The sequence below is a fragment of the Pinus tabuliformis genome, chromosome X, assembly GCF_031772625.1.
Source record: "Pinus tabuliformis cultivar Carrire ecotype Pingquan chromosome X, CPIR1, whole genome shotgun sequence".
In the NCBI taxonomy this organism is placed as follows: Eukaryota; Viridiplantae; Streptophyta; class Pinopsida; order Pinales; family Pinaceae; genus Pinus; species Pinus tabuliformis.
Genome location: NC_142308.1, coordinates 914468390 through 914540478, shown reverse-complemented (window position 1 = coordinate 914540478; position 72089 = coordinate 914468390).

Here is a 72089-nt window from a genome sequence, read left to right as displayed (position 1 = left end):
TAATTTAAACAACTTGTTTAAATCAATCTAACTGGACTTGACTCTGTTAACTGAGACAACTAATTACTACTCAAATTAGAACTCATCCTTATCTCTTTTAACTGATGGATAAATTCCTCAATTAATAGATAAACTTTTGCATGTCCTCACATAGACTTCATGTTTGATTTTTCACAACTAATTAACTCATGGAGAATTAATTAATTTATTTTCAAATAGTTGTTAAGTTCAAATTCGAATTTTACTTCCTATATTTAGTCCAGGGACCGATTAAAATAGGAATCCATCCTGAATTGCTAAAAATAGAAATTCTGTTTTTAGCACTTCCATTTTTCATTACCTGTTGCCAATCTAGCACTGGTACTCAAACTGCTATTTATAGTAGTGCTATTTTTAGCACTTCTATTTTTAGCATTTCTTATTGCCATTTTTCAATAGGTGGTCTAAGTGTTCATTGTCAGATTTAGAGAAGACTGTGATGTCATCCTGGTATACTACTAAGAAATCATGGATTTCCTTGGAAAAAGCTATATCCATAGCTCTCTGAAATGTGGCACCTACATTCATTAATCCAAAGGGCATCTTCAAATACATGAAGGTACCCCAAGGAGTAGTAAATGCAGTTTTGGGTTGGTCCTCAGGTTGGACTAATATCTGGTTATAGTCAAAGAATCCATCTAACAATGAAATCCTAGATGATCCCACTACCCTTTGCAATATATGGTCCATTTTTGGTAAGGGGTAGTTGTCCTTTAAAGAGACCTTGTTTAAGTTTCTAAAATCTACACAAAGTCTAATTTCACCTATCTTTTTCCTAGTTGTAACTAAGTTTGAAATCCAGTCTGAGTATCTAATGGGGGCTATTATTTGGGCATCAAACATTCATTTAACCTCTTTTTCTATGGATGGCATAAGAACTAGGTTTTTCCTCCTAAGTTCTTGTTTGAAAGGTTTATCATCTTCTTTTAGAGGTGTTTTGTGTTGGATTATGCTGGTGTCATAAGATTTTAATCTTCATAACTCCATGCAAATACATCCTGGAACTCCTTAAACAGATTGATATATTTGACCTTTTCCTCTGGGGACAAGGCTTTAGATATCTTTATGAGTTTTGGTTTATCCTCAGTTCCTATATTAACCTCTTCTATGTAAGCTCTCAGATGTTCCATTTTAGGTTTCCTTGATACATCATTAGAGTCAATCAAATCCTCTAAAGGTACTAATCCTTTAGGAAAAAAATTATTTTTCAAATTAAGAATCTCTGGATCATCATCCATTATTTCATCTATCTCTACATTCTCTAAACTATCTATTTCTAGTTTAGTAAATTTAGTTGGTTCATGTATATCAAAAATATTTACATCTAAGCTACTTTCTATATTATTATCTATTGTACAATTAGTATCTATCTTGCAATTCTAAAATTCTCCTTCATTGTTCATGAAACCTTAGATCTGAGAGTCCTGGGAGAAAATCTGCCAATACTTAAGTTTGTCTGGTACAATAGGCCTATGTTTGACTTTTGTAGTGTACTGGTGGTTTGGTTGGAACGACAATTTATAAGTACTAGCAAATGTGGCCAGACTGTGGGCCTGCATGTTTTGTTTTCTAGGAATGGTAGCAAAGCTTGATTTCAGGAGGTCCTTGATCAAGTCTAAAATAGTATCCCTATATCTACCAAGCATAGGGTTGTTTACAAAATATTCACCACTAATCTGTTTCATAATCAACTCTAAGTCTCCTATGACAGAAACTCTTCTGGCTGCCAATTTCCTAACCAATTGTAATCCTAGAATCAGGGCTTCATATTAGGCCATGTTATTGGTAAATTTGAAGTTCAATCTGAAAGCATGTCCCTCAGCATGGTGATTTTCCATATTATGAATCCATACTCCTGCACCAGCCCCTAACCTATTTACAGACCCATCAAAGTCTAAATGCCAAAGTGATTCATGGAATATGTTGTCACTGTCAGTTGTCCTGTACTTAAGGTCTTTGGATGTGATTTTCTTTTTATCATTTTCTGCATTGTATAAGATGAAGGAGTCCATATATGAGTGCATGGAGTATATGGGAAAGTTTTGGGGCTTTTCCTCACTACTAACCATGTACTTCATCAAGGTATCCCTATATAATTTTCTTGGTTGGCTAAAAACAGATACAAGGGCATAAGACATATCCAACTCCAAAGATCCCTGCAGTTTTTCTCCCCATGAGCGAGATAGTAGCATTTTGTATTTTGGTGGGATATCTGCAACTACAATGTCCAACAGAATGCTCTTTGTAGGGCACTGGACAAGAGTCACACATAAGTCTTTGATTAAACCAAGGCATTTAACCTGGCTGGAGTCAAAAGAAAATAAATCCTTATAAGGCCGGGTAATGTCTAGGTTGATTCTTTCCATTATTTCCTTTGGCATGAGATTGTGGGATGCTCTTGAGTCCAACATAGCGTTATGCAAAATTTTATCATGAATGTTTAGGCTAATTAAAAAAGGAGGAACTCCCCCTTGCTGATGAATTCCATTGGCCCCAGGGCCAAACACCAATTCACGCTAGTCATCATTCAAATTAATAGAATCCTGTCCCTCTCCTATGTTCAAAGTCTTAGTTATCTGTAACCTATAAGTTTCATTTTTTACCAGTTCAGTCAAAGGAACTGATATCTTTAGTTTAGCTATTTCATTTTTTTTTTGACATAATCAGATGCTGTATTATATTTCAGAAAAAAGAGAGGAGGATGAACTCCTGTGGTACAAAAAGTTATGCCAGGAAAAGTCAAGAGAGGAAGTTTTACAAGATGGGCAAAATTCCTCTTTGTTCCTGCCTTTTGGACATTTGAAAAAAACTAGACAAGAGTTGATCCTAACAAAATGGAACAATAGAAAGCAACATTTACAAAACATGATCAGTCTATGTTGATGTGGTTGATTTGCCGAGCTGTAGATTCTTCAGGCTTCTTATCAACGTCGGTTTGCTTGATGCTTGATGAGCTTGTGTGAACTGCATTTCTATTTTCCATCATATATTTCAGAATTTCAATGGATTCCTCTGCATGACTGCATCTGTTGGAGAGCTAATTGAATTGTTCTTGCAGCGAAGAAATTATGTGGAGGAACAAGTTAAGATCAGCCTCATATTTTTCACTGATGAGATGGTTGTGGTTGTCTATCTTGGCATCCAGGATCTTCTGGTGAGCACGAATTTTCTCAAGCTCGGCCTGAAGGTCGGCGTAGTGGAGACAATCCTCACTTCTTGCCATAGGTGCAGAAGGAAGATGATACTGGGAGCACTGAAAATACTAGGGAGCTGACAAAAGATGTTGCACTTGGAAGGGCGTTGCGGGAACAAGGAAAAACACGATGCAAGAAAGTAAAGCCAAAAATTCGGGGGGCAGCTTAAATTCTTTAGCGCATGATAGAAGAGAGGGCGAATGCAAGTAGGAGGACTCAGAATGAGGGCTCAGGGCGAAAGGTAGAGAAGATAGCAGGATGCAAGAAATGGGGGGAGAAAGGGGGTATAAGAAGAGGGAAGAGCGTAGAGGGCCCGACAAGGGAATGAAGGGAGGAGCAGAGAAGAAGCAAGGGAGATCATAGGTGAGGGAAGGTCGAGGCAGGAAGGGATGGGCGAAAGGAGATAAGGTGGCTAAATGAATGATTGCATGCAGATTTGTGAGGTATTCTAGGAGCTGCCCAATCTCAAGGCAGATTTTGGTAGATAAGTGGATCTGATGGATCTTTGACCAGTCACATATGTCAGAATTCTCAGAATTACTGCAAGTCTGATTGAAACAAAAATATTTTTTTGTCATGGTAAATGGTGTTGGGTTTCCACTGCATTGCAAAGGAGGCTACCCAATGGTCTGGTACAAGCTCTGTTGGCATGGAAGTCGGCTTCCTTGTTGAGGGTGTGGAGGACGTGGATGAAACGCAGCTCTGTCATTGATTGGCCCATAATTTGACATCGACTAATGGTCTGTTGGAGGAAAACATTGGGAGATTTTCTGTTATGAGCCATTAGGCTGATGACTACAGCCAAATCACCGAATATCAAAGTTGTACTTATGCCAATTTTACTGAGCTGGACGAGTCCCTGATATAGAGCCAAGGCTTCGGCCCTATTGTTGGAGATGGGCCCAAGTCCCCATTCATAAGTGACTATGCATTCCCCATTGGCGTTGAAAATGACTCCTCCTGCTCCTGCAATTCCGGGATTTGATTTTGAAGCACCATCAAAAAAGAGATAATAGTTGTTGCAATTTTTGAGCCATGTTGAAAAATCTTCCTCCTTTAATCTTATTTTCCAATTATGACTTGCATTGTTGTGCCTGTTGCTGGTGATGTTTCCATTCTGGTTACTGTTATTTTTATCCAGCAGGTAACCAATGAAGTTCCGCTCTTCAACGCTGAGATCAGTGATATCAATATTTCTTTGATTTTTGGTAGAGATGGCTTCTAGAGCGAGGCTCCTTGCCTTGTTGCAGAGTTTTCTTGTGGTCGATTCCTTGTCTTTGAAAACTTTGCGATTTCTAGCCAGCCAGATGTTCCACAACATAGTATAAGGAAGGGTATCCCAGACCCTTTTAACTATGTTATTCTTCTTATGCTACCAAGGATAATTCTTTTTCCATTGATGCAAAACTTCTCCTATGGTGTTCTGAGTATTCCAAGGAATATGGTCGGTGTAGGATAAATCTCTCCAACAGGTGGTAGCAAAGGAATAGGCAATGAAGAGATGCTGAATGGATTCTTTAGCAGCTTGACAATTGGGGCAGTGTGAAGGGCCACTAATGCCTCGATTTTACAAATTTTCTGCAGTAAGGATTTTCCCCTTAAGAAGAGTCCAAAGAAAGAATTTAATTTTAGGAAGGGCCTTAGATTTTCAGATAGTTTTCCAGTGAGTCCAGATGGGCATGGGATGGTTACTGTTGCGGATGTACTGATGGGTGGGTTGGATAGTATAATTAGATCTAGATGGATCCCTGATCCAGGTGGATGTTGGTGGCCACCCACCTATCCCATTTGGACCCCCACAACTGTCTCTTTCAGTTTATTCAGTTTCCTAAATTGTAGCATAGTTTACTATTTTTAGCAGTTTTTCAGGTCCTGAACTTCCGGAGCCATTTTGAGGCCTTAAACGACGTTTTTTTAGGAAATCTGGGGGCAACATGGGTCCATGGACCGATGTTTCCCTTCCCATAGTGGTAGTGCTCGGATAGATATTTCTAACGAGCTATTGTATGTGTCAAACAGAGATCATATGCCAAAGTTATGACCCTGGGAAATTAATGTACCAATTTACCCAAACGGGGCCCACAATTTGGCGTTTCATCTTCTAGCGTTAGGTTTTGGGATGTTAAGGGTTTTTCATTGTTTCTCAACAATAAATAGGCCTTCGAGCCTCATTGTAACATAGTTCAAAGGCATGTAGTCACCACATCTCTTCTCAGAGATAATCTACCATCGCCCTAGCTGTTTATTTCCATTTTCTGTTTGTAAGCACATCTCAGTATTTTACATTAATGAAATGAAGTATTATTTCCACTGCATCTTTGTGTTTATGGCTATCTCTATAATTTGTTGCGTTCCTGTTTAAATATGGATCAGTGGTATCAGAGCGGTCTGCTTTTTCTCTATTTTTCTTTGCATCTCCCCAACGAGGTCGGGATATAAGGAGTTAGGGCTTGAACTGGTCGAACCTTTGCAAGACCAGCCTTGGAAAACACGACGGCCTCCCATGGCGGATCAAAAGAAAGATGAGGGAGCAAGATATCCTATCAAAATATTTCTCGAAGAAGCCCTCGAGCGACAAAGGAATGCCATGATGGACAACTTTGCCTAGATCCTTCAGCGGCTACCCAGAGGCGATGCATCGGCTTCCAACAGCTACTCTGGAAAACGCCACGCCATTTAAGGTATATGTTAATTTTGAAATCCCCATATTTGAGGGTCAGATAGACACAGATGCCATAGATAAATGGTTAAATCTACTAGAGGGTTACTTTTTTGTTCATGAATTTTCGAGTCGGGAAAAGATTATTTTCGCTCTTCTCAAAGAAGCCCCCCACATCAAGGACTGGTAGGAAACCTACTGAGAGAAAAAGGATGGAAGTACAAACTCACTGTTCTCAGCTGCACCCACTTGGAATTCATTCTGGGATACCATTAAGCAGCAGTATTACCCTATCAAAAGCTACGAAGACAAATACATCAAGTGGACCACGCTGCGGTAGGGAAGGGACCAAGATGTGTTGGAGTTCACAAACATTTTTCATACCATTCGCACACAGTTGGGTATCAAAGATTCTGAGTTGCATCTAGTACTCAAATACTGCAGCTTCCTTCACAAATACATCAAAGAAGAGATGGAGTTCCTGAACATCTCCTCACTCGGCACGGCGTACCGATATGCTATCAAAATAGAGCAAAAGTTCAAACAGAAGAAGTGAGACTTTGGATCTGCAAATTCGAAGACCAAAGGACAAAGCCAAGGCAGGATGACCCAAGACAACTTGTCAAAGCCACAAGAAAAGAAAAACACCACAAAGCCGAAGAAGGACACAGGAAAGTGGTGTGAGTTCCACAAGTGTCCCACTCATAACACAAGTGAGTGTCGGACCAAGCAGTCATTGGTGGCCGACTTGAAGGCTTCCGAATTAGATGCATGTTCTAACCCTGAGCCAGAACTTGACAAGGGGAATGGCAAAGGGAAGCAGATTATTGATGCGGAGCCCAGCGCCACTATTGCCACCACCAAGATCTAGAAGAATGAACCTGAAGATCTAGAGGAGGGGGAGCGTCTTTTCCACTCACAGATGTGGGTGAAGGGTTCGCTGCTGCAACTCATTTTCAACAGTGGCAGCCAAAAGAACCTCATTTCAATAGAGTTCGTGAAGCGGTTGGGCCTACCAACTACACCACACCCACAGCCGTACGGTATCGGGTGGCTTCATGAAGGATGAGATCTCAAAGTTTGCCAGCAGTGTCGCCTTCCCTACAGCATCAAGCCTTTCACAGATGAGGTATTGTGTGATGTTACACCTTTGGATGTTTGTGATGTACTATTAGGCCAACCATACTTGTGGAGGGGACATGCTATGTATGAGTCAAGGCCTCGCACTGTCATTATTTGTTTGGATGCTTCATTATACAGGATACCAGAGGTAGCCCACCTACCACCACCTCTTTGATCACTGCTAAGAAAGGCAGCAAGCTCATCTCACATACTAGGAAATTTATTTTATGTCTGGTTCGCTCCCAAAGTAAGGGGAAGATTGTCACCACATCCATGACACCCGCGAAGGGTTCCTCCACGCAGCAGCAGCAACAGAGGGATACAGTCATGAAAGAACACAGGGACAACTTCTCCTCACCCACAGGGGTACCACACAAGCTTCAGGTGGGCAACAAAGTCTGGTTGCATCTGTAGAAAGAACACCTGACAAGAGCCCATCAGAAGCTCAGACCACTCTGACATGGTCTTTACAACATTACCAAGGATATGGTAAATAATGCTTTAGAGCACAACATTCCTTCATTTCTTCGCTTGCACCAAGTGTTCAATGTGGACCATCGTCGACCATGCTTCCCACCATTACTAGACACATCAGAGATTGCAGAATAACTCACCAGAGACCCAGCTCAGCAGAAGTTTCCTCATCTCAGGGAGGAACTCAACGCAATGGGGACCATTGCCTCCTAATGGCGGAGGAATGATCCAGGTGGATGTTAGTGGCCGCTCACCTATCCCATTTGGACCCCCACAACTGTCTCTTTCAGTCTTTTCAGTTTCCTAAATTGTAGCACAGTTTACTATTTTTAGCATTTTTTCAGGTCCTGAACTTCCGGAACGTTTTGAGGCCCTAAACAACGTTTTTTGGGAAATATGGGGGTAACATGGGTCCATGGATCAATGTTTCCCTTCCCAAAGTGGTAGTGCTCGGATAGATCTTTCTAACAAGCTATTGTACACGTCAAACGGAGATCGTATGCCAAAGTTATGACCCCAGGAAATTGATTTACCCAAACGGGGCCCACAATTTGCTATTTCATCTTCTAGGGTTAGGTTTTGGGATGTTAAGGGTTTTCCATTGTTTCTCAACAATAAATAGGCATTAAAACCTCATTGTAACACAGTTTAGAGGCATGTAGCCACCACATCTCTTCTTAGAGATAAGCTACCATCGCCCTAGCTGTTTATTTCCATTTTCTGTTTGTAAGCATATCTCAGTATTTTACATTAATGAAATGAAGTATTATTTCCACTGCATCTTTGTGTTTATGGTTATCTTTGTAATTTGTTGCATTCCTATTTAAATCTAGATCAATCCCAGCGAAAGTCATCTAATTCATTCTTTTTTATAGGAGCTATGCTATGAAGATGAGTTTGGAGAACAAAGAAGCTTGCCTTGAGATCATTGGGGATGGCTGGAAAGGACCACCCTAACCATAATTGGGATTGAGGATCCCACTGGGAAATCTGATCCAAGTGTTGGATGCCTATGTTGTCAAAAAAAGAGAGAATTGGATTGACTCCATCATGACTGTTCATAGGTTGCTGGCCCATAATTTTATCAAATCCAATTTTAATATTAGCACCTCCCTTGGGGACTTTAGAAGTATTCTGAGCCATGAAGGGAATTGCTTTTTTGCATAGTCTCCAAATTTTGGAGCAGTCTCTGTTAGGAATGTCGTGGTCAAGAAGATGCTGCCTTGGGAAGTTTAAATATTTAACTTCCAACACCCTTTTCCACCAGGCAGAAAGGCTGGTGATAAATCTCCAAGCAATCTTGCCTCCGAATGCTAGATTGAGGAATTTGGGAGATCTGATTCCAAGACCTCCTCGGTCTTGGGACTGAATGACCTGCTTCCAATTAACCAAATTGAACTTCTTTTTGTCATTTTTCCCTCCTTGCCAAAGGAATTGGCGGAGGATGACTTCCATTTTATGATGAAAAGAGGCCGGAGCTTGGAGGAGAGTGAATTGGTATAAGGGCAGAGAGGAAATACCTGATTTTAAAAGGATGAGGCGGCCAGCTAGATTGAGCCAAATGGAACCCCATTGCTGCACTTTTCTTTTCATCTTGTCAATTACGGTATCCCAAACTTCTGCCTTTAATGGACCTGCACTCACTGGCATGCCCAAATAAGTGAAGTGTGTCCAATCATAATTGCAAGAAACTCCAAAGATATTGGCAATATTGTGAAGGACTTAAGCTGTAGCATTCCATCCATAAATGCAACTTTTCAACTAGTTGACCATTCCTCCAGAGTATTGCATATATTTATCTAAAAGAACTTTGAAGTTCTGAGCTATTATGGTGGAAGCTCCTCCAATTAGGAAAGTGTCATCAGCAAATTGTGAGTGATTTATATTCTTGACCCTATTCCAAAATTTAATGCTTGTGATGAGGCCAACCCTTCGATTGAAATCCAAATCTTTGCTAAAGGATTCAGCCATCAAAATAAAAATATAAGGTGAGAGAGGGCGCCCTTGTCTTCGACCTCGAGTTCATTGGAAAGCATTTCCAGGTCTTCCATTAACAAGAGGGGAGATCTAGGGCCTAGAAATGCAAGCTTTGATGAGGATTAAAAGGACCACATCAAACCCCATCTTCTTTAGAATAGCCAGGAGGAAAGAGTGCTTGACTCTGTCAAATGCATTAGCCAAATCAAGTTTAATAATAAACCCTTTCTCATTTCTAGATTGACTCGAATGAATAGCTTCTTGGACGAGGAGGATAGAATCAGAGATATATCTATTAGCCAAGAACCCCCCTTGGTTTTCAGAAATAAGTGAAGGGAGGAGGGATTTGAGGCAGGAAGCAAGGATTTTGGTCAGGATTTTGTAAGATGAGTTACAAAGGGATATGGGCCAAAATCGAGCAAAAGATGAGGGTCAATTTTCTTTGGGAATGAGAGCAAGGTGAGTGGCATTGGTGAAGACCCCAATTTTACCTTTGCGTTGGACCCATTGTATCATTTTGGTTAAATATTTTTTAATAATTCCCCAATAAGCTCAATAGAAGTAGATGGGGAAGCCATCTGGGCTTGGAGCTTTGTCAGGATGGAGGGTCCAAATCGTTCTTCTTATTTCTTCCTCATCGATCTCCTTGTTCAAACTGTCATTCATTTCCTTGCTGATCTCGCTGGGAAGATATTGTAGCAGATCTGAATAGTCCTCTTCTTCTTTTGTTTCAGTTAGGAGAGCTCTGTAGTGATCTGTGGATACCTTTCGTATGGCAGCTTGTGTGCTCTATTGATTTCCCTCAGCATCCAAAATAGAGTTTACATTATTCCTTATTTTTCGAGCGGTGGTCTGCCTATGAAAAAAGGTTGAATTCTTATCTCATCCTTGCAGCCAAAGTTGCCTCGACTTTATCCTCCATTTAAGTTCCTCTCCTCTGTTTGCGCGACACAGCTATAAATAAAGATCGCTTTCTTGTTCTTTGTTGTCCTGGGAGAGGCCGTGCTCTTCTATTATTCTATGAATGTAGTCTAGTTTGCTCTTGATCTCCTTTTTGGTCTTCTCAGGCTCCTTATAACAAATTTTTTCCCATTCCTTTAAGGCTTGCTTGGTTTTTCTTAGCTTGGTTTCCCAAATGAAACCAGGGGACCCTTCAACATCTTGGCACCAAGTGTTTTGAACAATTTCTTTGACTGCTGGAATGCAGTTCCACAGGGAACTGTACTTGAAAGGAATGGGTCCGAGAGAATAGTGGGTTTCCAGAATAAGAGTTATAGGATAATGGTTAGAGGCTGAGAAGGGAAGGATGGTGGCATACCCCATAGAGGAGGAGAGAAGCATAACGTTGATTAAGATTATATCAAGCCTTTCCATAATATTGCATTTTCCCAACCTACGATTGCTCCAAGTATATCTTCAGTTTTTTGGAGCTACATCGATGAGATCATGATCTTGCATAATGTTTTCTAAGTGAGTTCTGTAGGGATCAGGGGAGAAACTACCCCCTCGTTTCTCATTGGAGTGGAGAATAAGGTTGAAGTCTCCCCCTAAAATGATGTTATAACTTCCTTCTGCATCTACGCTGGCTTTGAGATCATCCCAACAGTGCTCCTTATCTCTGTAGTGATTAGGGGCATAGACATTATAGATGACTATGATTTTATTATCTGATTTGTTTTCTAATACAGTTTTGATCCAATGTTGATTAACAGTTTCCGATATGTAATTCCATGTGCTGCAGTTCCAGAGAGTTGCGATTCCTCTGGAGGCTCCTCTTGATTCACTAATTCTGCCATTATGTTGACTCTACTATTCAATAATTCCAATCATTTCCTGTTGGCCTTGTTTTGTTTCCTGTAACATAAAAAAAATTTGGTTTCTCACAACGAATAAGATCTCTTAGGGCTGCAATTTTGGAGGGGTGCCCTAGTCCCCTACTATTCCAAGACAAAAACTTCGTCATTGAGTATGTGGGCTACGGGGAGGTACTCGCCCCCCTTGGTCCTTGTGGACTGTCTCTTTATCATATTGCCCTAGAATATAAGATTCTATAGGGTTCTAGATGCCCATTTCTATATCTTTTTTAGCATTCTCGTCTCTATGTTGCTTAGAAAATTTCCTACCCGGCCCAGGTTTTTTATAAGAATCACTAGCAACTCCATGATCTTTGGAGGAACTCCTGGTTATCCTAATAAGAGGAGAATCAATCTAAGTGGAGATAACCAAAGGAAGAGAGGATTCAGTGGCATTTGTTTGGATCAAAAGAGGAGGGGAGGATTCTAGGGGATGGATTTCGGGAGGGGATAGAATAGAGAAGGGATTGGATGAAGATGGGGGTGGGAGATGAGAGAGAGGGGGGAGGGCAGAAAAGCAAGGGGAGGAAGAGGAAGGGCGAGCTGCATTGGAGGCTGGAGGGCCTACTTTAGGGGGAGCTTTGGCCATGGGGGCTGACTTCTTTTTCTTAACTATTTCCCATTGTTCATCTTGTGAGCCATTCTCAACATCAACAAGTTTAGTACAGCGATTGGAAAAATGGCCATATTCATGACATACCTTACACTTGAATGGGATCTACTCATAATCCAGCTGCTGAATATGGCTCCAGTCGTCCACTTTGAGTTTGATGGCTTTGGGAAGGCCTTTGCCTAGGTCCACTTCAACACAGATACACGCACAGGCTTGCATATTATCTTTTGGCTCACTGCGATCAATGAATCTACCAACTGCGTTTCCGATTGCTCGAACCGATTCGTCTCCCCAGCAATGAAGAGGGAGGTGAGGGAGCCGAACCCAAACCGGAATAGCACTGGGGACGTCCAGTTCAGGGTCAAAATCAAGGGTCCATTTATTGAGATACAGACCTCTGGAATCCATGAAATAGGGCCCATTCCTGAAGATTAAGTCCTTGTCTTCTCTGGATTCAAAATGAAAGGTAAAGTACCCCTTCCCACAAAATCTAATGGATATTTTTCCTTGAATTTTATCGGTCCAGTTTCTTTCAACCCATCTTTGCACAGTCTTTGGAGATGGCCAGAGGCCCGTGAATTGACCAATGAGTCCTTTTTCTACCAGAGAAAGGGCAGCCATGTGGGGAAAGGCTGGAGGTAGATTAACTTCCTGTAACACATCCAGCTTTTTGACGAACTTGGAAATGGCTAGACAAGGGAACTTGTGTTTAGTCAAATTAAGCCTAAGGGTGAAGCTAATGGCCAAAATGAATATGAGATCTTGGCAAGAGAGGAATGAATATTTTTATAATTGTTATATAATTGTATGGACATGGGTTTATAAATGAAAGGAATTTTCATTATGTTCACAAATTGTCTCTGTGTGTAATGTGATCATAAAGGAGTTTATGGTCAGTTGGATTTTGACCACATTTTTAATAGATAATATGTTGTGTTAGTGAATTTTGTAGGAAAACTAAAATTTTCCTACATCAAGTGGTATCTGAGATGGTTAGCTCTTTAGAGAAGAGAGAATAGAGTTGCATAGCATAAGGAGATTGGAGAACTATGGTAGTGCAATAGGTAAATTGGTCTTTATATTTTTGAATTTATTTTTTCAGAGGAATTGATGTTTGTAGGTAGCAGGTGAAGGAGAGTGATAGTGAATCATAGCTTGGAAGTTGTGATAGAGAGAACAAGTGAAGAAATAATTGTGGAAGAATAACCTTATAGTAGAGGAAACATGGAACAAGTAGAAGTTCTCAAAAGAAGTAAATTGAGTAGGTGCAATAGCCAAAGGAGAAGAGGGTTGCTCGAGAAGGTTCTAAGGAGAGAACCAGACAAAATACCAAAAGTTCAAGCTAGTGAAGAAAGCTTGATGAGGTATTGAGTAGCAAGAAGGGAAGACTTGCTACACATGAGAGGCTTGGTTGTATTTCACTATTGAGCATGGATAAGCTCACAAAAATAGAGAGAAGGATGACCACAGAGGGTCATGACAAAGGTTTAGGTGGAAGCCATGGTAGAAGGAAAGAAGATGTCAAGGAAAAAGACATCAAGAAGAAAATGAGTGATGAAGAGTTTAAAAGGGAACTTGTTGAAATGAAAGCACAGTTGAATGTGCTTATGGAGTTACTACAAAAAGATGAGGAAGATAAAAGGTGTGGATGGGTTTTATGGAAAAAGGTAAAGTGGCACAAATTCTAGGTGAAGTTGAAGCACAAGTTGAGCATTTAGAAGAGGAAGGAAGATGTCAAGAAAGAAGAGATGGATGTTTATATTTGTGAACCGGATCAAGGACCAGTGCTTGGTGAAGAAGAGGATGTTACAGTCAATGACATCCAAGAATCTCATATTTATGAAACTAATGATTTTTTGTGAATGCAGGCATAGAAATTGAAGATGAACCTAAAGAGATAAATAAATAAATAGAATCCCATATATTTCCTAAAGATAGAATTAAAACTCAAGTAAAATATTCAAATTTAATGTTTAAGGATTTTCAGGAGGATATGAGGTATTTAAAGGAATGGCTAGCAAGAGATACAAGCTGCTACATAGAGGTTGCAAGCATAGTTCAAGTTGATTTAGACCAGCATATCAGAGTGCCATACAACAGTAGTATGGAGGAAGTGATAATGCAACAAATGGAAGTTGAAAGTAGAGTATTTCAACAACCAAGAATAAAGTTGGATGAAGAAATTAATGAGATTTGAATGTTGATGGAGAGAGTGTCGAAACAGAGGTACTGTAGAAGGAAGAAGGCATTTCACAATATGGTAGATTTGACACTACTAAAGTATACATCAGCCAAATCAAAGGAAGGCTAAAATTTAAAGTTTGGAAACCTAGAGAGACAAAGGCATCAAAAATTGAAGAAGAGGAGCAATGACATAATGAAGTGATGACAAATTACAAACTAAAGTTTAGGATCCTAGAGGATTCAAAAATTGATGACACATGACCAGGAAGTCATGAGATTTTCTACCTTGGGAGTCTGATGCAGGAGCATTAGAGCTTCCAAGCCATTAAGTCCTTTATATGAAAAATCTTAAAAATGGGGACTTTATTTTTATAAGAATTTATATTCTTATATGTCAATAAATTGTATTTTCCAAGTTGGTATATTTTAAGATTTTAAGAACTAATGAGTCATAGTTTTAGCAAAATTATGGATAGGTGAGATTTTGTCCATAAGGAAAAATCAATATATCTTGAAAATCATGAGAGATTTATGGAATAAATCATGAGAGCTTGAGGGAATAAATCAAAGAGTAATTTAGGGATCTATGAAAATCTATTTTTCTTCTAAAGTTGTATTTAGCCAATGTAAGCCTAAGGGAAAAGTTAATGGCCAAACTGAATGTGATATTAGGCCAAGAGAGGAACGAATACTTCTATAATTGTTATGTAATTGTATGGACATGATTTTATAAATGAAAGGAATTTTAATTAAGTTCACAAATTGTCTTTCTATGTAATATGATCATAAAGGATTTTATGGTCAATTGGGTTTTGACCATATGTTTATTACATAACATGTTGTGTGATTGAATTTTGTAGGAAAACTAAAATTTTTCCTGCATCGTGGAGCCTCCTTCATGTTAGTTCTTGTAAATATCAGGGAGTTGGTGCTTCCAAAAAGTTGGTGTTTTCAAAGAAAAAGGGGTTGGAGCCTCCTGTAGGTTGGTGACTACAAAATTTGATGTAATTTAGAGTTGGAACTTACATTTACATCATAATATAAAATAATGTGTGATTTTTCCCATATGGGTTTCGATGTAAACTTCTGGTGTTCAAAGCTTTATGTGATTGAGGTGTTGTCGTCTTAGTGTACGTGTTCAATTAGCTAATTGATTGTTACAAGTGTTAAAATAATAATTCCTCCTGTTATCACTCTGATAATTCCTTTGAAGTTATAAGAAGGAAAAACCAAAGGTAACCACAAACCACTTTTGGAGATTAGGACATAGCCTTCCTAATGCTCAGATAGGGCTCTCTCTTTAAAATTTAACTTTGTTTTAGTTAAGATGTTTTTAGGCTAGCTATGATTGTTCAAAGGGTGTTTGATTTTGTTTGAGATTGGGTGGTGGGATCTTTTTAGACAGATGGATAAATTGATGTCCTTTAGACCATTGGGCTATGGAGTCAACTAATAAGGAAGCAAAACTGGATTAACTCACTAAAGGGGATGTTCCAAGGGCAAGATAGCAGAGTGTATTTCAGATGTTTGAGATAGAGGGGTGAAAGGGTTTCACTCGAGGTGACAGAGAAGTTAAGGGTTCTCAAACTTGGATAATGAATGAGAAAGGATGGGGTAATTGAAATCAAAGGGCAGTTAAGAATCCTTTAACCTGGATTATTCATGAAATCAATCTAAACCAAAGAGAAATTAAGAATTCTTTAATTTAAATATCAGAAGAAAACATTCAAATGCTTAACTGTTAAAACAGAGTGTGATTTAAACAAGTTCTGAAATACTATTCCAGTTATAGCATCTAGATTGAAACACATATAAGATTATGAATAACTTTGAGAAAAAAGACAATAATGCTTGAAACTACTCGTCTAAAATTCACTCAACACATGAATCCTTGGAAAAGTTTGATCTTTATTAATCAATCCAGCTTGCTGGCTCATCAACTAATACAATAACCTTCTGGGTCTTCTTGATAAAAAAGTTTATAATAGAATCCACCCTACATACTTCGAATTGTGAAGTATTTATACAAAAGTTTATTACAAAATATCTCAAACTGATTTGAGATTTAATCTAGGAAAGAAAAATATCTTCTTGTAAGAAGATAGAGATAGATATTGAACTACTTCATGTTGTCCATTTTATTTTGGTATTGTTGGCTTTTATGGTTTGATTTTTAGCCATTTATGTTGCTTTGTTGTTTGATCTTTCATGCTGGAAGCTTTATTTACTTTAGGCTTTCATCTGATACACTTTGACCCTACTGATTTGTCTTCATCCTTTTACCATGATGTTTTACTTTTACTATACATTAACCTTTTTACTCCATATTTCTACAGTAAATGAGTTAACTTATCCCATGTTTCAGCATAAGGTAATTGGATTTTTCATGTCCTCCTATATATTTCATCTGCCTCTGTGTATTTGGAAAATGTTAGCTTATTGATGAACAAGTTTTTTACCTCATGCTGGAGGTAAAACAAATTTTCAAATCTCTGGTAAAGTACTTTTCCTATTGGCAATGCCTTCGTTGATGATGTATTGACCTGATCCATTGCTACCTCTCTAATTTTCTTGTTGTAATCCTCCTACGTCATGAGCTTGTTATTTATCACTAAGGGATTGGGTAATCCCTTCTCTCTAAAAATTTGGAACTTAGCCATAAATCTGTCAATGGCTACCTGCATATTCTGACACTTGTCCTCCAAGTTTTGTTTTAAGTTTCTCTTGGAGAGGACCTTTCTGACCTCCAAAATTGTCTCTTTTCTATCCTCTATTTCCAATTCCTGAAGTTCATACTTATTCTAATTGTTAAGGACCTGGATAATTCTGGTAGCTTCTTCTGGCATTGGTCCTAATTCTTCCTTTACTTTATGGATGGCCTCTGTAGCCATCTTTATTAAATTTATCTACTCAAAAATCACCTAAATAGATGGCCAAATATCATTGGCAGAGTCAATGGTATTGGCCCATAGTAGTTCCTTAGCCTGCCCAAGGGGTTCCTTAAGTGTTAGGTCCTTTTCCATGTCTTTCAATCTCTCACTCATCCTGGCATCTTTTTGCACTTCTTCTTTATGCATGATTTTTGCACGATTGTAATCAGTTTCCAAGCTTGTCACTTTCTCTTTGAGCTTATTCATCTTTGTTGTCTGTATGGACATTTCTTCCATATCTTTAACCAACTTTGTTGCTTCATCACCTGATGCACCTATTGCTGATATAGATTCTATAGAAACCGGTTGTGTTGTGGCCATTGGAGCTATGGGAGCCAATGAGGCTGCTAATGTGGAAGGAATAGTAGTGGTAATTGTTGGGATGACATTCACTGAGATAGTGCCAATATCAGTTTGCTTTAATTGGATTACGTTGGCCAATTCCTTTTCTATCTCCATCAACTAATCATTTAGTTTAAGGAATAATTCCATCAACTCTTCATGCCTTGTTTGGTTTTCCAAGACTTCCTGTGTCTAGCAATGTTGTAGTTGAGGTATCTTCAATTTCTTCTTGAGTGCTACAATGTCATCATTCTTTTTCTTGATTATTTGTTTAGTAGCCTCGATATCCTTGGGGTCACGTCCCAATTCAATTACCAAGTCTTCCAAAGACTTGATTCTGGTGTCTTTGGCCTATGAGGAGGCCTTTTCCAACTGATACTAGGCTGAAATGTTGTTCAATGAATTCTACAACTGATGGGTAGTTATGGCTTTTCCTGTAAGGGTGGAGTAAATCATTTCTTCAGCCTATTTGTGAAATTCAATTTGGTCAATGCGATGAATATCCCTTGCTAATACCTCAAAATCAATCTTCTTGAAATCTGTTGATGTCCTTGGTTGTTGTACAGTTGGCTTTATGAAGGACATTTCCATCTTTCCTTCCTTGATGTCAAAAGTGACATCAACCTAGTTTGATTGGTGGGTGTAAGTTTGAGATATTGTGCATAGGATTGTGCCTTTAGTTTCTCATTTCCCTTTTTGATTTCCTTGAAACCGTCCTTAATGTCCCTATCTCTATTAGTAGGTTGTTTAAATGAGGAGACTTCTACACTGAGCTACCTTTCCAACATTTGAGTTCGTGATGCAGATGGCTCCTGTGTTAATCCAGATGGAGTTGTGCCCTTGCTCATGTCTAGCTCAATATTAGTTATTTCTACTGAGCCTTTTGTCTCTTCCCGTTCTGAAACAGGATTGAGCCGTGGCCTTTTGCTCTAGCTAGCTTCATATTGTACAATGGATGTGTCCATACCTAAATTGGAGGCTCCCTCTCTCTTCCTTCTCGGATTCTTTTCCTCATTCTGAGGAGTCTACAAAATAGTGGGACTACTCATGGTTCCTTCTTGCTCTGGTACCTGCAGGAATGAGCTTTCATCAAGTTGTCTCTCTAGATCAAACAAGGTATTTTCAACATCTACCTTTGTACTATCCCTGTCTATGATAGTGTTTTATAACCACTCAGATTGATTGGCATATCTCTCTATTGCTAGTAAGGGGTGATGAATGTAAGGTCCCAATTTGACCTTTTGTCTTAGTTTGGTCATAAACCCTTGAGGGTCATACCTCCATATGAAACTGTCCTGAAACTTCATTTGCTACAAAAATTGATCTACTTCCTCTCCTGCTTTTCTAGAATTGTAAATGAAAGGGCCTAACTAATTTTTGACCTTGAACTGAGTTCTTTTCTTGGCTGAGACAAAGTTGACATTATCAGAGTTCATTATCTGCCTATAATACTCTAGAGCAAATAACCTCATGGGGAGTTATTTGGGCAGTTTGTATGGGGCAAGATGGCAACCATAGATTCTTATTTTAGTATGATTTTGGTAAAGATACCAATCTCCCACCTTACTCTTCTTGGACAATTGGAGCACTCTTTTGATTTCTTAGCTGATCCTGGGTGGAGGGCTTTCTATCAGCATGGTCATGACTGGCTGGACAAAAGAGTCAATGAAGTCTGTGTAGGTGTATGGTGATGATTACCTGTGGAATAATGGTGTCCAAAATATGACAGACCTGGGTTGGCCTCTAGTATCTAGCTTCTGGATTGTGAAGGGAAATCTATCTGACAGATAATACAAAAACATGTGGTATAGCACATATGAGTACTTGAATACTCTTTCATTGTGCATTCTGGTAAATTTTTCATGCATTCTTTCAGCTATGAACTGGGAATAATTGTAGAAAGTAGCATGAGTCTTTCCTGGGGTGAAAATGGACATGACGACTAGGATGAGCTCATCAAAAAAATCATATGGGATATAGCCCAGAATACATGATATCATAGTTACAATTTGTTTTTCCCTTTCAAAGAAAATGGCAGAAACATATGGACGAGCATCTTTAGGAATGTGCTGCTCTTCTAAAATGAAAGTTTGGAATATTTGGGCCAGTATAGATGGATTCAATTTGGTGTACTGGTCTAACAAATCCCTAAGGGAGAGTGGGGTCAGGTTTGGACTTGGTTGGACTTGAAACATCTCATTTATTAACTCAGCTATAATAGTAAACAAGACCATCTGGTCAGGGGACATTATAGTTGTCTGGGTGGGAATGTAACAGGCATGGCACATATGGACAATCTCAGGAAGGATACGTACTTGTGGAAACTGGTCTTTGGGAAAATTGGAGTCCCAAAGGACAATGTCATTAATATGGTTTAGATATTTTTCCTTACTCAAACAATGAATTTTGAGCAGGAGTTTATAGGCACTTGTGTCTTTGATTTGAAAATCCGTTTCCGCCAGGGGAAGGTGGTCAAGGTCCAAATGGAGAGTATTGACAGGTTTGACATCCATGGTGATGGGGGCAGCCATAATTTAGTTCTTATGGATTTGAATTTGGAAATACAGGTTTATATCAGACGTTTGAAGGAAATTCAAAAACTTTCAGAAGGGTTTGGGTATGTGCTTTAAATTTAAAGTAATTTCAATTAATTTTACTTAATTAAAACACTTCAAAGATTGAACATTTTAAATTTGAAAGGGTGTCTGGTAATTTGTTTTCAAATACCTGGAAATTTGGGTGAATTAACTCAAACTCGGTGTTCTCGGCAACTGTAGAAGTTTGAATGGCTCTGGTACAGACTGAGAGGTTGATTGGGGTCTCTGTAACTTCTTTAGGAGTGAAATTTGAGGTCAATTGGTGATTTTAGTGTTTGCAGGTGTCACAATGGTTTGCAAAGGTTCACAAAGAAAATGAGTGAAAAAGGCGAAATAGGGCTTCTTGTCCTTTTTATTGAACAACGGTCACTTTTTGGCGGGTAAATTACAAATGAACAGTGGGCAGTTTTTCAGGTTGGGCGGGGATGTGGTTTCCCAAGCCATCACACCGCTTTTATGGACGAGGTGGTATTTTGGAGGGGTCACCTAATCTATGCTAGCACTTGACACATAGCAGATGAGGGGTCGGGAAAAACCACTTTATCGGGCGGGTAACGGTCGGACATCGGGTGAACCCGATATGGGTGTGGACCGTTAGATTTGATCATTGATGATCTGACAGTAGTTGGATGACAAATGTGCACGGATGAAATGGGCAGAGGTTTCACGGGGCCTAGGGCTTTAATCCTTGGCGGTTTGGGATTAATTACGAGTTAATCATGGATTTAAATGATCGGGTGGGGCTTAATTATGGGATTACTTTAGCTTTACCGAGAAGTGGTGAATTAAGTGGGTTTCGTCGGGAATATGGGGTAAAAGTATAGTTTATAGTTAAACTAAGGGTTGGGGTATTATATAGGAGATTTAATTATATACGGGAAAAGGTATATGGGGAGCTATAGTGTTATGTTAAAAATTAATATGAAATGAGAGGAGTGAACATACCCCTAAGCATAAAGGTAATATTTACGCATTTTATTCACATACACTTCATACTTAGGATAAAATACTTTTTGTGGGTATTTTGAATGAAATGGAATTTAACATGAGATTGTTTACTTTTCATAGGCAAATGGAGTTTAACCTTAGCAAAAGGGGTTTTATTAGGGTAATGATGGGAAATGAATTTTATGAAGGGAATTCTAACACTTAATGTCTATAAGTCATTAAGCCTAGGGTCTTGTCCCACCAAAAGTCAGAGAAATGCTCTAAGCCTTTATGACTTGAAGGATTTTTAGTACTAGAACATTCTTGTGGATGGGGAAATTAGTAAGTATTAGGATGAGATGAATGAGGGGGAGTTAATTAAATAAACTTGTAAAGCATTGTTTTTTCTTTCCTAACTTCTCATGCACATTGAAAGATATGATTAAGCATGATAAATGAGCTTTTGTCCAATCAACTTTATACTTCAACAACCTTTATTCTACTTACCCATTACTTACCCTAACATTTTTTCTTCATTTATTTGGGTGCATTTAGGCTAGCAGACCCTTATCATTTTCTTTCATAAATTATAAAACAAACTATCTACTTCTAACTTTATATCATCCAAGGGCTCAGATTAAACGCATGAGCTCCTTTTATTTTCTCTACCTATCTAATGATATGCCAAGATTAAGCTGTTTGGTCAGATTTTATTCTCTAACTATAAACATAAAATTCAAAGCATGAAATAGTCAATATTAAGCAGTTTTAATACCATGGGTTGTGGCATATATGACAAGCTACACACAACCATTATTTAAGACAGTAATGCAGTAAAATAGTAGTGGCATTTAGACTTGCACACTTTCATGATCTGTTTTTGTTTTATGGGGTTCATATATTTTCATTTTTTGATCTTTTCTTATTCTTTTTTTCCTTTGATATTTCTTTTAGGACATACCCTCTTTACATTTTTTAATTTTTACTATATAAAACATTTGCAGAAAGAAAAGGTATGTACAATATTACAAGGCTTAACCTTAGCCAATTCAAAATTATGAATCTTATCACTATAGGTCTCTAACAGTGGCTCCACATGGGGATGGCATTGCCTAGTGAAATGTCAAGAACTCTAAAGATCAGTAACCTTTGAAATGTGGCTGCAGTTACCTTGTAAAGTGTGCTTCTATGAATCTGCATTATTGATACTTATGACAGTAAATCTTTCAAAGCTTAGGGCCTTCTCTCCGGGCTTCAACTTCAAAGGATTACCATCCAATCCAATCTACACTCTACAATGTTATGTACAATGATGCAAAGTAAAGTGAACTAGTGTAAGTCAGTGGAAAAGTAGTGCTTGAAAATCCTACCATTAACAGGTCCTCTTGGTAGGTCTGATCCATCTATGTTTCTCAAGAAAAAGGCATTGTTGCCTCTATAGCCAAAAATGAAATAAGGCCCCTGCCATAGAAAATCAAATTTTCCATGATTACCTTTATCTTCTCCGCTTGAATCTCACTTAAGGACTTTGTCTCCTATGTGAAAATCATCTGCTTTAGTCTTTTTATCAAAGATTTTCTTAATCTTTTCCTGGATTATCTGTGATTTTACATACACTTCTTCTCTGGTCTGCTACAGGTGTATAGTTTGGTTTATTCTTCTTTGAATATCATTTGATTCCACCTATAATTCCTGCAGGATCTTCATGACTGGCACTCCCAGGGATGATGGGAAAATTACATCCATCCCATAAACCATCTGATAGGGTGATGTTCTAATGGACTTCTTAGTAGTAAGTCTATCTTCCCATAAGGCATTGATTAATTTCTTGTTCCATGTCTTTTTATTATCCTCCAATAACTTTTTGATAATATTGACCAGGATTTTGTTGGATGACTCTGCTAGTCCATTACCTTGAGGGTAATAAGCTATGGAATGGCCAAGGGTGATATGGTATTTATTACAGAAATCTATCATTATTTTGGACTTAAAGGTTGTTGCATTATACCTTCTAGGCAATCCACAGACAGTATCATAATCACCTTCCTAGAGAGTAATATTTTTATGAAACCAGCTCAAGAAAAGATAGAAAAGATAGATCAACGCCTTAGAATTCAGCCTCTTCGAGGGGGCAACCTCCTTTACATTACATAAATGAACAATTCTTGGATGATACAAATGAAAAGACCTCCTTTCTATATATAGGAGTCTAAGGGGTCATAACATAATTAGAGCCGACATAACAATAATAATGTAAGGGCACAATAATAACAATAGTGGGCTTCTATGGGGCACAATAGTAACAATATGGGCACTACATGGGTACATCAATATAATAAGTGGGATATACTAATAACAATAAGGGGTTACACTAGTAGTATAGGGGCCTGACATGCCCCTCTCCTTCAAAAAGCGTTGTCCTCAACGCTTGAGTAGTTCTTGATGCTTCTATATAAAATTCTTGTCCTCCCATGTGGAATATTCAGCGGGTAAGTTCTTCCACTTGATGAGATACTCTGAAATTGATCGATTTCGTAGCTGTCGGGTTCTTGTTTCTGTGACTGCTCCAGGTTCCAATATGATTTTTCCTTCCTCTTTAATTTCTGGAAATATTGTTTGAATTGGGATCTTTTGCAACTTTTGAATAAGTGGCCATACTTCTTCATCCTTCTTTCATTCATCCCTTGCTTCGTTTATCCAATCTGGTTGGATAATATAAATAGCACAAAACAATGCTTCCACATCCTCATCCTTGAAGAGTCTTCCCATTCGGTAAGGTCGCCATTTTTTAAGTGCCTGTTGTTTCGTTTGATTTTGCACCGAAGTGGAGTTATCCTTTAAAAGTTGGAGAACTTGTTGTTGATGCTCGATGTGATCTTTCACTGCTTGAACCTTTTTCTTCTTGATATTTCCTTCTATCTCTAGAGTTTGAGGAGTGGTAATTTCTTCCAATCCTTTACAAGATATGGTCGGATTTATTTCTTGATGCTCAATGTGATCTTTCACTTCTTGAACATTTTTCGTCTTTATATGTCCTTCTATCTTGATAGTTTGAGGAGTGGTAATTTCGAACAATGAATTACAAGATATGGTTGGATTCATTTCTTCTTTCTCAATGTGATCTTTCACTTCTTGCACCTTTTTCTTCTTGATATGTCCTTCTATCTTGAGAGTTTGAGGAGTGGTAATTCTTGCCAATGCTTTACAAGATATGGTCTGATTCATTTCTTCTTTCTCTAGGGTGGGGTCCTAGCGTATATCTTCCTCTTTTGTTGTTTCTTGATCCTTTTCTTCCTCCTCTTCATATTCTATGTAAAATAATTTCTTCTCAGCACACTTATGACCTTTAGTGCATTTGCTATCACAATTGTAACAAAGCCAATTTTCTCTTTTTTCTTCCAATTGTTGTGGTGTAACCCTTGTAGGTTGTGGAAGGCTAGGAGAAACAACACTTCCATCTTTATAGTTGTGAGGGGTACACTTCCTGGTTTCCATAATTTTGCTTTCCACTATGTCACAAAGCCCTTTTACTCTTTCCAATTGTTGTGGTGTTTCTCTAAAGAAGGTGTTGCTCTTTGTATCCTCATAATGTGCTATCATTTCCTCCGTGAAAATTGACCACGTAACAAGTTGTTTACAAGAACAAAGCCCTTTGTACCATAAAAATTGATCTGGTTCTAAATATGAAGATGCAATACATACCTTTTGTAACAATTGTACACCATGTATATCAAAATATTGCTCCATCTGAAGTATCCAATTTACCGGATCCTTGCCATCAAACTTCCTCAAATTGCTTTTTCTTGATTTTAGGAGCTCTACCTTGAAACGACTGTAACTCTGTACTTTCAGATCTTTAAGTTATGAAATTGTGATCTGTAGTAGCCCTATTTGTCCTCTTTCCAATGCCACCAGTGTGATCCAAATTGGATTCTCCAAGAAAGAGTTATGCACAATCTCTCAAGATGACCTGATTATAGACTAGTTCAGTAGAGCGAACTTGTATGACGTGCCACGAGTCACTGTTTCAACCTTTGGATCTAAAAAATGCATACAAGAAACTACAATCCTTCCTCTTTCTGTACCTTCTTACGAAATTTCAATCCGATCCACAGAGAGAAAGTTATGATGATTTTCCCTAGGTCACCTGTTTTGAATGTAATTCAGGAGTCTGGAAAAAGACCAACTTCCTCAGATCGTATCTCCACAATTTTCCCGCGAAAAGATCTGAAATTTGGACCCAAGGTTCAGTGCGATTTCTTCTCAAATGGGTTTTTTTTTCGACATCTGAAACGTCACATAAAAGAAGTTATAGTGAAAATTCCATGATGACCTATTTGGAGCAGCAAAACCCTAGAATCCAAAGCTCTGATACCAAATGTTATGAAATCAGCTCAAGAAAAGATAGAAAAGATAGACCAACACCTTAGAATTCAGCCTCTTCGAGGGGGAAACCTCCTTTACATTACATAAATGAACAATTCTTGGATGATACAAATGAAAAGACCTCCTTTCTATATATAGGAGTCTAAGGGGTCATAACATAATTAGAGCCGACATAACAATAATAATGTAAGGGCACAATAATAACAATAGTGGGCTTCTATGGGGCACAATAGTAACAATATGGGCACTACATGGGTACATCAATATAATAAGTGGGATATACTAATAACAATAAGGGGTTACACTAGTAGTAGAGGGGCCTAACAAATATCCTTTCAAAAGAAGGTATGGCCTCTATCCATTTGGTAAAATAGTCTGCGGTTGTTAGAATCCACTTGTACTGAGCTGAGGATGGGGGGTGTATTTCTCCAACGAAGTCTAACCCCCATTGTTGAAATGGCATCTCAGTAGAAATTGGTTTAAGAGGCAAGGGTAAAAGTTTCCTTTTTCCCTCAAAAATATGGCATTTATGACAAGAGGTCACATGTTTTTTGACATCTACAAACAAGGTAGGCTAGTAGAAACTAGCCCTCAAAATCTTGTCAACAGTACTCTTCCAGTACAAGTGTCCTCCACGGTCCCCTGCATGAAAATCTTGCAAAATCTTGTCAGCTTCATCTTTTAATAAACATGTCAAGAGAATACAACTACTGTCTTTCCAAAACAGTGCATTATCTACAACAGAATATCTCAATGACCTCATTTTTAAGAATCTAGATTTAGTTCTTGTCAATCCAAGAGGAGCTTGTAAGTTTAGTAATACAAATGTAATATCTGCATACCATGGTGAATCATTAAAAGGTTCACTGATATGTGGAGTCGCCATCTCCTCCTGATCATCAAGAGCACTAATGAAGTTGATATCAAGGTCCTGACAGTTCGATTCAGCCATGTGTTTGGATAAACCTTGGCCTTTGATAAGCTTGGTGGGTTTTATCTCTATGTCATATTCCAATATTGTGGCAATCCAATTGCCTCTTTTTCCCTCAAGCCCATTTTGAGTCAAAATGTCCTTAACTACAAAGTTTCGAACATAAGCAATAATGTAAGAGTACAGAATGTATACTCTGAAATCTTTGATAGCTTTAACCAAGGACAAAGCCTGTTTTTCCATGATATTGTATTTGAGTGTTGCATCTCTTAAGGATTTACTAAACAATGCTACTGATTGTTCATATCCTTGATTTCTCTTTTGCAGCAAGACTGTTGCAATGGTGTGTTCTAAAGCAAAAGAAGAAATGATAAAATCTTTGCTAAAGTCAGAACTAATCAGGACTGGAGTCTTGGTTAATGCTTCCTTAATAGCTTCAAAGGATTGTTTAGCCTCCAAGGTCCATTTGATTGATGAGTCCTTTCTTAGCATGTTATTTAATTCCCTAATTAATTCTACTAGATTTGAGATGAATCTCCTAAGAAAATTAATCTTACCTAGAAATGATTGTAGCTCTTTTATGTTTCGGGGATGGGAAATGGTCAAAATGGCTTCTATTCTAGCAGGGTCTATCATAATCCCATCTTTATATATGATGTGTCCTAACATATTTCCCTCTTCTAGACTGAAAAGTGTCTTTTTAGGATTTAAAGAAACCCCAAATTTTCTGCATTAGATAAATATTCTTCTGAGGTGGTGTAGAATTTTTCTACAAATCAGCTAGCTCTAATACCATGTAGAAATTCCCACTATAGATTACCTGATAAAGAAATAGACTAAAGCAAAATACTTTATCTACTTCTACAACCAATTTAGCGGAATCTTAATTGAGCATGAGAAACATCAATAAGAACACATATAACTGATATGGAGAAATCAATCACACATAACACAAAAGATATAACTAGGGGAAAGCCTTAGCCCAAAACCCCAACTCTATATTATCATACAAGTGGAAATATAGCCAGTATTACAAAAAGAATCAGCTCAAAAGCTATCCTGCTCTCTCTGCAATACCTCTGCTACTAATAGACAGTCAAAGGCCTCTCTCAAACCTCCTGATCTGCCCTCCAAACCTCCTATTTCTTTGCGCAATTTTGATTGAGGTCCAGTGCAGCCACTTGTGTGAATTTTCACACACTCACTGACCTCTGATCCAACTACGTAGTCCTGAAGGAGATAAATCCTTCTCATGGATGAGATTACTATATAGGAAAAATATTCATCCAACTGATAGTACATTGTCCCTTCTTTGATCTCAATTGGGTCTCTGTCTGAACTGACATGCATGAGTTATTCATGAGAGAATCTCCAGTTATATGAAGTGTAGCAGTTATATGCAAGCATGCATTAACTAATTGAACTCACATTAATTTAAGCAACCTGTTTTAATCAATCTAATTGGACTTGACTCTATTAACTAAGCCAATTAATTACTACTCAAATTAGAACTTATCCTTATCTCTTTAACTGATGGATAAATTCCTCAATTAATAGATAAACTGTTTGATGTCCTCACATAGACTTCATGTTTGATTTTTCACAACTCATTAACTCATGGAAAATTAATTAATTTATTTTCAAATAGTTGTTAAGTTAAAATTCGAATTTTACTTCCTATATTTAGTCTAGGGACTGACTAAAATAGGAATCCATCATTAACTGCTAAAAATAGAAATTCTGTTTTTAGCACTTCCATTTTTCATTCCCTATTGCCCAATCTAACACTGTTACTCAAACTGATATTTATAGCAGTGCTATCTTTATCACTTCTATTTTTAGCATTTCATGTTGCAATTTTTCAACACTCCCTCTCAACAAGAAAGGCTTCAACTCGAACTCGATTCTGTACCTATGGTACCAAGTGTGGTTGCTCCAGCAACTCTCGGAACAAAAAATACTCCCAACTGACCTCTCTGTTGGGCTAGAAACATACTCTGATGTTGAAGCTCTACCTGTTGCTGACAAGTGCTCCCTCTCTGACCTCTAAGTTGCTGCAACACTCCATGCATCTCACACCATTGTACACCTCTATGTGCCTCTCACATTGTTGCAGCCTATTAGCTCTACACAGTCCTGGGACTCCTACACTGTAGTTCTCTCTGCCGCTCCATCCGCATCTGTCTCTACCCAATCATTCAGTTCTACTACTCCTCATCGAGGCTCCTGTAGCAAAGTCAAATCAAAGAGGTTGGGTACCTCAGGGATCCGGCCCCTCCTCCTTGGGATGATCACTCCACGTCTCCACACCTCCTACCTAGAGATATGGCTGCATGTGATCCCTCTACCCACCTGGATCAACGTTTCCCCCTAATGGAGGTCTCTACATGAGTAGATGTCTCTACTCGATCTCCTCTCAGATTCCCCTGTTGTGGCTGCTCCACAACCTCCTGAAGTTGCTGCACCAATCATGGCTCCTCCACAATTGTCTAAGACTTCTCCTGGCACCACATGTTGAGAGGTAATGTACTCTCCCTTTCAACCACCAAGTCTCCATCAGTTGCCTTGCTTCTTAAGTCTTTGCATGCACCTTGAACCTCAAGAGCATACAGGTTCTTGTCCCGTGAACCAATCTGCTTCACCTGTCTAGTGATGATGTGTCTAAGCAAAACCTTTCCCTTACTGAAGACTACATCATACCCTCTTTCTTCTAGCATCACGATTGACACCATGTTTCTCTTCAGTCCTGGTACATACTTGACATCAGTCAAGGTAAGGCAAGTTCCATGCTCCCTCTAAAAAACAACTGTTCCTACACTTGAGACACTATAATTTTCATCATTGCCCATCGCTATGAGTATCTGGATATATTTCTCCTCCAAAGTACTGAACAAACTCTTATCGCTGGTCATGTGGAAACAAGCTCCACTGTCAAGAAACCAACCACTTCCCACCATGGATGAAACCATGCATGCGAAGAGTGTGAAATCCAACTCGAACTATGAAGCAAGTGCCTCACCTTCTGATCCTTCCACGGATCCCTTCTTGGATTTCCTCTGTGGACAATTTGTAGCAAAATGGCCCACCTCATGACAACAAAAGCATCGCACTTTCAACTTGTCAAACTTCTTCCCACCATGGGAAGAACTGGATTCAGAAAGAGAAACCTTCTCCTTCCCCTTCTTCACCTTACTCGCTAAGGCACAGTTTTCTTCATCCTCCATGGATGAAGAACCATCTCTGGTGCTTCTTCTTATCTCCTCCTGCATCAAATCCAACCAAAGTCGTTCCTAATCTGGCAGTTTCTCTCTTCCATTAACTGAGTCCTAGTAGCTATGCCAGCTCTTAAGAAGACTGAGGAGTGCAAGACTCACCATGTCATCATCAGCTGTCATAATTCCTACACTTCAAAGCTCCTCCCTACATGTGGTGAGCTTGTTCAGATATGTAGAGATCATGTCGCCCTTTTCACACTTGAGCTTCTGAAGCTTGTCTTTCAATGCCAGCTTCCTTTGATCACTGTTATTCTGATATAGATCTTTCAATGTTTTCCACATTGAAAAAGATGTCTCCTTCCCATGGAGACTCGAGACTATGTGATCTCAAACTCCCTCTAGAAGGATTCTCTTTGCTCTAGCCACACATTTATTCCACTCAACCAATTCAGCAGCACCAGTTGGCTTGGGGACTTCTTGATCAATGAAGTCCTTTACACCATTATCCTCTAGTACTGTTTCCATGCAATCCTTCCAGGCTATATAATTCGAACTTCCATCATGGGCATATTTGAGTCTCAAACCATTGAATGCCATAGGTGAAATAGAGATGTGACAAGAACTCGATTTCTAATTTCAGGAATCACAAACTTCAACTTCTCCCTTCTTGTATATTGTTCTTCCTTGATCACCTATGCTCTGATACCATGTAGAATTTTTCTACAAATCAGCTAGCTCTAATACCATGTAGAAATTCCCACTATATATCACCTAATAATGCAATAGACTAAAGAAAAATACTTAATCTACTTCTACAACCAATTTAGCGGAAGCTTAATCGAACATGAGAAACATCAACAAGAACACATATAACTGATATGGAGAAATCAATCACACATAACACAGAAGATATAACTAGGGGAAAGCCTCATCCTAAAACCCCAACTCTGTATTATCATACAAGTGGAAATATAGCCAGTATTACAAAAAGAATTAGCTCAAAAGCTATCATGCTCTCTCTGCAATACCTCTGCTATTCATAGACAATCAAAGGCCTCTCTCAAACCTCCTGATCTACCCTCCAAGCCTCCTATTTCTTTGTGCAATTTTGATTGGGGTCCAATGCAGCCACTTCTGTGAATTGGCCTCTTCACACACTCACTAACCTCTGATCCAACTACACAAACTTGAAGGAGATAAATCCTTCTCATGGATGAGCTTCCTTTATAGGAAAAACATTCATCCAACTAATAATACATTGTCCCTTCTTTGATCTCAACTGGGTCTCTGTCTGAACTGACATGCATGAGTTATTCATGAGAGAATCTTCAGTTATCTGAAGTGCAACAGTTATATGCAAGCATGCATTAACTAACTGAACTCACATTAATTTAAACAACTTGTTTAAATCAATCTAACTGGACTTGACTCTATTAACTGAGACAACTAATTACTACTCAAATTAGAACTCATCCTTATCTCTTTAACTGATGGATAAATTCCTCAATTAATAGATAAACTTTTGCATGTCCTCACATAGACTTCATGTTTGATTTTTCACAACTAATTAACTCATGGAGAATTAATTAATTTATTTTCAAATAGCTGTTAAGTTCAAATTCGAATTTTACTTCCTATATTTAGTCCAGGGACCGACTAAAATGGGAATCCATCCTGAACTGCTAAAATTAGCAATTCTGTTTTTAGCACTTCCTTTTTTCATTACCTGTTGCCAATCTAGCACTGGTACTCAAACTGCTATTTATAGTAGTGCTATTTTTAGCACTTCTATTTTTAGCATTTCTTGTTGCCATTTTTCAACAGGTGGTCTAAGTGTTCATTGTCAGATTTAGAGAAGACTGTGATTTCATCTTGGTATACTACTAAGAAATCATGGATTTCCTTGGCAAAAGCTATATCCATAGCTCTCTAAAATGTGGAACCTACATTCATTAATCCAAAGAGTATCTTCAAATACATGAAGGTACCCCAAGGAGTAGTAAATGTAGTTTTGGGTTGGTCCTCAGGTTGGACTAATATCTGGTTATAGTCAGAGAATCCATCTAACAATGAAATCCTAGATGATCCCACTACCCTTTGCAATATATGGTCCATTCTTGGTAAGGGGTAGTTGTCCTTTAAAGAGACCTTGTTCAAGTTTCTAAAATCTACACAGAGTCTAATTTCACCTATCTTTTTCCTAGTTGTAACTAAGTTTGAAATCCAGTCTGAGTATCTAATGGGGGCTATTATTTGGGCATCAAACATTTTTTTAACCTCTTTTTCTATGGATGGCATAAGAACTAGGTTTTTCCCCCTAAGTTCTTGTTTGAAAGGTTTATCATCTTCTTTTAGAGGTGTTTTGTGTTGGATTATGCTGGTGTCATAAGATTTTAAGTCTTCATAACTCCATGCAAATACATCCTGGAACTCCTTAAACAGATTGATATATTTGACCTTTTCCTCTGGGGACAAGGCTTTAGATATCTTAATGAGTTTTGGTTTATCCTCAGTTCCTATATTAACCTCTTCTATGTAAGCTCTCAGATTTTCCATTTTAGGTTTCCTTGATACATCATTAGAGTCAAACAAATCCTCTAAAGGTACTAATCCTTTAGGAAAAAAATTATTTTTCAAATTAAGAATCTCTAGATCATCATCCATTATTTCATCTATCTCTACATTCTCTAAACTATCTATTTCTAGTTTAGTAAATTTAGTTGGTTCATGTATATCAAAAATATTTACATCTAAGCTACTTTCTATATTATTATCTATTGTACAATTAGTATCTATCTTGCAATTCTAAAATTCTCCTTCATTGTTCATGAAACCTTAGATCTGAGAATCCTGGGAGAAAATCTGCCAATACTTAAGGTTGTCCGGTACAATAGGCCTATGTTTGACTTTTGTAGTGTACTGGTGGTTTGGTTGGAACGGCAGTTTACAAGTACTAGCAAATGTGGCCAGACTATGGGCCTGCATGTTTTGTTTTCTAGGAATGGTAGCAAAGCTTGATTTCAAGAGGTCCTTGATCAAGTCTAAAATAGTATCCCTATATCTACTAAGCATAGGGTTGTTTACAAAATATTCACCACTAATCTATTTCATAATCAGCTCTAAGTCTCCCATGACAGAAACTCTTTTGGCTGCCAAATTCCTAACCAATTGTAACCCTAGAATCAGGGCTTCATATTAGGCCATGTTATTGGTAAATTTGAAGTTCAATCTGAAAGCATGTCCCTCAGCATGGTGATTTTCCATATTATGAATCCATACTCCTGCACCAGCCCCTAACCTATTTACAGACCCATCAAAGTCTAAATGCCAAAGTGATTCATGGAATATGTTGTCATTGTCAGTTGTCCTGTACTTAAGGTCTTTGGATGTGATTTCCTTTTTATCATTTTCTGCATTGTATAAGATGAAGGAGTCCATATATGAGTGCATGGAGTATATGGGAAAGTTTTGGGGCTTTTCCTCACTACTGACCATGTACTTCATCAAGGTATCCCTATATAATTTTCTTGGTTGGCCAAAAACAGATACGGTGGCATAAGACATATCCAACTGCAAAGATCCCTGCAGTTTTTCTCCCCATGAGCGAGATAGTAGCATTTCGTATTTTGGTGGGATATCTGCAACTACAATGTCCATCATAATGCTCTTTGTAGGGCACTGGACAAGAGTCACACATAATTCTTTGATTAAACCAAGGCATTTAACCTGGCTGGAGTCAAAAGAAAATAAATCCTTATAAGGCCTAGTAATGTCTAGGTTGAGTCTTTCCATTATTGCCTTTGGCATGAGATTGTGGGATGCTCCTGAGTCCAACATAGCGTTATGCAAAATTTTATCATGAATGTTTAGGCTAATGTAAAAAGGAGGAACTCCCCCTTGCTGATGAATTCCATTGGCCTCAGGGCCAAACACCAATTCACGCTAGTCATCATTCAAATTAATAGAATCCTGTCCCTGTCCTATGTTCAAAGTCTCAGTTATTTGTAACCTATAAGTTTCATTTTTTACCAGTTCAGTCAAAGGAACTGATATCTTTAGTTTAGTTGTTTCATTTTTTTTTTTGACATAATCGGATGCTGTATTATATTTCAGAAAAAAGAGAGGAGGATGAACTCCTGTGGTACAAAAAGTTATTCCAGGAAAAGTCAAGAGAGGAAGTGTTACAAGATGGGCAAAATTCCTCTTTGTTCCTGCCTTTTGGACATTTGAAAAAAACTAGACAAGAGTTGATCCTAACAAAATGGAACAATAGAAAGCAACATTTACAAAACATGATCAGTCTATGTTGATGTGGTTGATTTTCCGAGCTGTAGATTCTTCAGGCTTGTTATCAACGTCGGTTTGCTTGATGCTTGATGAGCTTGTGTGAACGGCATTTCTATTTTCCATCATATATTTCAGAATTTCAATGGATTCCTCTGCATGACTACATCTATTGGAGAGCTGATTGAACTGTTCTTGCAGCGAAGAAATTATGTGGAGGAACAAGTTAAGGTCAGCCTCATATTTTTCACTGATGAGATGGTTGTGGTTGTCTATCTTGGCATCCAGGATCTTCTGGTGAGCACGAATTTTCTCAAGCTCGGCCTGAAGGTCGGCGCAGTGGAGACAATCCTCGCTTCTTGCCATTGGTGCAGAAGGAAGATGATACTTGGAGCACTGAAAATACTAGGGAGCTGACAAAAGACGCTGCACTTGGAAGCGCGTTGCGGGAACAAGGAAAAACACGATGCAAGGAAGTAAAGCCAAAAATTCGAGGGGCAGCTTAAATTCTTTAGTGCATGATAGAAGAGAGAGCGAATGTAGGTAGGAGGACTCAGAACGAGGGCTCAGGGCGAAAGGTAGAGAAGATAGCAGGATGCGGGAAATGGGGGGAGAAAGGGGGTATAAGAAGAGGGAAGAGCGCAGAGGGCCCGTCAAGGGAATGAAGGGAGGAGCAGAGAAGAAGCAAGGGAGATCACGGGTGAGGGAAGGTCGAGGCAGGAAGGGATGGGCGAAAGGAGATAAGGCGGCTAAATGAATGATTGCATGCAGATTTGTGAGGTATTCTAGGAGCTACCCAATCTCAAGGCAGATTTTGGTAGATAAGTGGATCTGATGGATCTTTGACCAGTCACATATGTCAAAATTCTCAGAATTACTGCAAGTCTGATTGAAACAAAAATATTTTTTTGTCATGGTAAATGGTGCTGGGTTTCCACTGCATTGCAAAGGAGGCTACCCAATGGTCTGGTACAAGCTCTGTTGGCATGGAAGTTGGCTTCCTTGTTGAGGGTGTGGAGGATGTGGATGAAACGTAGCTCTATCATTGATTGGCCCATAATTTGACATCGAATAATGGTCTGTTGGAGGAAAACATTGGGATATTTTCTATTATGAGCCATTAAGCTGATGACTACAGCTGAATCACTGAATATCAAAGTTGTACTTATGCCAATTTTACAGAGCTGGACGAGTCCCTGATATAGAGCCAAGGCTTCGGTCCTATTCTTGGAGATGGGACCAAGTACCCATTCATAAGTGACTATGCATTCCCCATTGAAATTGAAAATGACTCCTCCTGCTCTTGCAATTCCGGGATTTGATTTTGAAGCACCATCAAAAAAGAGATAACAGTTGTTGCAATTTTTGAGCCATGTTGAAAACTCTTCCTCCTTTAATCTTATTTTCCAATTATGACTTGCATTGTTGTACCTGTTACTGGTGATGTTTCCATTCTGGTTACTGTTATTTTTATCTAGCAGGTAACCAATTAAGTTCCGCTCTTCAACGCTGAGATCAGTGACATCAATATTTCTTTGATTTTTGATAGAGATGGCTTCTAGACTGAGGCTCCTTGCCTTGTTGCAGACTTTTCTTGTGGTCGATTCCTTGTCTTTGAAAACTTGGTGATTTCTAGCCAGCCAGATGTTCCACAACATAGTATAAGGAAGGGTATCCTAGACCCTTTAACTATGTTATTCTTCTTATGTTACCAAGGATAATTCTTTTTCCATTGATGCAAAACTTCTCCTATGGTGTTCTGAGTATTCCAAGGAATATAGTCGGTGTAGGATAAATCTCTCCAACAGGTGGTAGCAAAGGAACAGGCAATGAAGAGATGCTGAATGGATTCTTTAGCAGCTTGACAATTGGGGCAGTGTGAAGGGCCACTAATGCCTCGCTTTTGCAAATTTTCTGCAGTAACGATTTTCCCCTTAAGAAGAGTCCAAAGAAAGAATTTAATTTTAGGAAGGGCCTTAGATTTTAAGATAGTTTTCCAGTGAGTCCAGATGGGCATGGGATGGTTACTGTTGCAGATGTACTGATGGGTGGGTTGGATAGTATAATTAGATCTAGATATATCCCTGATCCAGGTGGATGTTGGTGGCCACCCACCTATCCCATTTGGACCCCCACAACTGTCTCTTTCAGTTTATTCAGTTTCCTAAATTGTAGCATAGTTTACTATTTTTAGCAGTTTTTCAGGTCCTGAACTTCCGGAGCCATTTTGAGGCCTTAAACGACATTTTTTTGGGAAATCTGGGGGCAACATGGGTCCATGGACCGATATTTCCCTTCCCATGGTGGTAGTTCTCGGATAGATATTTCTAACGAGCTATTGTACGTGTCAAACAGAGATCATATGCCAAAGTTATGACCCCGGGAAATTAATGTACCAATTTACCCAAACGGGGCCCACAATTTGGCGTTTCATCTTCTAGCGTTAGGTTTTGGGATGTTAAGGGTTTTTCATTGTTTCTCAACAATAAATAGGCCTTCGAGCCTCATTGTAACACAGTTCAGAGGCACGTAGCCACCACATCTCTTCTCAGAGATAATCTACCATCACCCTAGCTGTTTATTTCCATTTTCTGTTTGTAAGCACATCTCAGTATTTTACATTAATGAAATGAAGTATTATTTCCACTGCATCTTTGTGTTTATGGTTATCTCTATAATTTGTTGCATTCCTGTTTAAATATGGATCAGTGGTATCAGAGCGGTCTGCTTTTTCTCTATTTTTCTTTGCATGTCCCCAATGAGGTCGGGATATAAGGAGTTAGGGCTTGAACTGGTCGAACCTTAGCAAGACCAGCCTTGTAAAACATGACGGCCTCCCATGGTGGATGAAAAGAAAGATGAGGGAGCAATATATCCTATCAAAATATTTCTCGAAGAAGCCCTCGAGCGACAAAGGAATGCCATGATGGACAACTTTGCCTAGATCCTTCAGCGGCTACCCAGAGGCGACACATCGGCTTCAAACAGCTACTCTGGAAAATGCCACGCCCTTTAAGGTATATGTTAATTTTGAAATCCCCATATTCGAGGGTCAGATAGATGCAGATGCCATAGATAAATGGTTAAATCTACTAGAGGGTTACTTTTTTGTTCATGAATTTTCAAGTCGGGAAAAGATTATTTTCGCTCTTCTCAAATCAGCCCCCCACATCAAGGACTAGTAGGAAACCTACTGAGAGCAAAAGGATGGAAGTACAAACTCACTTTTCTCAGCTGCACCCACTTGGAATTCATTCTGGGATACCATTAAAGAGTAGTATTACCCTATCAAAAGCTACGAAGACAAATACATCAAGTGGACCACGCTGCGGTAGGGAAGGGACCAAGATGTGTTGGAGTTCACAAACATTTTTCATACCCTTTGCACACAGTTGGGTATCAAAGATTCTGAGCTGCATCTAGTAATCAAATACTACAGCTTCCTTCACAAATACATCCAAGAAGAGATGGAGTTCCTGAACATCTCCTCACTCGGCACGGCGTACCGATATGCTATCAAAATCGAGCAAAAGTTCAAACAGAAGAAGTGAGACTTTGGATCTGCAAATCCGAAGACCAAAGGACAAAGCCAAGGCAGGGTGACCCAAGACAACTTGTCAAAGCCACAAGAAAAGAAAAACACCACAAATCCGAAGAAGGACACAGGAAAGTGGTGTGAGTTCCACAAGTGTCCCACTCATAACACAAGTGAGTGTCGGACCAAGCAGTCGTTGGTGGCCGACTTGAAGGCTTCCGAATCAGATGCATGTTCTAACCCTGAGCCAGAACCTGACAAGGGGAATGGCAAAGGGAAGCAAATCATTGATGCGGAGCCCAGCGCCACTATTGCCCCCAACAAGATCTAGAAGAATGAACCCGAAGATCTAGAGGAGGGGGAGCATCTTTTCCACTCACAGATGTGGGTGAAGGGTTCGCTACTGCAATTCATTGTCAATAGTGGTAGCCAAAAGAACCTCATTTCAATAAAGTTCGTGAAGCGGTTGGGCCTACCAACTACACCACACCCACATCCGTACGGTATCGGGTGGCTTCATGAAGGACGAGATCTCAAAGTTCGCCAGCAGTGCCGCCTTCCCTACAGCATCAAGCCTTTCACAGATGAGGTATTGTGTGATGTTACACCTTTGGATGTTTGTGATGTACTATTAGGCCAGCCATACTTGTGGAGGCGACATGCTATGTATGAGTCAAGGCCTCGCACTGTCATTATTTGTTTGGATGCTTCATTATACAGGATACCAGAGGTAGCCCACCTACCACCACCTCTTTGATCACTGCTAATAAAGGCAGCAAGCTCATCTCACATACTAGGAAATTTATTTTATGTCTGGTTCGCTCCCAAAGTAAGGGGAAGATCGTCACCACATCCATGACACCCGCGAAGGGTTCCTCCACGCAGCAGTAGCAACAGAGGGATACAGTTATGAAAGAACACAGGGACAACTTCTCCTCACCCACAGGGGTACCACACAAGCTTCAGGTGGGCAACAAAGTCTGGTTGCATCTGTAGAAAGAATACCTGACAAGAGCCCATCAGAAGCTTAGACCACTCTGACATGGTCTTTACAGCATTACCAAGGCTATGGTAAACAATGCTTTGGAGCACAACATTCCTTCATTCCTTCGCTTGCACCAAGTGTTCAATGTGGACCGTCGTCGACCATGCTTCCCACCATTACTAGACACATTAGAAATTGCAGAATAACTCACCAGAGACCCAGCTCAGCAGAAGTTTCCTCATCTCAGGGAGGAACTCAACGCAATGGGGGCCATTGCCTCCTAATGGCGGAGGAATGATCCAGGTGGATGTTGGTGGCCACTCACCTATCCCATTTGGACCCCCACAACTGTCTCTTTCAGTTTTTTCAGTTTCCTAAATTGTAGCACAGTTTACTATTTTTATCATTTTTTCAGGTCCTAAACTTCCGGAACGTTTTGAGGCCCTAAACAACGTTTTTTTGGAAATATGGCGGTAACATGGGTCCATGGATCAACATTTCCCTTCCCAAAGTGGTAGTGCTCGGATAGATCTTTCTAACAAGCTATTGTACACATCAAACAGAGATCGTATGCCAATGTTATGACCCCAGGAAATTGATTTACCCAAACGGGGCCCACAATTTGGCGTTTCATCTTCTAGCGTTATGTTTTGGGATGTTAAGGGTTTTCCATTGTTTCTCAACAATAAATAGGCATTCAAACCTCATTGTAACACAGTTTAGAGGCATGTAGCCACCACATCTCTTCTCAGAGATAAGCTACCATCGCCCTAGCTGTTTATTTCCATTTTCTGTTTGTAAGCATATCTTAGTATTGTACATTAATGAAATGAAGTATTATTTCCACTGCATCTTTGTGTTTATGGTTATCTTTGTAATTTGTTGCATTCCTATTTAAATCTAGATCAATCCCAGCGAAAGTCATCTAATTCATTCTTTTTTATAGGAGCTATGCTATGAAGATGAGTTTGGAGAATAGAGAAGCTTGCCTTGAGATCATTGGGAATGGCTAGAAAGGACAAACCTTACCATAATTGGGATTGAGGATCCCACTGGGAGATCTGATCCAAGTGTTGGATGCCTATGTTGTCAAAAGAAGAGAGAATTGGATTGACTCCATCATGACTGTTCATAGGTTGCTGGCCCATAATTTTATCAGATCCAATTTTAATATTAGCACCTCCCTTGGGGACTTTAGAAGTATTTTGAGCCATGAAGGGAATTGCTTTTTTGCATAGTCTCCAAATTTTGGAGCAATCTCTATTAGGAATGTCGTGGTTAAGAAGATGCTACCTTGGGAAGTTTAAATATTTAACTTCTAACACCCTTGTCCACCAGGCAGAAAGGCTGGTGATAAATCTCCAAGCAATCTTGCCTCCAAATGCTAGATTGAGGAATTTGGGAGATCTGATTCCAAGACCTCCTCGGTCTTGGGATTGAATGACTTGCTTCCAATTAACCAAATTGAACTTCTTTTTGTTGTTTTTTCCCTCCTTGCCAAAGGAATTGGCGGAGGATGATTTCCATTTTATGATGAAAAGAGGCCAGAGCTTGGAGGAGAGTGAATTGGTATAAGGGCAGAGAGGAAATACCTGATTCTAAAAGGATGAGGCGGCTAGCTAGATTGAGCCAAATGGAACCCCATTGCAGCACTTTTCTTTTCATCTTGTCAATTATGGTATCCCGAAGTTCTGCCTTTAATGGACCTACACTCACTGGCATGCCCAAATAAGTGAAGTGTGTCCAATCATAATTGGAAGAAACTCCAAAGATATTGGCAATATTGTGAAGGACCTAAGCTATAACATTCCATCCATAAATGCAACTTTTCAACTAGTTGACCATTCCTATAGAGTATTGCATATATTTATCTAAAAGAACTTTGAAGTGCCGAGCTATTATGGTGGAAGCTCCTCCAATTAGCAAAGTGTCATCAGCAAATTGTGAGTGATTTATATTCTTGACCCCATTCCCAAATTTAATGCTTGTGATGAGGCCAACCCTTCGATTGAAATCCAAAGCTTTGCTAAAGGATTCAGCCATCAAAATAAAAATATAAGGTGAGAGAGGGCACCCTTGTCTTAGACCTCGAGTTGATTGGAAAGCATTTCCAGGTCTTCCATTGACAAGAGGGGAGATCCAGGGCCCAGAAATGCAAGCTTTGATGAGGTTTAAAAAGACCACATCAAACCCCATCTTCTTTAGAATAGCCAGGAGGAAAGAGTGCCTGACTCTGTCAAATGCATTAGCCAAATCAAGTTTAAGAATAAACCCTTTCTCATTTCTAGATTGACTCGAATGAATAGCTTCTTGGACGAGGAGGATAGAATTAGAGATTTGTCTATTGGCCAAGAACCCCCCTTGGTTTTCAGAAATAAGTGAAGGGAGGAGGGATTTGAGGCAGGAAGCAAGGATTTTGGTCAGGATTTTGTAAGATGAGTTACAAAGGGAGATGGGCCGAAATCGAGCAAAAGATGAGGGTCGATTTTCTTTGGGAATGAGAGCAAGGTGAGTGGCATTGGTGAAGCCCCCAATTTTACCCTTGTGTTGGACCCATTTGATCATTTTGGTTAAATCTTTTTTAATAATTCCCCAATAAGCTCGATAGAAGTAGATGGGGAAGCCATCTGGGCTTGGAGCTTTGTCAGGATGGAGGGTCCAAATCGTTCTTCTTATTTCTTCCTCATCGATCTCCTTGTTCAAACTGTCATTCATTTCCTTGCTGATCTTGCTGGGAAGATATTGTAGCAGATCTGAATAGTCCTCTTATTCTTTTGTTTCAGTTAGCAGAGCTCTGTAGTAATCTGTGGATACCTTTCATATGGCAGCTTGTGTGCTCTATTGATTTCCCTCAGCATCCAAAATAGAGCTTACATTATTCCTTATTTTTCGAGCGGTGGTCTGCTTATGAAAAAAGGTTGAATTCTTATCTCATCCTTGCAGCCAAAGTTGCCTCGACTTTATCCTCCATTTAAGTTCCTCTTCTCTGTTTGCGCGACACAGCTATAAATAAATATCTCTTTCTTGTTCTTTGTTGTCCTGGGAGAGGCCGTGCTCTTCTATTATTCTATGAATGTAGTCTAGTTTGCTCTTGATCTCCTTTTTGGTCTTCTCAGGCTCCTTATAACAAATTTTTTTCCCATTCCTTTAAGGCCTGCTTGGTTTTTCTTAGCTTGGTTTCCTAAATGAAACCAGGGGACCCTTCAACATGTTGGCACCAAGTGTTTTGAACGATTTCTTTGACTGCTGGAATGCAGTTCCACAAGGAACTGTACTTGAAAAGAATGGGTCAGAGAGAATAGTGGATTTCTAGAATAAGAGTTATAGGATAATGGTTAGAGACTAAGAAGGGAAGGATGGTGGCATACCCCATAGAGGAGGAGAGAAGCATAACATTGATTAAGATTCTATCAAGCCTTTCCATAATATTGCATTTTCCCAACCTACGATTGCTCCAAGTATATCTTCGGTTTTCTGGAGCTACATCGATGAGATCATGATCTTGCATAATGTTTTCTAAGTGATTTTTGTAGGGATCAGGGGAGAAACTACCCCCTCGTTTCTCATTGGAGTGGAGAATAAGGTTGAAGTCTCCCCCTAAAATGATGGTATAACTTCCTTCTGCATCTATGCTGGCTTTGAGATCATCCCAACAGCGCTCCTTATCTCTGTAGTGATTAGGGGCATAGACATTATAGATGACTATGATTTTATTATCTGCTTTGTTTTCTAATACAGTTTTGATCCAATGTTGATTAACAGTTTCCGATATGTAATTCCATGTGATGCGGTTCCAGAGAGTTGCGATTCCTCCAGAGGCTCCTCTTGATTCACTAATTATGCCATTATGTTGACTCTACTATTCAATAATTCCAATCATTTCCTGTTGGCCCTGTTTTGTTTCCTGTAACATAAAAAAATTTGGTTTCTCACAACGAATAAGATCTCTTAGGGCTGCAATTTTGGAGGGGTGCCCTAGTCCCCTACTATTCCAAGACAAACTTCGTCATTGAGTATGTGGGCTACGGGGAGGTACTCGCCCCCCTTGGTCCTTGTGGACTGTCTCTTTATCATATTGCCCTAGAATATAAGATTCTATAGGGTTCTAGATGCCCATTTCTATATCTTTTTTAGCATTCTCGTCTCTATGTTGCTTAGCAAATTTCCTACCCGGCCCAGGTTTTTTATAAGAATCACTAGCAACTCCATGATCTTTGGAGGAACTCCTGGTTATCCTAATAAGAGGAGGATCAATCTGAGAGGAGATAACCAAAGGAAGAGAGGATTCAGTGGCATTTGTTTGGATCAAAGGAGGAGGGGAGGAGTCTAGGGGAGGGATTTCGGGAGGGGATAGAATAGAGAAGGGATTGGATGAAGATGGGGGTGGGAGATGAGAGAGAGGGGGGAGGGCAGAAAAGGAAGGGGAGGAAGAGGAAGGGCGAGCTGCATTGGAGGCTGGAGGGCCTGCTTCAGGGGGAGCTTTGGCCATGGGGGCTGACTTCTTTTTCTTAACTGTTTCCCATTGTTCATCTTGTGAGCCATTCTCAACATCAACGAGTTTAGTACAGCGATTGGAAAAATGGCCATATTCATGACATACCTTACACTTGAATGGGATCTGCTCGTAATCCAGCTGCTGAATATGGCTCCAATCATCCACTTTGAGTTTGATGGCTTCGGGAAGGCCTTTGCCTAGGTCCACTTCAACACAGATACACGCATAGGCTTGCATATTATCTTTTGGCTCGCTGCGATCAATGAATCTACCAACTGCGTTTCCAATTTCTCGAACAGATTCGTCTCCCTAGAAATGAAGAGGGAGGTGAGGGAGCCGAACCCAAACCAGAATAGCACTGGGGACGTCCAGTTCAGGGTCAAAATCAAGGGTCCATTTATTGAGATATAGACCTCTGGAATCCATGAAATAGGGCCCATTCCTTAAGATTAAGTCCTTGTCTTCTCTGGATTCTAAATGAAAGGTAAAGTACCCCTTCCCACAAAATCTAATGGATATTTTTCCTTGAATTTTATTGGCCCAGTTTCTTTCAACCCATCTTTGCACAGTCTTTGGAGATGCCCAGAGGCCCGTGAATTGACCAATGAGTCCTTTTTCTACCAGAGAAAGGGCAGCCATGTGGGGAAAGGCTGGAGGTAGATTAACTTCCTGTAACACATCCAGCTTTTTGACGAACTTGGAAATGGCTGGACGAGGGCACTGCGGAGGCAAAGATTTAACCAGGTTTGAGAAAGCTTGTTGAGCATCAGCCACCTCCGGTGTAGCTTCCGGAGGGGCCATGGCAGAGAGCCGAAAGCCAAGGCAAACGTGCAGCTGGATAACCTAGCAGAACAGAGCAAGGTGCACACAGAGCAATATAGCTATTTCATTTTTAATATTAAAAGGGAGCTGAGGTTTTCTTGTTTGATTCAAATCTTCCTTAATGTGTGCAGTTTGAGTGTCTTTATCCTGTTTATCAGTGATGGGAATTTCAGTCTGTGTTTCTACTGTTTTGCCTTGATTTCTTTTATCTTGATTGTTTTCAATGATTGGCTCTATTTGGGTTTCAGTGGAGGTTATATCTACAATGTTAGGGGTTGAAGTTTCAGGTGTTCCCCTAGGGAGAATTTTCAATACTTTGTTAACTAGAGCTTCTTTTATTATCTTAGTCTAGGTTTGGATGGATCTTTTAATGGGAGTCTTGTTATTATTCTTACTTCTTAAGCTATATTGTTTATTTACCTCATATATAGCTGACCCATATCCCTGCTTAAAATCAAAAGATTCACCAGATTCTAACTATAACTACTGAAGCATATATAACTCATGTTCTTCTTAAGTAAGAAAAATAGTGTCTTCCTTTGTGGTTTTTAGTGAGTTAATCTAGGTATCATCCTTTGCTTCTTGGTTTTGTGATTCCTCAACATAGTTTTCTTAGAAGGGGAGCCTAATCTGTTGGTCTGGTGTAGCATTTTTTGCAGTATTAGGGTTCTTCCTAAAATTTGGGTTTCTTATTGGGGGTTGTTGTTGTTGATTCTCCCATTGATTTTTCCTATCCATGATATCTAACCTATCCATGATTCTTTCTAAACTTTTAGCTAAAACGTCTACTTTTCCATTTGAAGTTGAAGCTTCTTCTTTAAATGCAACTTTCTTTGCATTCCTCATTCGTGCTTTCTTAGCTAACAGGTTGGCCTCTACACTGACATCATTGCTCTCCGTTTGTTCAAGTGTTTCAAGGTTTCTCTCCCTTAATTGGTATGATATGTCAACATCAAAACGATGAGGGAACTTAATTAATGCTAGGTCAGGTGGAGGCTTAATGTTAGTTAGAATTGCATTATAGATATTATTAAACTTAGTGCAATAGTCCTGAACTAACTTGTTGAGATCTCTCCTAATATTTTCATATTCAAAAAGTATTTGCAATTGGTTCTTCTTTCTTTCCTACCTATCAATGAATAACCTTTGAAAACTTGTTAAGTCTGTAATATGGTTGGCAGGAAAGGCTTTGAACCACTTCTGATCCGGATTTAAGCAGGAACGCAATAGACTACATAGATAACCATAAATACAGAGATGCGATAACCATAAAAAATAGAGATGCAGCGGAAATAATACTTCATTTCATTAATGGAGAATATTGAAATATGCTTACAAATAGAAATAACCCAGCTAGGGTGATGGTAGCTTATCTCTGAGAAGAGATGTGTCGGCTACATGCCTCTAAACTGTTTCGAACTGTGTTTACAATGAGGCTCAAAGGCCTATTTATTATTGAGAAATAATGGAAAACCCTTCACATTCCAAAACCTAACCCTAGAAGATGAAACGCCAAATTGTGGGCCCCGTTTTGGGGTGAGTTGGACAGCCAACTTCCCGGGGTCGCAAATTGGTCGTATTATCTCCGTTTGACGCGCATGATAGCCCGTTGGAAAGATCTCTCCGAGGACTACGACGGAAAAGACGATTTTTATCAAAAAAATTGTTGGCGGTAGATTTCCCAAAAAACGTCGTTTAGGGCCTCAAAACGGCTCCGGAAGTTTAGGACCTGAAAAACTGCTAAAATTAGTAAACTGCGCTATAATTAAGGAAACCGAAAAACTGAAAGAGACAGTTGTGGGGGTCCAAGTGGGATAGGTGGGTGGCCACCAACATCCACCTGGATCATTCCTCCCCCCTTAGGAAGCAATGGTCCCCATTGCGTTGAGTTCCTCCTTGAGATGAGGAAGCTTCTGCTGAGCTGGGTCTCTAGTGAGCCGTTCTGCAATCTTTGATGTGTCCAGAAATGGTGGGAAGCATGGTCGGCGATGGTCCACATTGAACAATTGGTGCAAGCGAAGGAATGGAGGAATGTTGTGCTTCAAAGCATTGTTGCCCACAGCCTTGTTACTGGTGTAAGGACCATGTCGAAGCGGTCTGAGTTTCTGATGGGTTCTGGTAAGGCGTTCTCTCTGCAGATGTAACCAAACTTTTTCGCCCACCTGAAACTTGTGTGGTACCCCTCTAGGTAAGGAGAAGTTGTTCCTGTGTTCTGTCATGACTGTATCCCTATGTTGTTGCTGCTGCGTGGAGGAACCCTTTGCGAGGGTCATGGATGTAGCAACGATCTTCCCCTTACTTTGGGAGCGAACCAGACAGAAAAAAAAAATTTCCTAGTCTGTGAGATGAGCTTGTTGCCTTTCTTAGCAGTGATCAAAGAGGTGGCGGTAGGTGGGGCTACCTCCGGTATCCTGTATAATGAATTATCCAAAGAAATGATGACAGCGCGAGGCCTTGACTCATACACAGCATGTCACCTCCACAAGTATGGCTGGCCTAATAGTACATCACAAACATCTAGAGGTGTAACATCACACAATACCTCGTCTGTGAAGGGCTTGATGCTGTAGGGAAGGTGGCACTGTTGGCGAACTTTGAGATCTCGTCCTTCGTGAAGCCAACCGATACTGTACGGCTGTGGGTGTGGTGTAGTTGGTAGGCCCAACCGCTTCACAACCTCTGCTGAAATGAGGTTCTTTTGGCTGCCACTGTCGACAATGAATTGCAGCGGCGAACCCTTCACCCACATCTGTGAGTGGAAAAGACGTTCCCCCTCCTCTGGATCTTCGGGCTCATTTTTCTGGATCTTGGCAGTAGCAACAGTGGCGCTGGGATCCGCATCAATGATCTGCTTCCCTTTGTCATTACCCTTGTCGGGTTCTGACTCAGAGTCGGAACATGCATCTGATTCAGAAGCCTTCAACTCGGCCACCAGCAACTGCTTGGTCCGACACTCACTTGTGTTATGAGTGGGACTCTTGTGGAACTCACACCACTTTCCTGTGTCCTTCTTCGGCTTCGTGGTGTTTCTCTTTTCTTGCGGCTTCGACGGGTTGTCTTGGGTCACCCCGCCTTGGCTTTGTCCTTTAGGCTTTGGATTTGCAGATCCAAAGTCTCGCTTCTTCTGTTTGAACTTTTGCTCGATTTTGACAGCGTATCGGTATGTTGTGCCGAGTGAGGAGATGTTTAAGAACTCCATCTCTTCCTGGATGTATCTATGTAGGCAGCCGCGGTATTTGAGTACCAGATGCAACTCAGAATCTTTGATACCCAATTGTGTGCGAAGGGTATGAAAAATGTTTGTGAACTCCGGCACATCTTGGTCTCGTCCCTGCCGCAGTGTGGTCCATTTGATGTATTTGTCCTCATAGCTTCCGACAGGGTAGTACTGCTCCTTGATGGCATCCCGGAAGTCATTTCAAGTGGGTGTGTCTGAAAATAGTGAGCCTGTACTTTCATCCTTCTGCTCGCAGTAGGTTTCCCACCAGTCCTTGACGTGGGGGGCTACTTTGAGAAGAGCGAAAACAATCTTTTCCCGACTTGAAAATTCGTGAACAGAAAAATACCCATATAGCAGATTTAACCATTTATCTATGGCATCTGCGTCTATTTGACCCTCGAAGATGGGGATTTCAAAATTAACTTGTACCTTAAATGGTGTGGCATTTCCAGAGTAGCTGTTGGAAGCCGATGCGTCACCTCTGGGTAGTCGTTGAAGGATCTGCGCAAAGCTATCCATCATCGCGTTCCTTTGCCGCTCGAGGGCTTCTTCAAGCAAGATTCTGATAGGATCTCCTGCCCCCTCATCTTTCTTCTCATCCGCCATGGGAGGTCGTCGAGATCTGCGAGGCTGGTCTTGCAAAGGTTCGACCAATTCAAGCCCTAGCTCCTTATATCCCGACCTCGTTGGGGACATGCAAAGAAAAACAGAGAAAAAGCAGACCGCTCTGATACCACTGATCCGGATTTAAGCAGGAACGCAATAGACTACATAGATAACCATAAATACAGAGATGCGATAACCATAAAAAATAGAGATGCAACGGAAATAATACTTCATTTCATTAATGGAGAATACTGAAATATGCTTACAAATAGAAATAACCCAGCTAGGGCGATGGTAGCTTATCTCTGAGAAGAGATGTGTCGGCTACATGCCTCTGAACTGTTTCGAACTGTGTTTACAATGAGGCTCGAAGGCCTATTTATTATTGAGAAACAATGGAAAACCCTTCACATTCTAAAACCTAACCCTAGAAGATGAAACGCCAAATTGTGGGCCCCGTTTTGGGGTGAGTTGGACAGCCAACTTCCCGGGGTCGCGAATTGGTCGTATTATCTCCGTTTGACGCACATGATAGCCCGTTGGAAATATCTCTCCGAGGACTACGACGTAAAAGACGATTTTTATCAGAAAAATCGATGGCGGTAGATTTCCCAAAAAACGTCGTTTAGGGCCTCAAAACGGCTCCGAAAGTTTAGGACCCGAAAAACTGCTAAAATTAGTAAACTGCGCTATAATTAAGGAAACCGAAAAACTGAAAGAGACAGTTGTGGGGGTCCAAGTGGGATAGGTGGGTGGCCACCAACATCCACCTGGATCAACTTCTTGACATCACCAATTAAATTTTGGGCAAATAGTCTCATTTGGACATCTGCCTCATCTATTTCATGTAATTCAAAAAAGTCAGACATCTTGTTTACATGTTGTTAGGCAGTGTAATGACTAGTAGCATCAAACAGGAAAATCTTACTCTGATAATCTACAGGCATGGGATGGAGTTGGGCAGGTAAAACAATAGGAGCATATTTGTTTGCCATTGTTGTGATTCTGGTTTGACTTGGGGGTAAAGTTGTGGTGGTTGAAGAAGGGCTTGAAACTGATGGAGGTGAACTAGATGATGATGAAGATGATTGATTAATAAGTGATTTAGGTGATTGAATTGTGGTAGATACAATTGATGAAGTTGTGGTAAAGGAAGGTGGATTTACAGCGAGTGAAGTTTGTGAAGAAACTCCAAGGACAAAAGTATTAAGGGAAGCTAGTTCAATAGATTGTTGAATGTAAGAATCACCTACATTACTTATCAATTTAGAGGCCTAAGCTTCTAATTTATCAAAAGTCTCAACTACTAATTTATCTAAATCTGAGTGAATAAACCTTTTTGATTCAATGAGTTGAAGGAACTCAGGATCTAAGACTGTTTCGTGGATTGAATTCTCAGATTTACTTCTGAATAATGAGAGGTCAAATGACAAATCGAAAGGGATGTCCTCTAAAGTTGATAACTCCTCATGGAGTGAATTGGATCTAAATAACCTGCTACTACCGGCTTAAGTTTCTGTTGTTTTAGGTTGTCTAAAAATCCTCTCTGGGTCATCCACTATAGTTGCAGGGATTAGATCTGGGTTGGCCCTGGTATAGTGAATCTTTTTAGGAGCCAAAATTTTAAGTTTTTAAACTATTTTTATAAAATTTTCTTAAAAATTACTTCAGGTAATGACCTTAAGGGGTTCAAGATTTGATTGAAGGTTTTCTTAAAGTTTTTATGAGACTGAGGGTCGAGGTCACCAGTATGGTCGCCATAAATGTTATCACTTTGATAATTCATTTGAAGTAATAAGAAGGAAAAACCAAAGGTAACCACAAACCACTTTTGGAGATTAGGACCTACCCTTCCTGATGCTCAGAGTTGGCTCCCTCTTTAAAATATAACTTTGTTTTAGTTAAAATGTTTTTATGCTAGGTATGATTTCTCAAAGGGTGTTTGATATTTTTTGAGATTGGGTGGTGGGATCTACTTAGATAGATGGATAAATTGATGACCTTTAGACCATTGGGCTATGGAGTCAACTAATAAGGAAGAAAAACTGGATTAATTCACTAAAGGGGATATTCCAAGGGCAAGATAGTAGAGTGTATTTCAGATGTTTGAAATAAAGGGGTGAAAGGGTTTCACTTGGGATGAGAGAGCAGTAAAGGGTTCTCAGACCCAGATAATAAATGAGGAAGGATGGGGTAATTTAAATCAAAGGGCAGTTAAGAATCCTTTAACAAGAATTATTCATGAAATCAATCTAAACCAAAGAGCAATTAAGAATTCTTTAATTTAAATATCATAAGAAAACATTCAAATGCTTAACTGTTAAAACACAGTGTGATTTAAACAAGTTTTGAAATATTATTCTAGTTATAGAATTTAGATTGAAACAAATATAAGATTATGAATAACTTTGAGAAAAATGACAATAACAGATGAAAATACTTGTCTGAAATTCACTCAACACATGAATCCTTGGAAAAGTCTGATATTTATTAATCAATCCAGCGTGCTAGCTCATCAACCGATATAATAACCTTCTGGGTCTTCTTGATCAAATGGTTTATAGAAATGTCTAATAGAATCCACCCTACATACTTCGAATTGTGAAGTATTTATACAAAAGTTTATTACAAAATATCTCAAACTGATTTGAGATTTAATCTAGGAAAGAAAAATATCTTCTTGCAAGAAGATAGAGATAGATATTGAATTGCTTCATGTTGTCCCTTTTATTTTTGTACTGCTGGCTTTTATGGTTTGATTTTTAGCCATTTATGCTACTTTGTTGTTTGATCTTTCACGTTGGAAGCTTTATTTACTTTAGGCTTTCATCTGATACACTTTGACCCTGCTGATCTGTCTTCATCATTTTACCATGTTGTTTTACTTTTACTGCACATTAATCTTTTTACTCCATATTTCTATAGTAAATCAGTTAATTTATCCCACATTTCAGCATCAAGTAATTGGATTTTTAGCATCCTCCTATATATTTCATCTGCCTCTATGTATTTGGCAAAAGTAGGCTTATTGATAAACAAGTGTTTTACCTCATGCTGGAGGTAAAACAAATTTTCAAATGTATGGTAAAGTACTTTTCTTGTTGGCAATGCCTTCATTGATGATGTATTGACCTGATCCATTGCTACCTCTCTAATTTTCTTATTGTAATCCTCCTATGTCATGAGATTATCATTTAACACTAAGTGATTGGGTAATCCCTTCTCTCTAAAAATTTGGAACTTAGCAATAAATCTATCAATGGCTACATGCATATTCTGACACTTGTCCTCCAAGTTTTGCATTAAGTTTCTCTTGGAGAGGACCTTTCTGACCTCCAAAATTGTCTCTGTTTTGTCCTCTATTTCCAATTCTTGAAGTTCATACTTATTCTTGCTGTTAAGGAACTGGATAATTCTGGTAGCTTCTTCTGGCATTTGTCCCAATTCTTCCTTTACTTTTTGGATGGCCTCTGTAGCCATCTTTATTAAATCTATTTGCTCAAAAATCACCTGAATAGATGGCCAAATATCATTGACAGAGTCAATGATATTGGCCCATAGTAGTTCCTTAGCCTGCCCAAGGGGTTCCTTTAGTGTTAGGTCCTTTTCCATGGCTTTCAATCTCTCACTCATCCTGGCATCTTTTTGCACTTCTTCTTTGTGCATGATTTTGGCAAGCTTGTAATCAGTTTCCAAGCTTGTCACTTTCTCTTTGAGCTTATTCATCTTTGTTGTCTGTATGGACATTTCTTCCATAGCTTTAACCAACTTTGTTTCTTCATCAACTGACACACCTATTTCTGATGTAGATTTTGTAGAAATTAGTTGTGTTGTGGCAATTGGAGCTATGGGAGCCAATGAAGCTGCTAATGTGAAAGGAATAGTAGTGGTAACTGTTGGGATGACATTCACTGAGATAGTGCCAATATCAGTTTTCTTTAATTGGATTAGGCTATTCAATTCCTTTTCTATCTCCCTCAACTGATCATTTAGTTTAATGACTAAGTCCATCAACTCTTCATGCCTTTTATGGTTTTCCAATACTCCCTATGTCTGGGGATGCTATAGTTGAGGTATCTTCAATTGATTCTTGAGTGCTGTAATGTCATCATCCTTTTTCTTGATTATTTGTTTAGTAGCCTTGATATCCTTGGGGTCATGTCTCAATTCAATTACCAAGTCTTCCAAAGACTTGATTCTAGTGTCTTTGGCCTGTGAGGAGGCCTTTTCCAACTGATACTGGGTTGAAATGTTGTTCAATGAATTCTGCAATTGATGGGCAGCTATGGCTTTTCCTGTAAGGGTGGAGTAAATCATTTCTCCAGCCTATTTGTGAAATTCAATTTGGTCAATGGGATGAATATCCCTTGCCAATACCTCAAAATTGATCTTCTTGAAATCTGCTGATGTCCTTGGTTGTTGTACAATTGGCTCTATGAAGGATGTTTGCATCTTGCCTTCCTTGATGTCAAAAGCTGACATCAACCTAGTTTGATTGGTGGGTGTAAGTTTGAGATACTGTGCATAGGATTGTGCCTTTGATTTCTCATTTCTCATTTTGATTTTCTTGAACCTGTCCTTAATGTCCCTATCTCTATCAGCAGGTTGTTTAATTGAGGAGACTTCTACACTGAGCTGCCTTTCCAACATTTGAGTCTGTGATGTAGATGGCTCATGTGTTTCTCCAGATGGATTTGTGCCCTTGCTCATGTCTAGATTAGTATTAGTTATTTCTATTGAGCCTTATGTGTCTTCCTATTCTGAAACAGGATTGAGCCTTGGCCTTTCACTCTGGCTGACTTCATATTGTACATTGGATGTGTCCATACCTAAACTAGAGGCTTCCTCTCTCTTCCTTTTGGGATTCTTTTCCTCATTCAGAGGAGTCTGCAAAATAGTAGGAGTACTCATGGTTCCATCTTGCTTTGGTACCTGCAGGAATGAGCTTTCATCAAGCTATCTATCTAGATCAAACAAGGCATTTTCAACATCTACCTTTGTACTATCCCTGTCTATGAGAGTGTTTTCTAACCACTCAGCTTGATTGGTGTATCTCTCTATTTCGCGTATGGGGTGATGAATGTAAGGTCCCAATTTGACATTTTGTCTTAGTTTGGTCATAAACCCTTAAGGGTCATAACTCCATATGAAACTGTTCTGGAACTTCATTTGTTGCAGAATTTGATCTGCTTCCTCTCCCGCTTCTCTAGAATTGCAAATGAAAGGGCCTATCTAATTTTCGACCTTGAACTGAGTTCTTTTCTTGGTTGATACAAAGTTGACATTATCAGATTTCATTATCTGCCTATAATACTCTAGAGCAAATAACCTCATGGGGAGGTATTTGGGTAGTTTTTATGGGGCAAGATGGCAACCATAGATTCTTATTTCAGTATAATTTTGGTAAAGATACCAATCTCCCACCTTACTTTGCTTGGGAAATTGGAGCACTCTTTTGAATTCTTGGCTTATCCTGGGTGGAGGGCTTTGTGTCAGCATGGTCATTACTGGGTGGACAAAAGATTCAATGAAGTTTGTGTAGGTGTATGGTGATGAATACCTGTGGAATAATGGTGTCCAAAATATGACAGACCTGGGCCGACCTCTAGTATCCAGCTTCTAGATGGTGAAGGGAAATCTATTTGACTAATAATACAAAAACATGTGGTATAGTATGGATGAATACTTGAATATTCTTTCATTATGCATTCCGGTAAATTATTCATGCCTCCTTTCAGCTATGAACTGGGCATAATTGTACAAAGTAGCAGGAGGCTTTCCTGGGGTGAAAATGGACATGATGGCCAAGATGAACTCATCACCAAATTCATTTGTGGTATAGCCCAGAATACATGATATCATAGTTACAATGTGCTTGCCCTTTTCAGAGAAAATGGAAGAAACATATGGAGGGCCATCTTTAGGAATGTGTTTCTCTTCTAAAATGAAAGTTTGGAATATTTGGGCCAGTATATACAGACTCAATTTGGTGTTCCCCAATGGAGAGTGGGGTCAGGTTTGGACCTGGTTGGACTTGCAACATCTCATTTATTGACTCAGCTATAATAGTAAACAAGACTTTTTGGTCAGGGGACATTATAGTTCTCTGGCTGGGAATGTAACAGACATAGCACATATGGACAATCTTAGGAAAGATATGTACTTGTGGAAACTGGTATTTCGGAAAATTGGAGTCCCAAAGGCCAATGCCATCATTATGGTTTAGATATTTGTCCTTAATCAAACAATGAATTTTGAGCGGGAGTATATAGGCACTTATTTCTTTGATTTGAAAATCCCTGTCCGCCAGGGGTAGGTGGTCAAGGCCCAAATGGGGAGTTGTGATAGGTATGACATCCATGGCAATGGGGGCAGCCATAATTCAGTTCTTGTGGATTTGAATTTGGCAATACAGGGTTATATCAGAGGTTTAAAAGCAATTCAGAAAATTTCAGAAGGGTTTGGGTATGCGCTTTAAATTTAAAGTAATTTCAATTAATTTTACTTAATTAAAACACTTTAAAGACTGAACGTTTTCAAATTTGAAAGGATGTCTGGTAATTTGTTTTCAAATACCTAGAAATTTGGTTGAATTAACTTCAAATTCGGTGTTTTGGAAACTATAGAAGTTTGAATGGCTCTGTTACGGACTGAGAGGTTGATTGGGGTCTCTGCAACTTCTTCAGGAGTGAAATTTGAGGTCAATTGGTGATTTCAGGGTTTGTAGGTGTTGCAATGGTTTTCAGAGGTTCACAAAGAAAATAAGTGAAAAAGGCGAAATAGGGCTTCTTGGCCTATTTATTGAACAATGGTCACTTTTTGGCAGGTAAATTACAAATGAATAGTTGGCGGTTTTTCGGGTTGGGCAGGGTGGTGGTTTCCTAAGCCATTGCACCGCCTTTATGGAGGAGGCGGTATTTTGGAGGGATCACCTGATCTATGTTAGCACTTGACACGTAGCAGATGACGGGTTGGGCAAAACCACTTTATTGGGCAGGTAATGGTCGGACATCGGGTGAACCCAATATGGATGTGGACCATTGGATTTGAGCGCTGATGATCGGATGACAGATGTGCATGGATGAAATGGGCAGAGGTTTCGGGGGGCCCAAGGATTTAATCCTTGGTGGTTTGGGATTAATTACAAGTTAATCATGGATTTAAATGATCGAGAAGGGCTTAATTATGGGATTACTTTAGCTTTATCGAGAAGTGGTGAATTAAGGGGGTTTTGTCGGGAATATGGGGTAAAAGTATAGTTTATAAACTAAGGGTTGGGGTATTATATACGGGATTTAATTATATACGGGAAAAGATATATTGGGAGCTATAGTATTATGTTAAAAATTAATATGAAATGAGCAGAGTGAACATACCCCTAAGCATAAATGTAATAGTTGCGCATTTTATTCACATACACTTCATACTTAGAATAAAATGATTTTTATGGGTATTTTGAATGAAATGGAATTTAACATGAGGTTGTTTACATTTCATAAGCAAATGGAGTTTAACCTTAGGAAAAGGGGTTTTATTAGGGTAATGATGGGAAATTAATTTTATGAAGGGAATTCTAACACTTGATGTCTATAAGACATTAAATTGAGGGTCCAGTCCCACCAAAAGTCAGAGAAATGCTCTAAGCCTTTATGGCTTGAATGATTTTTAGTACTAGAACATTCTTATGGATGGGGAAATTAGTAAGTATTAGGATGAGATGAATGAGGGGGAGTTAATTAAATGAACTCGTAAAGCATTGTCTTTGCTTTCTTAACTGCTCATGCACTTTGAAAGATATGATTAAGCATGATAAATGAGCTTTTGTCCAATCAACTTTATACTTCAGCAAACCTTTCTTCTACTTACCCATTACTTACCCTAACATTTAGGCTAGCAGACCCTTATCATTTTCTTTCATAAATTATAAAACAAACTATCTACTTCTAACCTTATATCATCCAAGGGCTTAGATTAAATTGATGAGCTCCTTTTATTTTCTCTACCTATCTAATGATTTGCCAAGATTAAGCAGTTTGGTCAGATTTTATTCTCTAACTATAAACATAAAATTCAAAGCATGAAATAGTCAAGATTAAGCAATTTGACTACCATGGGTTGTGGCATATATGACAAGCTGCACACAACCAATATTTAAGACAACAAAGTAGTAAAATAACAGTGGAATTTAGACTTGCACACTTTCATGATCTGTTTTTGTTTTTGGGGTTCATATATTTTCATTTTTTTATCTTTTCTTATTCCTTTTGTCATTTGATATTTCTTTTAGGACAAACCCTCTTTACATTTTTTAATTTTTAATATAGAAAACATTTGCAGAAAGTAAAGGTATGTACAATATTAGAAGGCTTAACCTTAGCCAATTCAAAATTATGAATCCCATCACTATAGGACTCTAACACCTCCCCCCTCTTAATATTTTATTGGTTTCCAATAATTGATATTAAATTTGGTTCCTTCAATAGTAGTCTAACAATTAGAAGGTAGATCTGCGACAATTGCTAACCATGATGGAACTTTCACCAACAAGGTTCCTATATTCATGGGAACAAATTATACATTTTGAAAGGTAAGAATTAAAACTTACATAATGTCTCTTGGTACAAATGTCTGGGATATAATGCAGAATGGCTATAAACATTCAAACTTATTGATTGAGAAAGATAATAAGCTTGAATTCACTTACAATGCTAAAACAATGAATTCAACCTTGGTGATATGCCTAAATATGAGATAGTTAAAGTCATGAACTGCACAACATCAAAAGAAATATGGGATAAGTTGATGAGTTGTTATGAAGGAAAAAATAAGGTAAGACAAATCGAAACTCTAAGTCTATAAAATGCAATTTGAATCATTAAAGTTGAATGAGGATGATGACATTGCCAAAATTCTCCTCTCTGTGGATGATGATATTGTACTTGGACTTATAGAGCATGGTCTATATAAGCTGATGGGAAAGCCTATATATAATGAGAAGCAGGTGCAAGTTCCAGAGAACCAGGTGCAGGTGTAGGCTTTAGAATAGTAGGCACAGGTTCCCTAGAAGAAGGTGTAGGTTCTAGAGACTCGGAGGGAGTCGAGTTCGTGAGGGAACTTGCAGGTTTAGAGGGAGACTCTTCCGTCGAAGAACAACACATGGTCAGTGGGGAGCAAGGGTGCTCCTAAAACTACTAAGAAGGAATCATGGAGAGAGTGGAAGACATTACAAGAAAATAAGAAGAAGTAGGGTTCTTCCAATAATGAAAGTGAGACTTTCGAGAAAGGCATAGTTCACAGAACAAGGATTGCTACGATTGTGAGTGCCAAGATTTGGGCAAGTGTTGCAAGAAGTGATGATGATGATGAGTTACTTCCTAGTCTTCGAAGTACCTCCCTTGCTAAGAGGGAGTGTTTATTTGTGTAGCCTGGCAGGTACTCCAAGCCCTAGGGTTTGAGGTTTTGAGGGAAAAGCACCATAAGAGTCACTTGTGGGCTTGGAACCCAAGTATAGGGTTTTGTACCAAATCGTGTTTTGGGCATTTACATGAGCACATCTCAACATGTGATCACACGAGATTATAGAGGGTGGAAAGGAGAATCCAACACTTCGAGAATCATCGAATTCTGACTTGTAGAAGTAGAGATATGAATTTTTGAAGTTAATTTTTGGGGTTGACACCATAAGTGTCAAGGTCAACCTAGGGTGATTTTAGGCATGTGAGAATTGATGGCCCGTAAAATATGAAATTTTGGAGCCCTTCTTTATGGTATATATAAAAGGTAATATGGAGGACTTATGTGCATCCAAAGGTGCAATGCATACCTTGGAGAACAACTCATGGAGGAGAGGGATATGTCTAATTTGGGCCACAGAAAGAGAGGCTAGGGAAAAGAAAGGTTGGAGTATTTTTTCAAGGGTTGAACGGGGGTTTGAAGGCTTCTGAAGGAGGCCCAGGATGCTTGGTGGTAGGCCGAGGCCTTAAGAGCTGAAAATGGGCCTGTTTGAAGGCTAATGAATGGGAGTTAACATTGTTTGAAGGGTGTCATGAGCAAATTAGTGTTGTGTGATAGGCCATGGACCATACCACCACTTCAAGGATACCATGGGCCGAATTAAGGGTTGTTTTCTGCCCTTACCTTCAACATGGAGGAGGAGCATCTCTCCTTGCCTAGGCCACATATTTTGGAGGGTTGTTCATGGATTGTTGAGAGGAGTTTAGGGCTATTGTAGTGTGCCAAAGTGCCCTAACCATAACAGTCAAGAGAAGCAAGTGAAAAATAGATTTGGAGAAGTGTTAGATGTGCTTTGGGTCAAGGAAGTGACCAGATTTGGATCAATTGTATTTAAGCCTATGGAATCCATGAAATGAAGTTGACTTGAGTGGTAAGAAGACTTCAGTTAGGAGAATATTTCACAATGAAGGATTGGACATCATTAGTCTAGTGGAGGGCAGTGTGTTTATAGCCCAAAGTAGCCGTAGACAAGCTATCTTGAAGTGACTAAGAGGAGCTGAAGGTTGGGTAAATTTTGGTGCCAAAGTAAAGTATGTTAATGAACAAAGGTGACTGCTAGCCTGGTAGATTGGAGCTCGGGAATTAGGCCTACCCAAATAGCAGATACGATCATCCTGTGTACATGCTACAAAAAGGATGTGAAGTAGTGTTAGGTGGTAGCCCTCATGGAGTCTCGATGTGTTTTCCTTTGAAGGACTAAGGGGTAGCTAGTGAGTAGTACGGAAGCGAAGGACCGGAAAGACAAGATACGACATCGATTATGCGCAACATGTTTTTCATTGTATCTTGTATACCATAGACCTGTATTATTCAGATTTGGTTTAATATAACGAAGATTTGGTTGTACATTATTGTACAATATTTGTTAAAAAATGCGTATACTTGTGCATATGTGATTTACTGCTTTATATTTTCAGTTGTGCAAAGTAGTTCTTGTTGAGATTCTTGGTTTGATAGCATCAGATATTTTGAGATTCTAACCTAGACCCAAGATCATGGAAATTCAACAACTATTTCAGAGGTAGAACCTCTAGGCCTGAGTCTTTCCTTCCCATCCTTGAACAATACCTAAAACCCCTTCCTCTCGATCATCGAGACAAAAACCATGCTATATCTAAGTCCTAGTATAAACAGTACATCATGGACTCACATCACGCATCCTGTCTCCATCTTGAATGGTACGGTACTCAATCCTCGGATCTCCAACTGACTCTTGTCGCCCAACACCATGTGCAACTTTGAGTCCCATTCAGCTAGAGTCTCAAAAAATTCTTGTGACCCTGTCCTATGTTTCATCGCACCCCTGTACATATACCATCCATCCTCATCGATAGTACCCTGCGAGAAATAAGAGATCATGGAAAATTCCTCCTCCTCCAATCTCCTGGTGAGATCATCTATCGTAGTATAAGTGGCAACATAGGTGACCTACTTTCCTTTCTTCATCTCATCATCTCCCTTCTTCTTCATCAGACATCTTGATGAAAAATGACCCATCTCACTATAATTGAAATACTTGACCTTACTCAAGTCCTTCTTCTTCTTACCCTTCATTTGCGCTACAAGTGCCATGTCATCATCGAAAGTATTCTTCTTTGGATGAAGATCCTCGTCTCACAACTCTTCCTAAATGAATTCGTCCCATAACATATTCTAGTCTGGTAGCTTCTCTTTGGTGGCGATTCCTTTGATGAAGGGCTCTCATTCCTCAGTGAACCATTTCAAGGAAATCCTCACCATATCTCCATCTAAAATTGTCACACTAATGGAAGAAAGCTCATCTTTGACCTAAGACAATCACATCAGTATGAACTCACTCCTTCACCCTTTATCATCTCGGTGGACTTCAACTTATCCTCCAATACCAATACCCAGTTCTCATTCTTATTCTAGAAGAAATTCTGAAGAGCCATCCACATCTCATGTGCAGTTTTCTTCCCGGAAGAATGAGGTATTAGGGCATCCTTCACACCATCAAGGATGATCAATCTCACCCTTGTATCCATTTCCTCGTACACTTACAACTCCTTTGGGTCAGTTGGCTTCCTGATGGCTTTCTTGGCGAACTTCAAGATCTTGTTGACCTGCAAGACCAACTTGATCCTTTCCCTCCATTGAATATAATTGGACAACCCCTCCAACCTGTCCTCATACTGATACCAGCCTGCAACTTCGACATTTTCACCTACAATGTGACCAACTCCCTCTTAAGTTGTACTTTATTGTGCACAACTTTGATTCACTGACTTCCAAAGTAGCTCAAACATGTTATGATACCTGTTGAATTTCCATGATCTTGGGTTTAGTTTAGAATCTATTGCAGTGGCTACAACCACCCTCCAAAATTTTTCCTTAGCTTTGTTTTGGAGCCTCCCTACCAACCATCCTCAACAACATGTCTTGGACTGTCAAGTACACGAGCTTCAATGGTTTTCTAGCAGATTGCTAGCTTGTGCATGATAGCTTGTTTCATCCCCCTCATAGGTTGTTTCTCTAGATTTGGTCCAACTACAAGTTGAGTAGCTCCCTCAATAAATTGCACAATTATGGAGGGGAACCAGCCTTCCCTCTAGAAATTGCGCAATCCTAACTGGAAGTCTTCTAGGCTCCAAAATTGTGCAATTATGCCTATCAAGCTTCACTGGAAAACTTACTCAGTCTATCCCAGCAGGACTTCTCAACCCATAAATTGCACAATTATGGGCAAAAATCAGCTTCTTAGCCCATAAATTACGCAATCCCTCTGGGCAGCTAGCCCAACTCCCTCCCATAAATGCATAAACTTTCCCCATCAGTCAAACAGGCTGTTGCATGTGCCTTTAGGTTCACCGGTTCCCTCTGGGACCAAGAAAAACTAATTTGCATGCGTGGGATACTTCTACCAAGGCAACATGCAAAGGAATCCCTTGGTTCAGGGATCTATTTTTAGCAGCTGGAGGTTACATGCAATGATTATTTCAGAAACCTCCCGCCAAGTGTCACTTTTCCTAGATTTGTGGCATGTGCGTCAGAACCTCGATTTGATTGAAACTCATCAACCAGATGTTGTAGAGCTCATTCCTCACATTGACCTTGCAGCTCTGACATCCCACATTGCATCTAGGAGTTGTCGGCAAATTCATCTCAATTGTTTTGGGGTAATCTCTCTTTTCATGTCTTGCATTGTGTTTTTGTCACTTTCTGTGTTTCGACTCATGTGAATGTTGTCTTCTTGATTTAAATGAGCACTTGATATTTTTTTGATGTATATTAGCTTGTAGAAGCATCATTTCAGTTTTCGTTCACATCTCACTATTGTCGCATGCATGACACTGTTCTTGCACGGACAGTCGTTGTTGCGGCGACTCGCTTCACACACATGCATGCTTGCCTGTTTTCTAAATCCTACACTTGTTGTTTGCATGTATGATCATTCACTCTTGTTTTCACTCATCTCACCATGCATTTAGGCTTCTCATGTTTTCAGTGGCCCATCAGCCGGTCTGTGCTACCTTGGCATGGACCGTGCCTTGCTCGACTAGCACTGCACATTTTCAGAAGTGAAGGCTCTGCTTTCCCTCCTGAAATTGCACAAGTTTGGCCAAGAACTAACCTCCAGACTTGCATTGCGCAATTCTTGGAGGCAGTGTCCTGCTGGCCCTAGAAACTACGCAATGCAATTTGTTGGTTGCATGTCACTACTGACTGAAATTGTGCATTGCGTAGTTTCAGTCCTCAGTAGGCTAGGATGGACTGTGCATTGTGTAGTTCTAGTAGTCAAGAATCCTTCTGACTTCCTGAACTATGCCTTGTGCAGTTTTAACAGTCATTCCCCTGACCTCCCGGCGAAAATGCGCAACCTTCACAATCAGTCACACAAGTATGTTGCAAGTCAGTCCTCAAGTTTGTTTTGGTTTTTGACTAATAGATTGCTTGCCATGAGTGTTTCTATGTCTCCAGGCATCATAGGTGTTCATCTGTCTCTTAGCAGCACAAGTACAATGGCCTTCAGGAGAGCAGAGTCAAAGGACATCGTTGAGAGCCCAACGGGGTTTGCATCCAATCAAGTATCTATGAGATCGCCTACCTATGAAGACATCAAGTTGTTCATAGACAAGGACATCAAGATAATATGGCAGCAGCATTATAGCAAGAAGCAACATTAGCAGAAGTAGAAGGCAACACACCTGCATGCAATGAATGCAAGAGGAAGGTTGTCGACAACACAGAGCCAGAACAAAGTTGCAAGCTCAAGAAGATCCACTTGTGATGAAAGAAACTTTGGAGACTGAGGCTATGAGATGATGGCACGACACGAAGACTATGTGAAGGTAGAGAAAAGCACAAAGAAGGAGTTGCATGTGCTGAATCAGCAACTTAAGGAAGAACAGAAGCTGCATAGATGAGAGAATGAGTTGCAGCAAGAACAGGTACAACAGGGGGCGCCACATGCACAAACGGATGAAACTGTGCTCGTACAAGTTATAGATCCATCCCAGTAGTTGGCACAGAGCAAACAAGGTGAGCAGTGTTGTTGATCGCATGCAAGGGAATTCAGCAGAATTCATGTCATTATGTGCATGCATGCTATCCCACCCATTTGGCACACTCATCGAGGTGAAGACAAGAAGAAATTCCAACTGGAGTTGAACATGTATTTTGACAAGTTGATGCGCATGGCCACAAACACATGCTTGGCGATTAGCATAGACACTATGCATCAACATGTTTCTGGTCCGGTCACACCCAGGACAACCATGTGTATGCTATCATACAAGTTGGACAGAGGTGCCATATCAGTGTACCCAGATGCAATGAAAGCAAGAGTTCGCTTTCAGTAGGATGTCACCATAGAGCACATGGACACCATCATGGACGAGCAAGCTTGGCATCAGTTTGCCACCATCGACCATCATAAGGATGTCAAAGACTTGGTCTCACCCCAATGTCCGAGTGTCAATGATGGCTTGCATGGCTTGCTCAAGCCATTTTGTCTCACATGGGCACATGTGTATTATAATGTAATGTCTTATCAAGTGGAAGTTCAAGTGTCAATAGTTGAATGGTACAGTCATAGAGTAGTTGAAGAGTCACGAGGATAGACAAACGGTCACAAAGGGGAATGTCAAGGGTCACCCCACCCTTTGTTATAAATAGAACCTCATAATTCATTGTAAGGGCTTTTGGCCAGCCAAGCTTCCAATAGGAGTATCTTAGAGAAATCTTGGACAGTATTGTAACGAGCCTTGGCTTCTCCATTGCGCAGAGCTGGTATATCTCTTTAGAGGAGCAGGCAACAGTGACTGTAACATTTTTCTGTTGGAACTAGTGGTTGGTTATGGATGTATTGTAGGACTGGAACTTAAACTTCTTAATATAACAGAGACAACACGCTTCATGCATATGTCATATTGTATTTCAGCTATCTGTTTACTCTAAATGATATATGTATCTATTTTCTTACGCATGCATGTGTAGCTATTTTTTGTATATGTATGTATGAATCTTACTGAAATGTGTTGTTGGTTTAACCATCACTTTGGATTGCTAGCTAACTTTCCTTCCATGTTGTGGTGCATCTTTGCTCATGTGTTCCCTTCTTAACTTTGTGTTATCACAAGTTTCCAAGGGGTGCACTCACCTCACCCTCCATGTGTTAGAACTTCTCATGCACCTTCCTTGACTTGTCGCTTATGTCACACCCTTGCTACCAACAGGGACATCTTACTTGCCTCTATGCAAAACCCCGATCAAGATGATACCGTACGACCCACTGTTAGGAGTCCTACACCAAACAGTCTGAGGTCTAATTAGGACTTCTTATTGGGGAGATCCCCTGACATGTTGACGGGTCCAGCACCATCAACAGAATCTTAAAATGTCTTATGCTACCAAACTAAGAATGTCAACAAGAACTACTTTTCACATTGGAAAATAATAAATTAGTAAATCACATGTACATAAGTGTTAGCCTCCTGTTGCAACAGGTGTTCATTTTTCATGATTGACATTTTTATATGCCAAATATGTCATCTTTCATGCTGCAAGGTTCCATATTTCCAGAAGAGACCAAAGAAGAAACCATAAAGTGTGCTAGTCCAAATGCCACTGCTGAATTCCAATTTTGATGACTTAACCATTTTTAAAGAATGTTCTATAAAAGGGAGGGCCAAACAGTTTAACCTTGGTCTCCTTAGGTTTCAATTTCTTGTTTTAGAATATAGAGAATGATATCTGTCCAAACAGCTTAATCTTGGTAGATTTTGTAGATAGGTAGAGAAACAAAGGAGCCCAACTGCTTAATCTGGGCCCTTGGCAGAAATAAGTGTAGACTTAGATAGAAGGACAGAAAAAAGAAAAATTGTAAAGCTGGGTCTGCAAGTCTAAGTGCACCCAAACCAAAAAGAAGGAAAAAATGCTAGGAAAGTAGGTTGGGTAGGTAGTGTTGAGGTTGTAGAATGATGATTTATGATCATTTTTTTGTTGTTTCAAAGTGTTATATATTTTCAGATCACAATCAGGATGCAGTTTTTCATCTGGAGGAGCTCAAGCTGGACATAACTAACTCCCCTTTATTCTTATTCCCCAAATCACTCACTAATTTCCTTAAAGAGATCAAGATCTGCTTGAGCCTCTTAATTTCATCATGTTCCATAACATTGGCCTTGGTGAAGATCTGCTTCACTTGAGGATTTCCATTCTTCTTTTACAAAGTTCTATTCCCCCAAAATAGCCTAAGGTTCCTTACCTTAGCGCTTTCTCATCATCTTCATATTAACTACTGACTCTATTATGTAAATCCCTATCTGTTTTCCCCTTCCCCTATTAAATCTATGTTAATAAACTCCCCTATGTACATATTCCGCCTTATAGCACTATAGCTATGTATTTTTCAGTCCTGGGACATAGTAGTCCACCTGGGGCTATTGTGAACCCATCCGTGTCATGAAACTGGGATTGGTCTAAACCTCTGGTTAGACCAAGAACCTTTACCCCTTAAAAAACCCCACATTTTACCCCTCCGCGGTCTTTTTCCAAAGATTAATGTTCAAAAGCTTGATTGAACGTCAAGTTATGTCCCCCCCGCCTAAACTAACCCACGAAAACCCTCATGTCCTAAAGTTTTTACCCCCCCCCCCCGCCGCGCTATATCAAAATCCGAATATTCGCACGCCCGTCCATTATTCCCCCGCCGATTCACCTGTCCCATCCACCGTCGGATCGGGCCCTCCCCATCTGACGGCTCTCGATGATTTCGGAGGCGCCCCGCTGCTCGACCGTTAGCTTCCGATGGCGAGGCGGTTTCTCCGTCGTACAAAAGACACCTATCCACCTTCTATTGCATCGGAAGGGCTCTGACGGATACCACTCCCGTACAGAAAGCGGTCCGATGAAACCGCTTTCCGCCTTCTGTACGCGTGCCCCATGTCACCTATCCTGTTCTACGTGTCTACCTCGTCACCGTGCCACGTCATCTGCACAGCATCGGCCTCCTGCCGAGTCACCCTTGCCACATCACTGCCACCGTGTCACTGCCACATCACCCGCCGTACATGCTGACATAATCCGTCATACTGGGTCCCACCCGCTGACGTCATCATCAATTCTTGGAGCGAGAGGCGAAAATCGTGCTTAGGAAGCCCGGATTCAAATTCCGAGGCAGTTTTTCATGTGCGATTAGCACCTAGTGCTAATCGTGCATGGCTACGGGAAAAGGGCCAAAGTGGAAAGCCCCTAATCATGCAGCCCCCAGCAAGCCCGAAAGGCGCCGAATGACCCGTTTTTCTTCGCGAAGCTTTCAGAACGGAGCAAAAGACAGTTCTAAAGCAAACAGAGGGCCGAACAGCGGCCATTAAATTTTGATTTGACCCACAGCAAAGGAGAGAACCGACCCGATTCATTTGTCAAAGAGTATCAGAGGAAAGATGAAGCGGCAAAGAGTATCAGTTAAATTGTTTAATGGAAATCTTCAGTTCCCAAAGCAGGTCAGCATTGAATGGCCTCCAGCAAAGTCAAATCAGGTGGTGTAAGTCCATCCCAGCTCTCAAATCACAGTTAAGGCACTTAAAACCACCGAACTACAATGGAACAGAGGCCCATGCACAGTTATTGCAGAAGCACTGCACCAAGCCACCGAGGACAACACATTAATTCAGTTTTGATACGGCTGCCTTCAGCGCAGCCCATAGATATTTTCTTGCATTTATTTCTGATAGGTTTAGGTTAAAGTGATCATTTACTTTCAGACCTGTTTAGGTCAAAGCTGTAGTGAACAATTTTGGAGAACTTTTCCTATATATACCACCCTCTGTATTGTTTCAAGGGTTGGTCGATTGATAACTTTTCATTAGAGACTCGCACTGTATGTCTGATACTTTTTCTTTAATCAAAGATTGCTGAAGAGATTGGAGGAATGACTGTCTGATGTGTTGTTAATGGTCTCTGGAGACCGAATGATGGAATTCTTGTGCTGCAACATGAATCAATAAGTGCCTCTTACCTCTGTTTTCATTTTTCACCATCTAAATAGCAAAAAGAAAGATTAGCTTAGAACTTGTTTAACTGCACTCTAGGCTCAATTTCTGCTGTTTCTTTATGTTTTTCATCTGAAATGACTTGGACATGAATATGAATTCCCCGTGGCTCATATTTACCCTAATTCACATGTGTTTGACAGTTATCTAGGGATTCTTTACTGCCCTTAGATAGAGCTCATCCACCCTTCTCTGTTAAGCTGACTGAGAGATTCTTAATTGCCTCTCCTTCCTTAGCATTCTTTCCATCCTTTAAACTTGAAAATTTGTTCCATGTGCAGCTACCTTGCTCCTTATTCCTCCTGTGACAAAGAAAACGCACCAGCAGTCCTACTCCTTGACTCCATGCCCAATGGTTTGAAATCTTCACACTATACCTGCCTCTTTACCTGAAAACATCAATCTTCCCTCCAAAACACAAACAAAACCCCTGAACTCAATAGCTAGCCTAAAATCATCATCAACAAAGCTAAATCAGAAAGAGAGAGCCCTCTCTGACTACAAGTGGGCTAGAACCTGCAGTCTAAAGTTGGTTTGTGGTTACCTCGGCCGTATCCCTTTACTCCAACCTGGGGGACAACCTGAGTGATAACATAATGGCGACTCCACTGGGGAACATCCTCAGATAATTTCATAAACCAAGTTGGAAAGCTCCACTGGGGAACATCCTCAGTTAATTTTATAAAACAGGTTGGAAAAATCGATTTTCTAATTGTTGTATATTCCTTAAAACTACAGATGAAGCCTGAATATCAGCCAGGAAGCCTTTGAAACTGTTTTTTGCTTTGCATTAACAGAAGTAAATAAAAGCTGCTTCAGTCAATCTTCATGCTAGTTTTAGGCTATACACAGCTATTCCAAAATTTGATCAGTCCATTGCCGACTCTAAAAGTATTCCCAGAAAAATACCAAAAAACAAATTCGGAAGCTGGCTCCTAAGAAGAATCCACGATACACAAGGTCAAATCCAGACCCAAATCCCCAGTTGCTTTTGAAAATCTGAACTTAATCCCAAAGATTCTTAGGAAGCAAGAAATACAAGAAGATTTTGCTGAGTTGAGTCCTGAAACAGCTCACCCAAGCTGTGTTCCAACTCCAGTCAAAGTTTTATTCTATTCAACTCCTACTTCCCCTTGTTCATCTTCCACATCTCAAAGCACTCCTTCCACACCTCCATTCACTGCACATACTACAACTACCACTACTGTTGTTCCAATTACTCCTGTTATCCCTGTTGTCCTTGTTGTTCCATTTATCCCCGTTGTTCCACTTATCCCTGCCAATATGGCTAATAGATATGCACCCCTACAACTACCTGCTAATCCTGGGGCCTTACCTCAGGAGTACCAATCTAAAATTACCTATTTTGACAGTACTGGTCCTTTCACTGCACTACAACATACCAAGAAGATGCAGGACTATTTTGAAAACTATGAAATAGATGATGATAGCGTGAGAATGAAAATTTTTGTTCAAAGTCTAACAGGTGATGTAAGAACTTGGTTCAGATCACTTGCCGCAAATTCTATAACCACTCCTGATGAGCTTTACCAATCCTTTACCAACAGATGGGAAAAGAAGAAAGACCCCTTGCACATACTAGCTGAATATGATACAATTAAAAGAGGACCTCAAGAGACTGTTTTGGAGTACTGTGCAAGATTCAATAATGTCTATAATGCAATACCACAGAACTTAAGACCCCCACCTGACCTTGCCTTCTATAAATTCCCTGATGGATTCGACCCAGATATGGCATACCAGTTAAAAGAAAGAGCTCCTCATACCCTTGCAGACATGCAAAATGTTGCTGTCAGCGTAGAGGAAAACCTAATTGCCAAAAGAAACGGAGCTAGAATGGAAAGAAGAACCACCTTTAAGGAAGAACCCTCAGCCTTAGAACAAAAGCTTGATGCTATTATCAGTGGCATGCAAAGGCTGGGAGACAGAGTAGAAAATGTTGAGAGGAAGTCATCATGGGAAGGACAATAGCCCAATACCATAAGGAACCCAAATTTTAGGAAAACGCAGAACACAAATGTTGGTAGGTCAAGCCCACTCATGATATAAGACCCCCCTTCCATGAAAATTATGTAGAAGCATCCACTTCTAGTGAACCCATAGAAGACACTCACATGAATCTGATGGATCTAAAGGGTGAGCATCAAACCTTTCTGAGCCAAGAAGACCAAGATGAGCATGACTTCAGTCAATTTCAGACTAAGTCCGGTGAGCCTTTTGATTTTAAACAAGGTTATGATACTGCTGTGTATGAGGTCCACAAACAATATAAGCTGAGAACTAGGACCATTGATATTTCTGAACCTAGCAAACCAAAGGATGGCAAACAGCCCAACAAGACTAAAAGCAAGGTTGTTGTAACAGAACCAGCTGATATACCTGTCCCAAATCCGCATCATGTGACTGTAGAAGACATAACAGAAATGCAGCCTTCTATTGGTCAGCCTCTGCCACCTCTTTCATCTGAGCAAAATTCAACCAATGTTCCAAAAAGCTCTCCTAAAACTGAAGAACCGCAAGCAATCAATTCCCATAACGCCAATAAACAAGAGCAAATCGCTGGTAATTCAAAAGAAGAAGAAAAAACTGCCATTATCAACACCAAGACTCCATTGGAAAAGCCATTTAACTTAGAAGCAAAGATTGGAAAACTTAAGATATCCATCCCCCTCTCAGAACTAGCCAAACACGATGTATATAGGCAACAAATTCAAATATCACTTCAAATCCCAAAGAATAAGGACGATGTAAATGTTTTGGATGATACCCCTGAACTACTATTTGGTCCAGAGGTTAATGGAAAGTTGACATATGGATCTGTCTTGCCCTTTTATGTCAGTTTACATGTACATGACAAAATCTTGCACAATGCCATGTTTGATTCAGGAGCATCACACAATCTGATGCCTAAAGCAGTTATGGAAAAGCTGAACCTTGATATTACAAGACCCTACAAAGATTTGTACTCATTTGACTCAAGTCAAGTCAAGTGTGTAGGCCTCATCAAAGACTTATGTGTCTCCTTAGTCCAGTATCCCAACAAGACCATCCTCATGGATGTGGTGGTGGCTGATATCCCGCCAAAATATGGCATGCTCCTGTCAAGATCATGGGGAGCAAAGCTCCAAGGATCCCTTCAACTAGACCTCTCCTATGCTACTATTTCAGTCTTTGGGCAACCAAAGAGACTCTACAGAGAAACACTCATGAAATATGTGGTAAGTAGTGAGAGCAAGCCTGAAAATTTTCCCATTTACTCAATCCATTCTGATATGGATTCTTTTATTTTGTTTAATGATAATACAAATTCTCCAACTGATGATGAGCCTTTGGCTCTAGAACAACAAGCACAAATCAATGAAGAATCGGTTGCACATACTTGTGAGACTGTCACAACAGTTAATGCAACCAGCAGGCTAGAAAAACCTCCCCAAACAGAAATTTCAAATCTGCCCGCTGCAAGAATGACTGAAACTCTTAGTACCAACCACAAGCAAGAAATCACATGGTATTTAGAGTTTGATGGCTCTGTCAACAAGTTAGGAGCAGGGGCAGGTGTCTGGATTCACAATACATATAACAACCATGCAGAAGGACATGCCTACAGACTGAATTTCAAATGCACAAATAACATGGCAGAGTATGAGGCTTTGCTTTTAGGCCTTAAACTGCTCAAAGCTTTAGGAGCTGCAAAAGTGTCCATTCTAGGTGACTCTGATCTAATCATACAACAGATGAAAGATAATTTTGTTACCAATGACAATAGAATGAGAGCCTATAGGACTGCTGCCACTAATATACTCAATGAATTCACCGAACTCGAGCTTACCAAGATTTCAAGAAATCATAACATTCATGCACACATCCTAGCCACCTTTGCTAGTACATGCAAACTTCCCTTTGAGCCAAACCATCACTTTATAGCTGAAATAAAACATAGGCCCACTATCCCAAATAACATTAGAGATTGGCAAGTGTTCGAAAATGATGCCCAGATTTATAATTTCCTCACCCTAGAGCACGAGTTTTCAAATATTAACATCGACACGGATGCTATGAACGATTTAGAACAGCAAACAAATGAAAAACAGCAGGCTGTAACAGCTGCAACAGCCAAACAATTCCTCAACCCGACTGTTTTTGACAAAACAAACATAGAACAGCTGAAGCAAATGCATTTGGAAGAAATAGCCAAAACAGAGACAGAGATCATTGACTTAAAGGATAACTTTTTGCCTGCTGGCCTAACTCCACTAGAAGACATGTTCGACGACAATGATGTTCCCAGAAAGCCAAAATTACAACCATTAAACGCTGCTATAGAAGAACACAATATCGGGATAGCAGAGGAGCCAAAAATGATCAAACTATCCAAAAATTTGCCACCTGATCAAAAGCCCAAGTATATTGATTTGTTCAAAGAATTCCAAGATGTATTTGCTTGGAGTTATGAGGATTTGACATCCTATGACACCTCGGTGATCCAACACACAATTCCCTTAAAACCAAACCAGAAACCCTTTAAACAGAAACTTAGAAGAATTAACCCTATGCTTCTTCCCATGATTGAGAAGGAAGTAAAGAGGATGTTTGAAGCAAGCATAATAGCACCCATCAGATTTTCTACATGGGTATCCAATATTGTTCCCACAAGAAAGAAGACAGGTGAGATTAGACTTTGTGTAGATTTGAGAAACTTAAACCAAGTCTCCTTAAAAGACCACTATCCTTTGCCCAAGATGGATCACATCCTACAAAGAGTAGTGGGGTCATCTAGAATCTCTTTGCTAGATGGCTTTTCAGGTTTCAATCAAATACTTTTTCACCCGGATGACCAAGACAAGACAGCCTTTACCACACCGTGGGGAACATTTAAGTACGTAAAGATGCCATTCGGACTTAAAAATGCTGGTGCAACCTTTCAACGAGCAATGGATATTGCATTTGCCAAAGAAATACATGATTTCCTAGTTGTTTACCTTGACGACTTAACCCCTTTTTCCAAATCTGATCAAGAGCACCTCAAACACTTAAGGCAAATATTCATGACATGCAGGAAATATGGCATTTCCCTGAATCCCAAGAAGTCTCTCTTTGGCCTTGAAGAAGGCAAATTACTTGGCCACATCATATCAAAAGATGGGATTAGAATTGATCCTGAGAGAATCCAAGCCATCCTCCAAATCCCATATCCAAGAAACATAAAAGAGCTGCAAGCATTCCTTGGAAAGATCAATTTCCTAAGGAGATTCATTCCAAATCTAGCCGAGCTGATAAGATTGTTAAGCAACATGCTAAAGAAAGATGCCAAGGTAAAGTGGTCTCTTGAAACCAAACAGGCATTTGAGAGTATCAAATCTGCCTTAACACAAACCCCTGTCCTCACCAGCCCACAATTTGACAAAGATTTTATCATTTTTTCTTTTGCATCTGATCATACTATAGCTGTTGTCCTTTTGCAAAAGGATGAACAGGGAGCTGAAAAGCCAATTGCATTTTTTAGCCGAGCCTTAAGAGATGCCCCTTTGAAGTACCCAATCATGGAAAAGCAGGCCTATGCACTCGTTAAGGCCATCAAGGATTTCAGAGTGTACATTTTATATTCACATGTGATTGCATATGTCCCAAATGCTGTTGTAAAAGACATATTGACCCAAGAGGGATTAGAAGGCAAAAGAGGCAAGTGGATTGCAAACATCCTTGAGTATGACATAGAAATAAAACCAACCAAACTGATAAAGGGACAAGGTTTAGCCAAACTGATGTCCGAAACAAACTTTCAAGCCTTGGACATTAACCAACTGGACAATGAACAGGAGCTGGCGACTCCATAGATCAGTGAAACCTTTTTGTAATCCCCATGGTATGTTGATGTATGTTTTGTACTTTTAAACCTGTTTGCTCCCCAAGGATTGTCCAAAACCAAGAAAAGATTTTTGAAAATGAAGGCTTTAAAGTTTTTTGTCATAGATGGTGCATTATTTTGGAGAAATCATGAAGGTATATTGCTTAATTGTTTAACCATGAATGAAATTAACAATGTCATGAAAGAATTCCATGCAGGTGACTGTGGAGGACATCTATATTGGAAGTCCACTGCTGATAAAATTTTAAGAGCTGGTTTTTACTGGCCCTCTCTTTTTGCAGATGT